The 72089-nt window shown below is 40.3% G+C and overlaps 1 protein-coding gene and 1 long non-coding RNA gene across 2 annotated transcripts; one reads left to right on the forward strand and one right to left on the reverse strand.

The window, feature by feature from the left end:
• Positions 1 to 12233: 12233 nt before the first annotated feature.
• LOC113887173 lies at positions 12234 to 14050 on the reverse strand. The gene is made up of 2 exons (XR_003509659.1): positions 13963 to 14050; positions 12234 to 12729 (listed from the first exon to the last, which is right to left on the reverse strand). It is a non-coding gene; the product is annotated as an uncharacterized LOC113887173 (long non-coding RNA).
• On the forward strand, positions 13977 to 38310 carry MOSPD1 (motile sperm domain containing 1). Its single transcript, XM_027534115.1, has 6 exons — positions 13977 to 14107; positions 26920 to 27175; positions 27286 to 27361; positions 28795 to 29012; positions 33898 to 34059; positions 36514 to 38310. Exons 2-6 carry the CDS (start codon positions 27022 to 27024, stop codon positions 36543 to 36545), a joined length of 642 nt encoding a protein of 213 aa, XP_027389916.1. The 5' UTR covers positions 13977 to 14107; positions 26920 to 27021; the 3' UTR covers positions 36546 to 38310.
• The last annotated feature ends 33779 nt before the right edge of the window (positions 38311 to 72089 follow it).

The following is a 72089-nucleotide window of genomic DNA, read 5'->3' on the forward strand; positions in this document are numbered from 1 at the left end:
TGTATCTTCACATCATCTTCCCTCTATATGTGTTGTGTCCTAATTTCCTCTTCTTTGAGGAAACTAGCCATACTGGATTAGGGTCCACCCACCTGACTTTATTTTTCCAGTGACCTATTTAAAAGTCCTCCCTCCAAACAGCCATGATCTGTGGTACTGGGGGTTAGGGTTCAGTGTTTGGAGTTTAGGGAGGACAGAGTTCAGCCCATAACAGATAAAATATATGCACAAAAAAAGAGATGCAAGTTCTCATGGAGGGGGTCTCCATGAGGGAGGAGACAGAATAAACAGTCACAATAAGTAAAAAGGTGGTAAGTGCTCTTTAAAAAAAGGAGAAGGATGAGGGGACTGAGAATACAAACGGTGTGATAGAAGGCAGAGGTCAGGATGGAAGGAAAGAGGGAGTTACAAGTTCTGTTCTTTAGCCTGGGGACAATGGAACGCTCTTGAAGGGTTTTAAACAGAAGTATGACAGGATACATGCTTTTGAAAAGGATCACTCTGTTTACTGAAGATAAAATAAAAGGCGGGGGAAGGGAGGAAGGAGGATTTGGCAACAGTCTGATACAAGGTCATACTGGCCTGAACTAGAGTGGTAAATAGGGGGTTGGGATGATGTGGCTAGACCAAAGGTAGGCTAAAGAAATTAGATCAATAGGGGCTTCCCTGTAGCTCAGACAGTAAAGAGTCTGCCTGCAATGCAGGAGACCCGGATTCAGTCCCCGGGTTGGGAAGATCCCCTGGAGAAGGGAATGGTAATCCATTCCAGTATTCTTGCTTGGAGAATCCATGGACAGAGGAACCTGGCAGGCTACAGTCCATGGAGTCCTAAAGAGTAACACACGACTGAGTAACTAACACTAAGGAAACTGGATCAATAGCATTTAATGACTGATTGAATGAGCAAAACACAGATGACTCCTAGGATTCTGTCTTGCATGACAAGATGGATGATGGATCAGTCAGTTCAGTTCAGTCCCTCAGTTGTGTCTGACTCTTTGCAACCCCATGGACTGCCTCCCTGTCCATCACCAACTCCCAGAGCTTGCTTAAACTCATGTCCATCAAGTCGGTGATGCCATCCAACCACCTTATCCTCTGTTGTCCCCTTCTCCTCCTGCCTTCTTTCCCAGCATCAGGCTTTTTCCAATGAGTCAGTTCTTCGCATCAGGTGGCCAAAGTATTGGAGCTTCAGCATCAGTCCTTCCAATGAATATTTAGGGCTGATTTCCTTAAGGATTGACTGGTTTGATCTCCTTGCAGTCCAAGGGACTCTCAAGAGTCTTCTCCATCTGCTGCTGCTGCTGCTGCTAAGTCACTTCAGTCGTGTCGGACTCTGTGCAACCCCATAGACGGCAGCCCACCAGGCTCCCCCATCCCTGGGATTCTCCAGGCAAGAATACTGGAGTGGGTTGCCATTTCCTTCTCCAATGCATGAAAGTGAAAAGTGAAAGTGAAGTCGCTCAGTCATGTCCAACTGAGATCATGAGTGTGATTTTGGATGCAGTGAGTAACATGCCTGTGTGATACACAAGTGGAAGTTATCCAGTGGTCAATTAGATACGTGGATCTGGAGGTTAGAAGTGACTTTCTTGGTGGCTCAGATGGTAAAGAATTTGCCTGCAGTTCAGGAGACCCAGGTTTGATCCCTGGGTGGGGAAGATCCCCTGGAGAAGGGAATGGCTACCCACTGCAGTATTCTTGCCTGGAAAATCCTATGGGCTGAGGAACCTCAAGGGTTATAGTCCATGGGGTCACAAAGAGTCAGACAAGACTGAGCGACTAACACAAGGACACAAGGAGGTTAGAGGACATGCATGGACTGGAGATATAGATCTGGGAACCAGCAACATAGAAGTGGTAGAAACAAGGGATGTAGATGACATAAACAATGCCTGCAAGACTGTGTTGTTTCTCTGGTCTGCTCTCCCACTCTCTGAAATGACAATTTCACACTTTCTCCACCCTCTTCAAAACTTCTTTCACTCCTGTTCAGCCAATACACAAACATACACCACCACCACCACCATCATCATCAACTGAGACCTAGATCCCAATCTCTTCTCCTGAATCCTGCCCACTATTCCCCCTTCTCTTTCTTCATTCACTCCTCCTTTATTTCCTCCATTCCATCATCTCCTATTCATGCTCAAGCCTTCCCCATCTTTAGAACAATTTTCCTTGACCCCTCCATTCCCCTTTCAGCTATTTTATCTTTTCCCTCCTCACTGTTAAACTTCTCCCAAGAGTTGTCTGTTCTCACTGCCTCCATTTTTTTTTTTTAATTCCCACTCACTTCTCAATTTGGGCTGTCCTGGTGGCTTATATGGTAAAGAATCCACCTGCCAATGCAGGAGACCTGGGTTCAGTCCCTTGGTCAAGAAGATCCCCTGGAGAAGGGAATGGCTACCCACTCCAGCATTCTTGCCTGGAGAGTCCCATGGACAGAGGAGACTGGCGGGCTATAGTCCATGGGAATCACAAAGAGTCGGACATGACTAAGCGACTAAGCAGGCACTTCTCAGTTTATCTCAATCTGTATTCCATCCTTACCATCCATTGAAATCTTTTGAGAAGGTTGGCAGGACATTCATGTTCCTAAACCTAAGGGGCATTTTTTTATTCTCATCCTCCCTGATGTCTCAGGAGCATTTATTACAGTCGACTGCAGTTGAAAACAAAGGTTGTTCTCTTGAAGTCCCAGGCTCACTTCACTCAGTTATGGAAAAAAAATAGCTACCAAATAATAAGTTTAAATAACCATAAATTGCCCATCATTCTTTCAAATAAAAATGGATTTCCATGAAAAAGTAGATAGTTTAGTTCATAACCCAACTGGGCAAATTAATTTTTTTTGAGATGACTATCATACTTTTTTCTGAAGAAGTGCTTTATGCATACTTCCTATTTTTCATACAGGATATTAAAAAGTCCTGTACTCAAGGGTTGAGATTGAATAAAATTAATACCTCTTACTGATTCCTTAGGTAAAATAGGATTTTGCTTCCTCCTGGCATGTACTGATGAAAAGTACAATGACTATAAGTACAATGTAATATCACTGCTGTGATTTGTGCCAGTGCACTAGCAGCTTTACCCACCATTGCTTTTGCACCATCAGTGAAAATGTTCACACAGGAAAAAAAGGCAAATAATGATGATGATACAAACAGTTTTGACCTTGTGAGACCTTGGAAAGGGACCTCCAGGGACCACAATTTGAAAATCATCCTTTTAGTTTAATCAGGATTTACCACAAACTGGTGAATACAGTCACATTCCCTGAGGGGTGAATAGTGGAAAAAAGGGGGTTCTGGTAGCATGAAAGAGGCAGGGAGGCCTGGTGTGCTGCAGTCCATGGGACTGCAAAGAGTCACACATGATTTAGTGACTGAACAACAACAATACTTGGGTGATGGGGGAATATTTGACTAGAGGGGCTTAGAGTTGGGAAAACACCTCTGAACATAAGCCTGTCAACTACCCTAGATTTTGTTCTGCTGGCCTTTTGGAACACCAGACTTAGACTTCCAGAATTCAACTAAGGTTTGAAAACAACAGCAACAACTCCACAAGCTTATCAAGTCCTGAGGACACTAGGGATGGGATGGGATGGGGTGGGTGGGACCTCATGGTCTTGTATTTTATTAGACAGAAGGATACCTCAGGTAGTTTTTTTTTTTTTTTTCAGAACAAAGGAATGTTTGCCTCAAAATCTGCAAATCCATACCTCTTAAGAAATGGAAAATGCTTGCAGCTTTGAAATAAACTTTTTGTTTCTAACCATCCCATTCAAATTATTTAAAATTGTAGGAGCTTCTACCAGAGCATCTATTTACTTACAAAGAATCATTATCAAGTGTTATAAACAGAACATAAATTTAGTTTAAAAAGAGAGACTGTGTGTATGTGTACGAGCTTATTTGTGTCTGACTCTTTGAGACGCTATGGACTGTAGACCACCAGGCCCCTCTGTCCATGGGATTTTCCAGGCACGAATGCTGGAGTGAGTTGCCATTTCCTACTCCAGGGGATCTTCCTGACCAGGGATCAAATCTATGTCTCCTGCGGCTCCTGAATTGGCAGGTGGATTCTTTACCACTGAGCTACCTGGGAAGCCCCAAGAGAGACTGCTGCTAAGTTGCTTCAGTCGTGTCCGACCCTGTGCTACCCCATAGATGGCAGCCCACCAGACTATGGGATTACTATTATTAATGGTACCATAAAGAGCCAGGATTGATCTTGGTTTAAATATTTTAAGATGCTGCTCCAAATAAAATAGAGAGGTTTGTTACGTATACCTATCTCTCCTATCTCTACAGTTTTATTTATTGTTTTTACCTTTAATCACCATTATTTTTAAATTTTATTTTTCTCTACAGTTTTAATGTCTCTGGGTTTGTCATGTATTAAGGGAATATGACTACAGCTAGTCACTTCCATTGGGATCAGTTTTACCTAAAAGCCTGCAGCACTGGCAGCTGACTAAAGGCAAGGAAGTGGTTTAAGTTGCTGATAGGAAAAATTGCCATAGCAGTTTTTTCTTAGCTATTGTCAGAGGCTTGCCTAGTGTTAGAGACAAAGAGACAAAGAGGAGTACCACTGAACCCAAAACTCCTTGGTTCTTTGCCATCATGGGCTCTCCATTACAGCTATCATGGGCTCTCCATTACTGCTAAGAATATAGTTATGCAAGCTCCAATAGCCCAGCTTAAAAGTGAAAGTGAAGTCTCTCAGTCGTGTCTGACTCTTTGTGACCCCATAGACAGTAGCCTACCAGGCTCCTCCCTCCATGGGATTCTCCAGGCAAAAGTACTGGAGTGGGTTGCCATTTCCTTCTCCAGGGGATCTTCCTGACCCAGGGATCAAACCCTGGTCTTCCACATTCCAGGCAGACGCTTTAACCTCTGAGCCACCAGAGAGTAGTGGCTTAGCTTAAAAGTACCACCGGCCAATCAAAGTGTATTTTGATGACACAATCATTTGTAACAGATTTTATTGGTTAAGTGTGGTTTTATTTGGGAGGAGGTTTCTTCAAACACTAGGAACTTGTTGGGGTGTCTGTAACCAGATTAAACTAGAATTGGTTTCTTAAACATGGAGCTTGGGTGTTTTAAATGTTGAATTTCACTTTTTTAGTAAAGTTACTGATTCTGAACATATATCTAGACTCTGATTTTTCTCCAAATGTCAACATTAAAAATGCATTTTGTATAGTCATATCGAGAACCTCAACATTTATATAATCACTTCATTTCACAGGTAAGAAAACTGAAACTACAAGAGACATGCTTGCCCAAGGTCACACACAGCTGGTAAGTGTCAAAGATGAGGTTTTAACCCGGATCTAAATGCTTCTTATTCACCCTCTTAAACCACTGCACTTTAGTACAGTATATCTGTCTTCTGTGTGGACATTTGAAAAATACTTAAAACTGGATTATAGGGTTGGTCACTTTTGAAGTACAAAATCACATGGGCTGATGTGAAGTATGATTATATACAAGCTACATCTTAAGTATGTGTTATTTCAGGATCTCCCTGCCATGACTTACTCATACCAGTCACTGAAATCATCTATGCTTCCATGATGAAATATTCTCAGATGTGTTGTGGCATGCATACTTACCTCAACATTGTTTTCAGGTATATGAGTTCAGTCTGCTTTCCAAGTCTCCCCATGAAATGAGTAGATAAGTAGGTGAGTGTGACAAGTTATATATCTTGGATGTTTGATGAAATTTTAGGGCTGCCCATGGGAAAGATTGAAGGCAAAAGGAGAAGGGGGAGGGAGAGGATGAGATGGTTAGATAGCATCACTGACTCACCGGACATGAGTTAGAGCAAACTCCAGGAGATAGTGGAAGACAGAGGAGCCTGGTGTGCTGCGGTCCATGGGGTGCAAAGAGTCAGATACGACTTAGCGACTGAACAACAATATCGGCATAGTCCCTCAACAGGGTGTCCAGGAAGTTTTAAGCTTTAAATATAAATATATTTTTATTGAGCACCTACAAGATTACTAGATACAAAATCTCAGCTCACTCTACCATTTATGAGACAAGCCGAAGAGATAAGCATGAAGGGTAGGGTTGTGGAGAGTATAGGCTTTGGAACGGAACAGAGTGAAAGGGTAGAGACAAGAAAGCAGATAGCTACCCAGGACCTCCCTGACAACCTTGAACAATTTCAGTCTAAGTTACCAAATATAGAAAACGCTGAGTATCTGGATTTCTTGTGGGAAATGGCAAAACTTCTCTGGGTTGGACACAGGACAACCAAACTGGCAGGCACAAGTATCCAAGAGCATGAGGCATTGAAGTATGCAGATGTAAAAGCACAGAAATCCTCTGCAGAGTGCAGCAGCATGGGCTAGAATGGTGGGTACACCAACCCCATATCTGGGCTATGCCATTATTAGACAGCATGGACTCCCTTTGAATCTGTGAAACAAAGTTGACTAGGCAGTGGCCTTTCTTTCTTTATCAGATCTCAGATTCTTCACAATGATAACTAACGTGTACTGAGCGCCTTCCTTCTATGTTCTAGGCTCTTTACAACCATGAATTATTTCCTCTATTCAGGCCAACATCTGAAAAAAGGCTTTATAGCCGAAGGATCTGAGCTCAGAGAAGTTATTAATAAGCAACTTACCCCAGTTTCCATAGCTCATGACTCCATGCTTCTTCTATTAAAGTACACTGCCTCACATGTCTCATTCTACAGCTGTCTTCTATTTTCAAAAGGAATTGCTGACTTTTGCTTCTTTCCCCTTAACACTCTGCCTAACATCATCTCCTTATCTTGGTCAATTTTTTTCTAGCATCGTGAATAGAGACCCTTTGTGAACTGTTGTAACCCAACAGGTGCAAAGAATACAGGTACCCTGGTTGCCATGACAGAAGCTACAAACTATCCTTACCTCTGCCCAGAGACTCACTAAGTCATAGGTTCCTCTTGGTGTCACTGAGGCCATCTCAAGCTTCTGGAGCATGGAAAATGTTCCTACTATTTAAAGAATAAAACAAAATCATTCATACATAGTATTGACATCTAGCAGGTAGTTTACTAAGTGGTCTTGTGTGCGTGTGTGTGTGCTTAGTTGCTCAGATGTGTCCGACTCTGTGTGACCCCAAGGATGGCAGCCCACAGACTCCTCTGTTCATGGGATTCTCCCGGCAAGAATACTGGAGTGGGTGGTTTGACTAATAGGTAATGTAGTAATTTTTATTTTTATAATGTGGGTTGTGGGGTGGAGTGGAGGAGAAATATAGGACAATTTTTCTGTGGTTGATTCTGTAAGTTTATGTGGGGAATCAGGGCAGGAGATCTGTTTCCTGGGCTTTGAACAAAGATTTCTGGCCAGGCTTGCTGGGCCTGCCACAGACTCGTCATAGTCCAGCAACCTCATTGTACAAATGGGTGAGTTTTGAGGCCAGGCTGAAGAAAGGATTGGCCTGAGGTCATAGAGCTAGTTAGTGGGACAGTTCCTTCTTTTGCAAACAGTGCTCTAGGCAATTAAAACTCTGTCTGTTCCACGACCAAATGCCTGTAATTATGATTCCTATTGCTTAATTTTTTTCCAAAATGAGCTATGGTAAGAACAGGAGGGGAGCTCTGGGCAAAGGTTTCCAGAATGGAATAGCAATACAACATAGCTGAACATGGCTGAACAATCTAGGATGAGTGGTATGGCCTTTAATACCTTTGTATGAAATGGCAACCCACTCCAGTGTTCTTGCCTGGAGAATCCCAGGGATGGGGGATCCTGGTGGGCTGCTGTCTATGGGGTCACACAGAGTAGGACACAACTGAAGTGACTTAGCAGCAGCAGCAGCATGCCTGGATTTGACAGGTGTCTGGACTGTCAGTGAATGAGAATACTGCTGAAACCTTGTTAGCGTTCAGTCCTGTTTTAGCCACATCTTCCAGTCTCAGTGCTTGCCTCAAGGTGTTGTGAGAACTAGGCCATATTCCCCACTCCTTTCAAAAGGCCCTTCTCAGGGACTTCTCTGGTGGTCCAGTGGCTAAGACTCCATGCTCCCAGTGTAGGGGGTACAGGTTCCATCCCTGGTCGGGGAACTAGAGCCCAAATGCCACAAGTAAGAGTTCACTGCATGCCTCAACTAAAAATCCCATGTGCTGCAACTACGACCTAGGGCAGCCAAATAAATATTTTAAAAATTATTTTGAAAAAGGCCCTTTCTCAAGCACAGCTCAGGTCAGAAGGAGCAAGTGTGCATCAAGGCTACGTGCCCAAATCCTAATCCCAAGACTACCAAGTGCCAGTACCTTGCTGACAGCCTCTCTCCTGAAGTCGTTCACTTAGTCTCTACCAAAAGGGAGACCATTTGCTCTTCAACAAACATTTGCTGACCCATGACTCTGTGCATGTCACAAGGCTAGGACATGAAGATACAGGGTTAAACTGTGGCTGCCCTTAGTGAACTCCCAGTCAAGTAGGTGAAACAGACACTAAACAATGCCATAGGTCAGTGCAACAGAGGCCCCAACAGTACATCAGGCACAGGGGTGAGAAGGTGGATAAGACCCCGTCCAGCACTCACCACCTCACAGACACACAGGAAAACAGTAATGGGTTTAACTACTGGGAAAGAGATCTGCTTGGGGAGCTAGGGGAACTGAAGAGAGGGGTCTAAAGGAAGTGTTGGTCACAACAACTGAGGAAGTCCTGGAAAATCACCAATTGGATGGAGGCAGTAAAGGTCTCTGTTCTGTGCTTCCGCTGAGAAATCAGATTAGCTGCCAGCCACAGAGCCTCAGGCCAGTTTCTGGGCGCTTAGAGCAAGGACAAGGAAACTCAGAAGAAGCTTTTGCTTTTCTATCTGCAGGCACAATTGTGACGCAAACTAAAGTTTGTCTGCCCTTCCTGAGCCTCCTCCCAGGATTGTTCCAGTTGCAATTTCTCCTTATCTGAAAGGGCTTTTCCAGAAAGAAGCTTAGATAAATCCGTTCTATGTGAACAACTGGTAAGAGCAGTGCCTCCCAGATTGTCTGAGAGTAAGAATCACCTGGTGTCATTCCAAATTGTATTTTTGATCTTGTTTTTCTCGTGGTATGATATTGTGACTTATAAGAAATATATATTTGGTCTTCCTCCCCATTTCTGGCTGTTGTTGTTCAGTCACTAAGTCGTGTCCAACTCTTGGTGACCCCATGGACTGCAGCACGCCAGGCTTCCCTGTCCTGCACTATCTCCCAGAGTTTGCTCAAACTCATGTCCATTGAGTCAGTGAAGCCATCCAACCATCTCATTTTCTGTCACCCCCTTCTTCTCCTGCCCTCAATCTTTCCCAGCATCAGAGTCTTTTCCAATGAGTCAGCTCTTCGTATCAGGTGGCCAAAGCATTGGAGCTTCAGCACCAGCCCTTCCAGTGAATATTTAGGGTTGATTTCCTTTAGGATTGATTGGTTTGATCTCCTTTCTGTCCAAGGGACTCTCAAGAGGCTTCTCCAGCACCACAGTTTGAAAACATTAATTCTTTGTTGCTCAGCCTTCTTTATGGTCCAACTTTCACATCCATACATGACTACTGGAAAAACCATAGCTTTAACTATATGAGCCTTTGTCAGCAAAGTGATTTCTCTGCTTTTTAATACATTCTCTAGGTTTGTCATAGCTTTTCTACCAATGAGCAAGTTCTTTTAATTTCATGGCTGCAGTCACTGTCTGCAGTGATTTTGGAGCTCAAGAAAATAAAGTCTGTCACTGTTTCCAGTTTTCCTCCTTCTATTTGCCATGAAGTGATGGGACCAGATGCCATGATCCTAGGTTTCTCAATGTTGAGTTTTAAGTCAGCATTTCCACTCTTCTCTTTCGCCTTCATTAAGAGGGTCTTTAGTTCCTCTTTGCTTTCTGCCATTAGAGTGATATCATCTGCATATCTGAGGTTATTGATATTTCTCCTGACAATCTTGATTCCAGCTTGTGCTTCATCCAGCCTGGCATTTCAAATGATGTACTCTGCATATAAGTTAAATAAGCAGGGAGACAATATACAGCCTTAACGTATGCCTTTCCCAATTTGGAACCAGTCCATTGTTCGATGTCCGGTTCTAACTGTTGCTTCTTGTTCTGCGTACAGGTTTCTCAGGAGACAGGTCAGGTGGTCTGGTATTCCCATCTCTTTAAGAATTTTCCACAGTTTGTTGTGATCTACATAGTCAAAGGCTTTAGAGTAGTCAATGAAGCACAAGTAGATACTTTTCTAGAATTCCCTTGCTTTTTGTATAACTCAACAGATGTTGGCAATTTGATCTCAGAGTTCCTAAAACTCTTGAAATATCTTAAGTGATGAGAGCAATAAAAGTGTCTGGATATTCATAACAAACCCCTTTCAACCCATCTGAGTTTATGTTAATGTGGTGACTTTTGGAAAACTCCTAAGGATGGGGAGCTCCAGAGGGAAGAGGGGCTGGAGGTTGAGTCAATCACGAGTGGCCAATAATTTAGTCTATCAGGATTATTTAATGAAACCTCTATGAAGACCCAAAAGGACAGGGTTCAGAGGACTCTCAGGTTGGTGAACCAGAACATTTCCATGTGCCACCATTCTGGGTCCCAAACTGCATGAGGACAGGAGCTCTTTTTTGTTTAGGACCTAGCCCTATGTATCTCTTCATCTGGCCATTGGTTCATATTCTCTAGTATCCGTTGTAATAAATCTGTAATCTAGTGACTAAACTGATTTTCTGAGTTCTGTGAGCTGCTCTAGCAAATTAATTGAACCCAAAGGAGGGGGTCATTGGAACCTCTATTTTATAGCCAATTGGTGAGAAGTATAGGTGATAACCTGGACTTGTGATTGATATATGAAGTGGAGTGTGGTCTTATGGGACTGATCTCTTAACCTGTGGGATCTGACACAATCTCTGGGTAGGTAGTATCAGAGTTGAGTTGAATTGTGGATAGACAGTGTCAGAGTGGGATTGAATTATAGGACACCCAGCTGGTGTCAGGCAATTGGTCAGTGGTATGGAAAAGCTCACACTTCAGAATTTTTGGAGCAGAATCTTACCTGGAAATTCTTATTCAGTAAGTCTGGGTACATTCTGGAAGTCTGGTTTTTTGTTTTGTGTGTGTGTGTGTGCGTGTGTGTGTGTGTATTTTCCTAGAGATTTTTAAAAATTTATTTTTAATTGAAGGACCTATTTGCAGGGCGTCAGTGGAGATGCAGACATAGAGAACAGACTTATGGACATGGGAGGTGAGTTGGGGGAAGGAAGGAGAGGGTGGGACAAATGGAGAGAGTAACATGGAAACATATATACTACCATATGTAAAATAGCCAATGGGAAATTTCTGTATGAGTCTGCAAATCCATTTTTTATCAAGGGCTCTGTGAACAAAGTAGAACAAGGAGCATTGCTCACCACTCAGTTTTACAAGTGTTAAGTCATAACCCACTGCATTTGCTGATGGATAGTGTACCCTGAGATGAAATCAGGATTAGAACAGAATGAGGCACTCTTTGCTTTGGACAAGCAGACATCGTGGATATTAGATGCATGTCTCAGGAAGAATGTCAATGACCCCAGATTCTTCCATCTCTCATACATAAGAAAGCATACTTAAAATCATTAACTTGAGATATCCGTTCTTTGTGAATAACAATAATCTTTTACCAAGAATGTATGCTTGACTGCCCATGTCTCCTAGCTGAAAGTTGTGGATAAACTGGTTTCACCCCTACCACTTTGGAGCATTTTCCTCAAGTGAATGGCTGTCTCCCTGACTATAGTCCTCAGCAAGACAACAAATAAAACTTAAATTCACGACTCATATGTTGTACGTCTTTCTTTAAGTCAAGAGCTTCAGGTTAAAAAAAAGAGTAATTCTTTAGGCAAATTTGGGAAACCATGATTTAAAGCATTGTCTCCAGGAATTCACAATAAAGGCTTTGGTTCCTAATGTGGAATGTCAAAAACACATATCTGAGTGATAGAGTATAAAGGTTTTAAAACATAATAATAAAATAGACAGTACTCTGGAAGAGCATCCCATAATTACATTATCACATATACTATAAATATTAGCAGATGAGAACCTTCTAGCAGCCTGGTAAACTGGGTAGGCCAAGGATTCTTGTCCCAGTTTTAGGGATGAGGAAACCACACCAGAGTGTAGCTTGTAATGTAACTGGAGAGAAAACAAACATGCATTAAATGATGCAAGAACAACACAAAGTAAGATGCCTGCTTTTGTAAAAGGATACTTTGTAACATGGTTTATAAGGTCCGAAGGGATGTGGATGGAACCCAACAGTAGACTGAAGCAGATAGGAGTCTGAAGCTTCCCCAGAGTAGGAGATACAGATATTTGTATTTGGAAACTCAGTTATTTTCTATGGCACCATGAAGTTTTTCTACATTGCATTGTCATGTGAACTATACCAGTTACATTTTCCACAACTATATATTGTACCACAAACCAGTCTGACCTGCAAGGGAAGTATAAGCTTTGGTCCTTTTGCAATGCTCTGCTGCCTAACCAGTTTGTGCTTGCAAAATGGCACGTGATCCAGTCAAGATGGAGATGTCCTAGTAAAGGGAGGATGGCGGTTATATGAGGTTTTGCCTGGGATCCTTTCTAGGCCTACCTAGGGCTTCAGATGCAGTGAAGTTGAAGGATTTCATCCAGTTGTATCATGTCTCTTCTGGATCAGGCATTCTGCTGCCAGCTATGGGTGGGTTTGAGAAATTCTTAGTCTAGGCAGGAGAGAAAGGAAGACATATACATGACCAGTGATTACCTAAGTCAGGAAGAATTCCAAAGCAGAATAAGTAACATTATATGGTGGTGGGGCAAGAGTTAATTGTGATCATGGCCAATCCTGGAGGGTTTACTGGAGGAAGTGACATTTTCACTGGGTGTTGAAAGATAGATAGGTACTGCAAAGACAGAAGGGCATTATAACTGTGGGAATCTTGGAGCAAAGGCATCCGAAGCCTGAGCCCAAGGGAAATCTACTGGCAGCCCATTGCTTGGATAGGACAATTGGGAGAAATCCTTTGGGCCTTATACTTGTAGGGAGGGGACCCAGAGTGGCTGTATTTTATTCTCCTTAATGGACATCATTAAAATTTAATTTTGAAAATTCTCTCTTTAATGATACTCCAAGGAGAGATGGTTTGATGAATCACTGACTCAGTGAACATGAGGTTGAACAAACCCCAGGCGATAGTAAAGGACAGGGAAGCTTGGAGTGCAGCAGTCCATGGGATCGCAAAGGGTTGGACATGACTTAGCAACTGAACAATAACAAAAGGGGCCTATGAGCATTACTGACAGTGTGGCCTCTCAAGGGGGAGTATTGGGGGCAGCCAGTGCTGGTTGAGTTGTCCCAGGCCCTACTATCTTCCAGGAATGGCAGTTGATGGGCTCAAGTATTGAGTTATCAGAAAAGGATTGCAGAGGACCTCATATAAAATGCTAAGGGGTTGTAGATACTGTTGAGACATTGAAAGGTTTTAAGCAGAAGAGTAATATGTTGCATATACATCTTAAATCCCTCTGGTTGCTGTCTGGGAGGTGGTTTAGACAAAGACAAGAGTGGAAGGAGAGAGTCTAATCAGAAGGCTACTGCAATGGTTCAAGCAAAAAATCATGGGGCCGAAACAGAGCCTGTAGCACTGAGGATGGCTTGGAGAAAGAGGTGGTTAATAAGATGTCTCAGAGGTAGAATTAATTAGCTTCTGTCCTCAGTGTGTGTGTGAGTGTGTGTGTGTAGGGGAATAAGTCAAGGATCACTGCCTAACAAGTGCAACGAGAGACTGTCTTCTGTAAGAGTTCACATTCTCCTCAAGGGGCAGCAGGAAAGAGAGGAGGGGCAGGTCAGAGAGAGCCAGGAGAAACCCAGAGACCAGGTGGCAAGCAAGGAAGCCCTGCCCCTGGATCCGGCCCCGCCCCCGGCCCCACCTCTTCTCCTTCTTCCCACCCACCCTGCAACTGCAGCTCATCCTCGAGGGCGGAGAGAGGTGGTATTTGAGTCCTCCGGTATCCCAGCAGGCAGTGCAGCTTAGAGATGCTGACAAAGGACCGGAGGGAGCAATCGCAGCTGCTTTCCGAGGAGCCGGTGTTGCCGAGGTGAGAGTCCCCCACCGTCCCGTCACCCACTTTCTCCGACTTCGGGAAGACGTGGAAGTTACGTTGCCGAGAGACCCGGCGGAAAGAATGAGCCGTACCCAAACCCGGAGCTTGGCTCTGTGACTGACAGCCGGGCTCCGCGGCGCCGGGACGCGGGTGGGAGCTGGGGGGAAGGCAGATGGAGTCCTTGCTGCCCCATCTCTGACTGTCAATTGCCTCGCCGATCGCGGATCTCCGCCCCAGGGTCGGGCCGGCTCGTGTGTGTTTCGCTTTTGCCCGGGCGGAGGCAGCTGGCTCGGGATCCTCCCGGTGCCTGCCAGACAGAGTTCGGTTGCCCCGGGGATGAGACTCCAGGGACAACTCTTTAGCGGATGTTTTGAAGAGGGCTAGGGGAGGGAGGTCGACACCTTCAGGCTGTCATCGTCCTCGCCCTTCCTCCCAGCCCAGCCCGTCCCCGCGGCGAGCAATTGGAAGGAAATCGGCTGGGCTGGAGCGAGGAGTCCCGGGATCGCTGGAGGGCGATGAAAGTGGGGCGGAGAGGCTGGGAGTGACAGGAAACGCCTTCTTGAAATATCAATAATGGGGGGGGGGGAGTTGGTAAGGGGTACGTGGCCTGTATCTTTTCCTTTCCTGGACCTCCGCACGGATCCTGATGGTTGCACCAGCTGCTCTGCTGTAAACAGGCTCACATGACCGGTTTCACATGGAGCCGGCCGGTGTGGGGACGAGGGCTGGAAAGGCAGGGCCCCAACCTGGTGGAGCTGAAGTCCTAAGATGGACCGTTTGATCTCCCTGCTCAGTCTTCCAACCCTTCGTCAATGCTCTGTGGTGTCCCCCCCGGATAAAGTAGCTGACATCTCTCCTCTCTGGACTGAAGTAGCATTTCTGTCCCAGTAGAATCGAGGAGACCTAACTTGGTGGGAAAAAGTCCGGATTTTTTTTTTTTTTTATCTTTGAGGGCACTAAAGAGGACAGAAACCTGAAAAATTGGGTCCTTTGGATCTTGCCTAAATAGTAGTGTACTTTCAGAATGCATTGTGTTAATGTGAATTCCAGACAGAAGGGGAAAATCTACTTCTTCAGGCAGGGCACACACGGGAATAATATATTCTTGATGATGAAATTCTTGTCCACTTGTTTCCTCTAAATGCTGGGAAATCTCTGCGGAGAAAATACCATATACAGGATATTGAATAGGGGATGGACACCAGCTTTAAGATTACACATATATTTGCTTATAAAGCAGTGGGAAGTTTGGAAAACAGGAAACAGGGCCAAATGTTCCTTTCAAGTTGTTCACGTCTTCTTATCCAAACAGGATTCAAGATTAAGGTAGTTTCTGAAGCATTTCTAGAACTCTCAGAATAAGACATTTACTCACATACCAGGATCTTTGAAATTTTTGAATTCCTTTTATTTATAAAATATATTTAAATGTAATGGACAGTATTCAGTACAAAATTACCATGTTATAGGCAAAGATAGAAAACAGAACAAATAGCTTATAACATAATGCATGTTTCTCCCCTTAACTTATTCTTGCACATTTTCTTCCTAAATTTTTTGCTTTCGATTTTTTTTCTCATGGATCTTTTACATTTAACTCCAATTTCTGAAAAGCAGAAAACAAGAAACTGCAAGAAAAGCTTCCCATGTCTCTAATAGCTCAATAAAGTAATTCATTCTTTTTTCTGATTTTAAAAAGTTTAAAATGAAAGAGAAATTTTAAATCTTGTCTGAAACAGATTATTAGTGTTCTGAATCTTGTTTTGCTACTTTGTAGCATTCTGGAGAACCTTGCCCTACAATAAATGGATTAAGTGATTTACTCTTTGAGGCCCTCCATTTCTTCATCTGTAATGTGAAAGTTTTGTTTTAATCTCCAGAGCCCCTTATAGCTCTCAAATTCCACAAAACAGTGCAGTTTTTGATTGGGCACTATTCTTGGATAAAATAAGCTGGTTAAATAAGCCAAGATGTTGGTATCAACTGAAAGGAACATACAGTATGTAACAAGAAGTACCTAGAGTCCTAATAGAAATAGGAATCGCATTCTGCAAAATTCTCATTAGGTCATTAGGTAAGTTAACCATGTAGGTTGACCTGTACCTTTCTCTCCCTCCTCTCTGTCAGGAAATTGAAGATTGCTTCAGCTAAATCCTGCCTCCAAAATTAGAAATAACAGTTCCACCTGACTTTCTTGACCTTCAGGGCATAGTACAAAGTCTGATTCTTTCACTCATTCCAGCTTCTACCTGAATTAAATGGGCTATGTGATCAGTGATGAAATTGGCATAAAAAGGCTATAGCAGGTTTTCCCCTTGGCAGTACCTTGACTAGATCATCAGGACAAGTACCAGGTTTTCAAAATTGCATTTTGCCAGCACATTCAGAAACTATCAGTCAGTCTCAGGGATTGATTCATACTAACCAAACTCACAAAAGATTTCTATGTTAATATTAATACCAGTTTATTAACTTCAAGGGAGATGTAGAACTGCCAAGCAGATCAGAAAATTCATGTACATGCCAGGGCACCCTTTGCTCTTGACCCTGTGGGAACACATAGAAATTGCTCTTGACCTCCCCTTTTTTCTAGTCTGTGTGGCTCACTTCTTAAAACACTCAGTAATTGATACAGTCGACAAGATTATAGCTTGCTTTTTATATAAAAACCATTTTGGTCACACTTGTATGGATATATCCTAGTCACCTGATTCAACTTGAGCTACCTGAAAAACATCTCTACAATCTGTTTCTTCTCCATTACTCCTGCCTTAGTGTAGCCCCTCACTTCTCCATGCCACATTCATTTAATATTTTTGTTTGTGGTAGCTACTTTGGAGTCAGGCCCGGTGCTTGAGTGGTGAGTGGCAACCGGTCTCCTACTTCTGATCATATCCAGTCAGTTCCCTGTTCTGAATCCTTCCAAGTTTCCCTTGGCCTGCAGCAGTGGTTCTCAAAGCATTGTGTGCATCAGAATCATTTGGAGGGCTTATTAAAACCAGAGAGCTGGGCCCCGACCCCAGAATTTCTGATTCAATAGGTCTAAGGTGGGACCCAAGTATTTGCATTTCTAGCAAGTTCCCAGGTGAAGCTGCTGGTCTGGTACCGCATTTTGAGAAACGCTGGCATCCAGAATCAAGTCTAAACCTCTCAAACTTGGCTTAGAAGATTTTCACCATCTGCCTCCAGCTTACCTTTCCAGCCTTCTCTTTTGCTGCTCCCCCACACATGCTATTTTTTAACCATAGTTAATGCTAAAGCTCATTTTAAGAGTCCCTTTCATGCCTCCACAAATACTCTTCCTTGGAATTCACCCCCATCTCCCTCCACTCCTACTGCAAACCCCTATTTAAGGCAGACTGTCACTTTCTTTATGATCCCAGAGCATTTTGTATCTATCAGCATTTTAACTCTTCTCACATCTTATCCTAATTACTATGTATATCCATTTTTCGTACTAGACTGAGTTTTTGGAGGGCTGAGACCATGATTTCATCTTTTCTCCATATTCCTTAGCACAGTGCCTGGTATATAATAAGTGCTCAGTAAATGTTTGTTGAAATAATTTGTGATCCTCAAACTTCTGAGAGTGCTCTTCATAGCAACATATGTATTTCATATAGTTAATTAATATGGACTTTGAGAATTGTACATACATCTGGAAATAACTGAAGACATATTTGGATTTTGTAAAACAAAGGTTGCAAATAACTAGTTAGAAAGAAATGTTTTTAAAAAGACATTATTGGAGGGCATCCTTATTTCTTTTATTTATTTATTTATTGGCCATGCCACACAGCATGCAGGATCTTAGTTCCCTGACAGGATAAAACCCATGCCCCCTGCCCAGAGGCCTAATCACTGGACCACCAGGGAATTCCCCATCCTTATTTCTTTTAAACCTTAAAACGTACACTACTTAACTTTTACATCTTAAATATGTAATAGCCTAGCAATACATATCATTTATAGCAGTCAATCTTGTAAGATATCAAATTATACAAAAAAACTAGAAAGTGTATAAAAACAAAATTGCCTAATATTGGGCAGTGAACCATCTAATATAGCATGAACATTAGAACATTGCTTGTGAAAGAGTCAATTTTAGGAACAGACCAGCCATTAAAAAGCCTAACAGATAATACTAGAAGCTCAGAGATGAGGAAAGCTGACTTTATGAAATGGGAAGGAAAGAGAGGTTTTGATACCAGTGAGAGTAAAGCAAAAGAACATATTGCTGTTCACTATATACTATGTAGTTGGCCATTGGCAGAGACTGCACCATGTATGGAAGAAAGAGATAGCCCCTATGCCCAGATAAAAGGGGACTGGCCTGAAGGTGGAGCTGGGTCCCCTAATCAGTAAACACAAGAGCCAGGGACAGGTAGGAAGTAGCTGGTGCACTGTAGCCACGCAGATGGCTCACTAGTGTCTGGGGCAGGCTGTACTTCGAATCATGCCTAACTGTTTCACACTTTGAACCAGTTTGATACAAGAATCCCCAAGAATTACTTTTTTCATTTTTCTTGCAGCCTCCTATCCCCCCACAAAAAGGGCAGGGGGTGGGGAGGGCAAATGTCCCTGTGTATCTCAGAGCCTTTTCTTCCCCTTCCTCTGGTCCATCCTAAGTGAGAAGGATAGCAAATGGTCACACTTTGGAGTATTGGTCTCCTCCCAGAAGTGCGGGTAGAAAGTATAGGTGCCGATTTCAGTGTGTTGAGGCTCGCTCTCTCTTTTTTTTCTTTTTTTTTTAGAGGGAGAGTAGTTTGCAAACTGGTCACAAGGTGGTGTGCACACATAAGGTTTTCTTTCAAATTTCATTCATGTTTGCATTTCTGTGCTTTGGGTACAGAGGAAAAGGATGAGGCAGTTTCCGGTACCAGGAGCTCTGAGTGGTGTTGTCTTTCTGTAATGTCGGGGGTATATCAGAGCCTCAGATTTCTAAACCCTGCTGGCCTAGTTGGGCAAGGGGGAAGGAGGGAGGGAAGTGGGAGGGAGGGGGGAGGGGAGAGGCAGCTGGGAGTGCTGATGCTCTCGGTTCTCCTCTTACCCCAGCCCATGGCAGGTAGCCACCATAGATTTACTGTTCCTCTAATTGGGATCAGTTGCCTGTCTTTTGCGGATAAAGGGTGTTCAGCTATGGGGAAAGGGAGCTGATGGAGGAGCCAGTTATTAGTGGACACCTGTAGGTTAACTGCTGAGTTCAGTATCTTCTAATGCCTAACATTGATGTCTAGTCTTCAGATGCAAAAAACAAAACAGCAAAACAAAACAAACACAACCCCAGAGAAAAACAATATAGCGTTATGCCTGAAATCTGGAGTCATAATTACTCCACATAAAACAAATGTTAAATTATTCACTCTATGCAATAAGTATATTAAAAAATAATGTAATAAAATTACTGAGATCCTTGTAGATTAGAGCAGTAGATGAAGTCAACAAAGAGGGGACATTTGAAGTAGGCTTCGAAGAATGCATAAAATTTTGGCATCCAGAGAGGAAGAATAAAGTAAAGTTTGGTTGTGCTGTGCTGTGCTTAGTCGCTCAATCATGTCCGACTTAGACCCCATGGACTGTAGCTCACCAGGCTTCTCTGTCCATGGGGATTCTCCAGGCAAGAATACTGGAGTGGGTTGCCATGGCCTCTTCCAGGGGATCTTCCCAACCCAGAGATTGAACCCAGGTCTCCCACATTACAAGCAGATTCTTTACCATCTGAGCCACAAAGGAAGCTCAAACTTGGGTTACTAACAGCCATAGCTCTGCTTTCACAATCAGGAAAAGAAAGTATGTGCAACTTAGTGAGTGAAATTGTCTGTGTTTTTTTCCTTGATAAAACCGAAAAGGAAACACATGCATCAAGACTTGAATTTTGGGTCATCCTTTGAGAATTCTTCTTTTATGGAAAAGCAGGGGAATTTTCTAGAGATGAGGGCATGAATGGCCATCAGCATCAGGGAAGCAGGATTTTTGAACTGAGACACAGAGGAGATGATCATTGTATAAGGAAGTGTGAGTCTGAAGACCAGAGTTCTGCCACCAATATCCTGTGCAACCTTGGGTAAGACCCTTAACCACTCTGGGCCTGCTTTTCTTATTGGTAAAATGAGAAGGATTAGGAGCTGACATTCTTTGACTCTGTGTGTACTTGACTTTCAGAAAGCAACCTTATTAACTGATTTGCTGTGAGGTTTTACCAGCTTAATGTATAATCTGTCCCCAGAATTTTTGCATTTTATCATTTTGCAACGTTGACTAGAGCAAAAAGAAAGTGTTAGTCTCCGGAAAACCATTAATTAAAGGCAGGTGTCACACTCCATCGTGTTTGTTGGCAGAGTCTATAATATTGCACTGGTGACCTGGTGCTAATTCCTCCCTAATCTCCACTGGTTGGAGTTTGGGAGGCGATTTATATCTTAGCCAAGATAAGTGAAAAATGGCAACAGAAATCTGAAAAGAAATAGTAAACTGCTGAAAATGGTGACCAGGGGACAGCCAGCCTATTCACGATACATGGGAAAATATTTAACTCATAAAGAGAAAGCTTCAAAATTCAAAAATAAGAATTTCTACTAAGCCATCATTTAAAGCTAATAATCTACTCTGACCTGTGCCAACTAACTTCTTGAGGTTAGAAACAAGAGTTTAGCACTTGTTCTGTGTGTTTAATTTTAACTTCTCAGTCAGATTTACAAACTGCCTCATATTCCTTTGTGACAAAGTTTTACATTTTCCTAGGTTTGCAAGTCATCTTCAATAAATCTTACTTTTTCTCATTGTATTGAGTTTCTGTTGCATATTAACTTATCTTAAATAATTAAAATCATTCTATTTAACACATAGGTTAAGGTTTTCAATGTTATTAAAAGACCATAAATTGGAAAGAGCAGTTAACAGATTTTTCACACATGGTTTCTAAATTCCTTATGTTTCAAAACTGGCACCTTTCTCAAATTAGCCTCTAGTAGAGTTATTGCTTGATTCAACCTTTTTTTTTTTTTTTACTTTTAAATTAGGTCTTCATGTGGTTCAGAATTCAAAAGATATAAAACAGTGTTCAGAGAAAACTCCCTCTCACCCCTGTCCTCAGCCATTCAGTCTGTCCTTCCAGGGGCAGCCCTGGCTGTCCTTCCAAAGATATTTCCCCCATATCCAAGAAAATAGGTTTACATAGTCTTTTATCTCCCTTTTCCACACCAAAAGTAGCATACGCTACAGTTTGCATTGCACGCTGCCAAAGCGCTTCCCCTTTCTTCTTGATAGATAGCTGGTATCCCAGCAAATGACTTTATCATACTTAATTTAATGAATCTCTTATTAATGACCATTTGGGCTGTTTCCAATCTTTTGCTGTTGCAACATCTAGCCCTTCTTGCATGCCAAGCTTCATTCTATGTGCCTCACATAAATTATTTTATTAATACTCAGTGCTGCAAGAAAAAAAAAAAGCAACCCCCCTCCAAAAAAAAAAAAATCCCTCAAACCTTTCTCATACAGGATTTCACACAAGGGGAATATTTGGGAATATTTATGCCCAACACATTCCTAGAAGTAGAATCTCTAGATCTGAGGGTTATATACATTTCATTTTAGCAGGTATAGTGGATGTGCCAATTTATATTTATATCCTTGGAAGCAATGTAAGAACATGCCTGATTGCTCCCACCATGTACTGTCAAACATTTTTATTTTTGCCAATTTGACAGGTAAAAACATGTATTTCAGTATAGATTTAGTTTGTATTTCTCTTGTGAGTGAAGTTACACATACTTTTGTAACTTTAAAAACAATTTGTATGTCCTTTTCTACAAAATATTACAGTGTTTGCTCATTTTTATATTGCATTATCTTTTTTTAATGATTTATGAGTCCTCTATATATAGTAGGGGAATTACACACTGCCTGTGATATGAATTGAAAATGTTCTTTCAGCTTTACTTATAAAATTTATTTGCCATGCAGAACTTTAAAAATTTTTGTATAGTTGAATTTATTATTTTTTTGGTTTCTGGTTGTTAGAGAGCCTAAGATTATATAAAAAACAGATTTCCCATGGTTTCTAGTGCTTTTATGTTTTTAAAAATACATTTAAAGCTTCGTTCCATTTGGGATTTATTACAATTAAATTTTGGAATTTTATAAGGAGTGAGGCATAAAATCAACTTTTTTTCTGGATACCTGATTTTATCAACATTTGACTGAACTATGTTCCACAAATTAGAGATGCTACCTTTTATCATAAGCTAAATTCTCACCTTGAATTTTAGAGTAAAATGTTGAATATTATTTAGTGATGCCAAATTTGGTTGTTCTATTCCTGATAGCTAAGCTTATTAAGAAAGTAATTGTAGAGCTTATCATTTTCTATTCAAAAAAGTATCCCAAACTTCCAGGAGTACATTATCCAAATAGAAATGTGTCTAGCTCTTAACAAAGAAATGAAATTCATGGCAAATAAAAACTCAGAAGTAAAATAATTTTATCAGATGCCCTTCAGAATAACTTTAGTTTTCTTTTATTGAAATGGACAGTTAGTTTGGTATAGTGGAAAGAATACTGGACAAAGAGAGGCCTTCTGGCATTTTTTTGTCTGTCTGGTCTTTTCCTAATTTAGTAATAGCAACGAATACTTAGAGTAGCACCTTGCCTATAGCAAGTGCTAAAGGCTTTACATATATCAATTCATTTGGTATATATAATTAATAAGAAGTTTGTAATCTGTTGTAAATTAAACAGATGTAAAATATTATTATTAATAAAAATGTCGAGTGCTTTGGGCTTAGTCAAAACAGTAACAACAACCTAACACATATGAGCTATAGGCATGCCGTAAGTGTACAAATAGAAAGTGGGCTCTGGGGCAGCCTGTGGATGCTGACCTTACCAAGCTTCTTCCTTTCACATTCTTGTGTCTTTGCTTATGCTGATCCCCAGGAATGAATGCCCTCCCTGCTCACTCCCCCCAACACAGAAGCCTTTCTTTTCTTTAAGGGCCACCCCAAATATTATCTCCTGGCCTCTCTTCCAGGTAGAATTATCCAGGCAGTCTTCTAACTCCCTAGCACTTTATATACAGCAGTATGCATTATAATAAAAGTAGCTTTAATATTCGGAGAAGGCAATGGCACCCCACTCCAGTACTCTTGCCTGGAAAATCCCATGGACGAAGGAGCCCGGTAGGCTGCAGTCCATGGGGTCGCTAAGAGTCAGACGTGACTGAGCGACTTCACTTTCACTTTTCACTTTCATGCATTGGAGAGGGAAATGGCAACCCACTCCAGTGTTCTTGCCTGGAGAATCCCAGGGACGGGGGAGCCTGGTGGGCTGCTGTCTCTGGGGTCGCACAGAGTCGGACACGACTGAAGTGACTTAGCAGCCGCAGCAGCAGCAGCTTAAATATTTGTTTTGTCTCTTCAGTTAGACTAGTCTCTGGAGAGCAAGGCCAGTGCATTATTCATTTTTGTATTTCTGTGCAGCTCTTGACATAGTTCCTCACCTAAAAGATTGTGGGCAGGAGGAGACACGGGCGACAGAGGATGAGATGGTTGCATGGGATCACCAACCAATGGACATGAGTTTGAGCAAGCTCTGGGAGATGTTGAAGGACAGCCCATGGGGTCACAAAGAGTCAGACATGAGTTAGCGACTGAACAACAACAATGTTCAGCTGGGAAAAAAGAATAAAAATTTGCATACATGATTATACAGTATCCTATTTGATAAAAGTGGACAAAGCCCCAGTCAGAATCACAGCCCTGATAGCTGGTAGAAATCAAACAATGTAATCATTTGTTAATATTTCTCTTTGAGTGTATGAGAACTTGAGTGCAAAGGATTAAATGGTTTGTGGCCTATTCTAAAGCTGTGGTCTACAAACTCAGACATTTTCTGTGATTGTATATTTTTGCTTTCACATTTTATTTTACAAAGCCATATTTGGGGTGCTAACTAAATAAGAATGTTGTTGATCAAAATTAGATTAGGAAATAAATGCAGAAACATTACTTATCAGACAGGCAGACTTCTGCCAGCTACAACTTTCTGGAACATATTCAAGAGCCCCAGAAGGAATCCAAAAAGGTCTCTGAAGTTGGAAGAAAATAGCTCTCACAAAGCTTGTGTACTTGTGTAGGAGGAGGCATGGTGCCACTTGCATGCCAAGGCTTGCTTACTGACTTGAATTTTCATAGAAAACTCAGCAAGTTTGGATATTTGGCTTCTTTTCAAGACATTTCTGTTTGTGGGTTTCAATAGAAAAATGATTAAGAGAACTGTCCCACCCATGCTGCCAGAGGCACTAACTAAAGCATTGTTGTAATGATGATTTTTTTTTTTTTTTTTTGCCTTTTCATGTTGTTCATGGGGTTCTTGAGGCAAGAATACTGGAGTGGCTTGCCATTCTCTTCTCCAGTGGACCACATTTTGTCAGAACTCTATACCATGACCTGTCCTTCTTGGGTGGCCCTGCACAGCATGGCTCATAGCTTCATTGAGTTACACAAGGCTGTGATCCATGTGATCATTTTGGTTAGCTTTCTGTGATTGTGGTTTTTGCTCTGGAGGCTGTGGGATTGTAGTTCTTGACTCCTTTGTCTGCCCTCTGATAGATGAGGATGAGAGGCTTGTGGAAGCTTCCTGATGGGAGGGACTAGCTAGCTATGGGGAAAACTGGGTCTTGCTTTGGTGGGCAGAGCCAATGCTCAAAAAATCTTTAATCCAATTGTCTGCTGATAGGTGGGGCTGTGCTCCCTCCCTATTAGTTGTTTAACCTGGGGAGGCCCAGTTCTGGAGTCTACAGGCTCTGTGGTAGGGCTAGAGGCGACCTCCAAAAGGACTTATGCCAACACGTGCCTCCCAGGACTGCTGCTGCCAGCGCCCCTGTCCCTGCGATAGGCCACTGCCAACCCACTCCTCTGCAGGAGACTTTCAAACACTCACAGACATGTCTGGCTCAGTCTCTTGTGGGGTCAGTGCTCCTTTCCCCTGCATCCTGGTGTGCACAAGGTTTGTTTGTGCCCTCCAAGAGTCTCTGTTTCCCCAAGTCCCACTGACCTCCAAAGTCAGATTCCCTGGGGATTTCCAGTCCCTTTGCTGGATCCCCAGGTTGGGAAATCTAATATGGGGCCTAGAACATCCGCAATAATGCGAGAACTTCTTTGGTATTACTGTTCTCCAGTACGTGAACTGAGAACTTCCAGGTGTACAAACTGGATTTAGAAAAGGTAGAGGAACCAGAGATCAAATTGCCATCTGTTGGATCACAGAAAAAAACAAAGAGAATTCCAGAAATACTTCTGCTTCATTGACTATGCTAAAGCCTTTGTGTGGATCACAATAAACTGTGGGAAATTCTTAAAGAGATGGGAATACCAGACCACCTTACCTGTCTCCTGAGAAACCTGTATGCACAAGAAGAAACAGTTAGAACCAGACATGGAACAATAGACTGGTTCAAAATTGGGAAAGGAGTACGGCAAGGCTGTATATTGTCACCCTGCTTATTTAACGTATATGCAGAGTACATCACGAGAAACGCTGGGCTGGAAGAAGCACAAGCTGGAATCAAGATTGCCAGGAGAAAGATCAGCAGCCTCAGATATGCAGATGACACCACCCTTATGGCAGAAAGGGAAGAGGAACTAAAGCCTCTTGATGAAGGTGAAAGAGGAGAGTGAAAAAGCTGGCTTAAAACTCAACATTCAAAAAATTAAGATCATGGCATCTGGTCCCATCACTTCATGGCAAATAAATGGGGAAAAAGTGGAAGCAGTGGCAGATTTTATATTCTTGGGCTCTAAAATCACTGCAGACAGTGACTCCAGCCACGAAATTAAAAGAGCTTGCTCATTGGAAGAAAAACTGAAAAACCTAGACAATGTATTAAAAGGCAGAGAAATCACTTTGCTGACAAATGTTCATATAGTCAAAGCTATGGTTTTTCCAGTAGTCTTGTATGGATGTGAGAGTTGGCCCATAAAGAAGGCTGAGTGCTGAAGAACTGATGCTTTCCAATTGTGGTGCTGGAGAAGACTTTTGAGAGTCGCTTGGACAGCAAGGAGATCAAACCAGTCAATCCTAAAGGAAATCAACCCTGAATATTCATTGGAAGGACTGATGATGAAGCACCAATGTTTTGGCCACCTGATTCGAAGAGCTGACTCACTGGAAAAGACCCTGATTCTGGGAAAGATTGAGGGCAGGAGGAGAAGTAGGTGACAGAGAATGAGATGGTTGGATGGCATCACTGACTCAATGGACATGAATTTGAGCAAACTCCAGGAGATAGTGAAGGGAAGCCTTGCATGTTGTAGTTCATGGGGTCACCAAGAGTCGAACATGACTTAGCGACTGAATAATGAGTATTAAAAAAGTGAGTCTTGTGTTTTTCCCCTGTAAATCATGGAAGCTTACTTTATTTTTTTTTCTTCTTTAAGAATTCTGATTGGCTCACATAAAATATGTTGTAACAAAATGTATTCTTTTTTTTTTTTTAATCTGAGGTTTTAAAATACTGACAACCCTTTGGTCGCACCTCTTCAAGGGTGATTAAATAGGAAGCCTTCTTTATTCCTGTATTCAAGTTTGTAAGTAACTTATCATAGGTTGATATCCCAAATGTGAAAGGAGCATGTGTAAGTTTCTTTGCAGAGTTTAGTAGAACCTGTATAAGTAAACCAAGAGGAAAAGTCAAAGGCATGTTTAAATGATTTGGGGACTGTTTTAATGTATGCTAACCATGCTAGTCACAGCTAGCTCATGAAAAACAGTTATCACTCAGCTTGCTTTCTCTCTTCTCTTTCCAGATTGCCAAAATGCTTTGGAGTTTTTAACTGATTTTTAAGAAAAACCCCAAGTAGATTTGAGACTGTAAAAACCGACGCCTCAGCGAGGGGGATTTAGTGCCAATGCATCAACAAAAAAGACAGCCAGAGTTAGTGGAAGGAAATCTTCCTGTCTTTGTGTTTCCCACAGAGCTAATATTTTATGCAGATGACCAGTCAACACATAAGCAAGTGTTGACACTCTATAATCCCTATGAGTTTGCCTTGAAGTTCAAAGGTGAGTCTCCTAGGTCTATTGTATGGATTGAACTACTCCCTACTAATTTTTGACTTGTAGAAATTAATTTTTTAAAAATCACTAATGGCCACTGTGACTTTTTCTTTCAGTTTTGTGTACTACTCCAAATAAGTATGTTGTCGTTGACGCTGCCGGTGCAGTAAAGCCTCAGTGTTGTATGGATATGTAAGTCAAAATCACTTCCTGGTAACATATTTTCAGTGTGTTGATATTTATGTGTTTAACTTGCAAAAGATCTTTTCTTAAAGCTGCTCCACCTTGGCACTCATTACATTTTGGATTTTTGCTGAGAGTTTGTCTGCCAACATTCTTTTTAAGAAGTTTCTAAGAAATTCTAAACAGGTTGGCCACATAATAATTCATTATGTTGGAGCCAAGGTGTGTGTTAATATTTCCATGAACATTTCCTCGTGGTTGTGCGTTTAGTCATAGCAGAGAGATTTATGGAATTAAAGTTCTAACTTAATCCTGTACATTTCTCTAGCTATAATAGGGAATTTAGTCTTCTTTGGAACATCTTGCTATTATAGTGACAATTGAGGGACTAATAATGCTACACTCTGGGAAAAATAGTAATATAAATTCATCTGAAATGATTCAGTAATAAAACTGAAAGTTAGTCTATACAAACAGGAAACAAGTGTATAACTACTCATCTGGAAAATGTTAGCTGAGCTCTTCCAGATAATTTGGTCTTAAAGTGTCAGATAAATGATTGTTTGTTCAAGCTGTTCATATTTAACTTTCACTTTAAAACTAGAGGTGACCAGATGGATCTAATGACCAGCCCTTAATTTAAGCTACCAAGTAAACTGTATTGCTTTAAATCTTCCATAAGAATGAGAAGCAGAAGTTTTTTCTCTGGCATATATTTTCATCATCTCAGAGCCATAAAATGATGTATCTTTGATGATATTTTTTTTGCATATTTCTTTGATTTTCATTGTGTACATGATAAGGACTATTCCAAAGAAATATAGTATCTCGCCCCATAAATGTGTTACCTTTGACCTAATTGTTTTGTGTTCTCTTTTTATTCTTATAAAGTAAAAATGAATGGCACTGAAGATAACTTGCATAAAAAATTATACTGCTTTATACTCTTTTCAGAGAAATACAGAAATGTATTGTTAGCCTTCTGTTGCATGGTCTTACTGGATTACCTACTTATTCGATTGCTTATTTTTGCCTTTGTGCATGGACTTCAATTTTAATTGAAGTCTAGGGTGAGGTTTGTTATTTTGTTATTTGAACAATAAATAAGTGGCAATAGGAATTTTTGAGACTTCTGTGGGGAAGAAACAATTTCATATATATCCTCTTTAGTGAATATTGCTACACAGAGATATCCAGGAAAAAATGTCATTGTGAAAAGGAATTTCCTTTACCTATCCTTTTATTTTAGACTCTTATTCATCAAATATTTAAGAATTACCCATTTCTTTTGGGGTTATACTGTGATTTTTTTTTTAAAAAAAAAACATCATCAACAAGTTTCTGTATTTGAGTATTTGGTAACACTCAGTAAATATGTATGAAATCTCTTGCTGAATTCTGTTTGAAACCTAAACTGCATTTGTTCTTTTTTAATGTTTCAGTGTAATTCGTCATAGAGATGTCCGATCCTGTCACTATGGCGTAATAGACAAATTCCGTCTCCAAGTTTCTGAACAAAGCCAGAGGAAGGCTTTAGGAAGGAAAGAGGTTGTGGCTACTCTTCTCCCGTCCGCAAAAGAACAACAAAAGGAAGAGGAGGAAAAAAGAATAAAAGAACATTTAACTGAAAGTTTATTTTTTGAGCAGTCGTTTCAACCAGGTACTTTGCGTTGTGTTGGCTTTTTGTTTTGTTTTGTTTTACTTCAGGTTGTTTTTAAAGTCCTTTTGAGGTCTTACATGTTTCTTACTTTAAATGAATCAGGGAGCAAAGAATAATTACTAGAACAATAACCTGCCACTCTAAACCTAGTTGACTACTTCAAAAGTGAATGTAGAGATCAGGTACCTAGAATTGAACAAGAGACCTCAAGCTGGCCTTTTAGGGGAGAAAATAACTCCACTAGACAGGGCTGCTAAAGCTGAAACTCCAGTACTTTGGCCACCTCAAGCGAAGAGCTGACTCATTGGAAAAGACTCTGATGCTGGGAGGGACTGGGGGCAGGAGGAGAAGGGGACGACAGAGGATGAGATGGCCGGATGGCATCACTGACTCGATGGATGTGAGTCTGAGTGAACTCCGGGAGTTTGTGATGGACAGGGAGGCCTGGCGTGCTGCGATTCATGGGGTCGTGAAGAGTTGGACACGACTGAGCGACTGAACTGAACTGAACTGAGACAGGGCTGTAAGGCAGGGGCAGTCATTGCCAGAGCTTTTCAGTCTATAAAACCTGAGACTGCAGGCACTGTACTTTACAATGCTAGCACAATTTGGCAATTCTGTACTTTTGCTTCTGTGACTTTCCTATATCCTTTCTCATTGAATTAATTCGAAGAAGGAGAGAAATTGTGCTTGGCAGTAGGCCAAGTGTACTTTTCATATTATTTTGGAAAAAAAAACTCATTAAAGTTGAAGTTAATTAAACTAAGTAGATTATAATATCCCCTTCCCCTGTGGGCTGTTAATTGAATCCCTCTCCATTCCTCATTTCCTTCCAGCTTAGATATTCAGGAGTGTTACGATATATTCTTTCAACATCGACAGTATCCTCATATTCAACTCTTTGGACATCATTCCCCCATCCTTTGATCTTCTTTTTATCTCCCATCAACCCTATTATAAAGGGAGGAAGAGAAAACTTTCCATAGAAAAGCATGGTGACTTTTTGATCATGATATATAAATATGATAGCACCTGTTCTTGAAATCGCAACACTATATATAAAGGAATAAAAACCATCTACTTGTCATTACATTAATTCTTAAATCCCTATCAGTTTGTTCATCTTAGAATGTTTATTTTGACAAGACAGGCATTCGCTGGAGGCAAGTGTCTTCTCATTCCATGCAGGGAGTGCCCAGGTTCACTGGTGATACCAAGACTAGGAATTAGGTAGTAGTTAGTAGATTGTTTTCTTCTCAGCAACTGTTATTAACTGACAGAACTAGTTTTTCGTGTTTTGAAGCTGAAAGAGAATCTCTGTCAAGTGTCACTTTGATGACATTTGATGACGTCAAATGGACACTTTGATGTCCAATCAGTACTGTGAAGTTGACTTATAAATAGATGTGAAATGCAGGATTCCTCTTTTAAAATGCCTTCTTATAGAAGAAGAAAGGCCATCTGAGTGTTTGGTTTTGGGTGTTAATTTTGTAATTTAAAGTGGTCATTGGAGATCACTTTTGTGTTTAACAGACTGGTGTGATGCCCAAGAGGGTTTAGTGTTTTACATATATTTTTTTCTTTTATTTTTAAATTTGTTAGAATTAAATTGAAAATCATCCTAAAATACAAATGTGTATTAACTGAACATTTTCTTCTTATTTTATGTTTATAACAAACCTTTGTATCTCAGGTACATTAGAGAATTGTTCTAATGTAAAATTGGAGTAAGTAGATGAATAGAATCGGAGATATTGGCATAGTACATGGTAGTCTCTGTTTTGGGGGGGAAAACACCTCTCTAAGCCATCCTTGTCAGGAAGCTCAAGAAGGCAGGCACCTTATTTGTCTGGTTCATCATTATGTCCTTGGCATCTAGCACAGGGCCCGGCACAGATTAGTTATACAGGAAATATGTACATGGGCCTCAGTAGAAAGGCTGGACTTCTCACCTGGTAGTCTGGTAGATTGCTGTTCTTTATCTTAAAAAGTTTCCAAGTCTCCTGCTCCTTTGTAGAGCAAGGGCAATCCCACAGTAGAGCTCCTCACTCCCCACAGTCTTGGCCAGCAAGTCCCATTTGTGGGTAGTTACCCCAATGCTTCTAATAATATGGCGGGAAATTGAGTAAAGTAATAGAGTGTAACAGTAACTTAGTCAATCTAGGCGCACAGAGTGATATTTTTAGCTTCTCTTGTTTATTAAATTAATAGTAAATTATGTGTGGTTTCTAGTATATGGAATTCTACGTTTTTCATTATGTTTCTCTGAATCAAAATGTTGAAAGAAATTGCGATTGTTCTATGGGAGTCATTATTTTTGTATGTCTTTAGCTGTAGAAAATGTTTATTAAGTATGTTATAGGCACAACAATATTGTGAGGTTCTCTCTTTGAGTTTTGCTGGAAAAATGGTTAGAGGCTATATCTCAAGATATTTGGATCTTAAAATGTAGTGAAAGGCAGTAAAAATGAGAAATTCTTCTCAAGTTTATGTATTGTATAAAAGACATCTTAGTAACAAATTAAAGGAAGGAAACAATACCTATAATCCCACACACTTAACAAATCTGCCTTTATGTGTTCCGTGTTACTTTCTAGACCTTGTCTATGAGCATAAATATAATTATATGTATGTGTGTGTGTATATATATATATATATATTTCATTTAACAGAAGTTGAAGAGAAATCCACAAAACATACTTTCACAAAATACCAAAGCCCATGTCATTAAAAAGGTGTTTTAAAAGGATTCATCTGAATCTTAGCGGGTTTATCTTAATTATATTACTAAAAAACTGCTATGTCTGATGCCAGGTTTGAGCTAGTGCTCTTTGGCTTAAGAAAACTACTTTCTTTATTACTGATTATAATAATAAAGAATTGAAAATGACCTAAAAGTCTATAAATTGGGGATTGATTAAATTACAAATATTCAAAAGATGGAATGTCATGCAGACATTTACAAGGATTTAATAGAATGGGCTTCCCTGGTGGCTCAGTGTGGGGAAGATCCCCTGGAGAAGGAAATGGCAACCCACTCCAGTATTCTTGCCTGGGAAGTCCCATGGACAGAGGAGCCTGGCGGGCTGCAGTCCATGGGAATTGGACACAACTTAGTGACTAAACAACAACACAATAGAATGGTAGATGGTCCTATATTGACATAAAAAGAGATTCAAATATTTTTCCAAGTGAGAGTAAAAAGTTAAGAACAGTATGTATAATATGGTCTCATTTAAGTAAAAAATCATTTTACATGTTTATATGGGCATTTATAAAATCTGCAAGGATCTATATACCAAGCTATTAACAGTGTTATCTCTAAGAAGATGGGATTACAGAAGAACCCTTATTTTTTTCTGTATCTGTAAAATTTTTACAACCCTGTAGTATCAGAAAAACTCTCCACTTTGAAAAATGTCAAGCATTTATGTGAATGTTTTTGAAATTTCTCTAAACGGTAAAAATTTCTTGAAATTATCTTTCAAGGGGAATAAAACTGTGGGTTTGCATTGAGCAGTGTAGTTGTCAGAAATATTTGCCTTGAAAACTTACCTTTGCAACAAGTACAAAAAGTACTGTATTCATTAGCAAAAGACAGACTTGTTTTTAGGCATTTATGCTATTGTTTCGTCTCAAGCAATAATCACTGTAAACTTTGAATTTGTTTTCAGCTATCTGGCTTTCATGAGGCTCAATTAAGCTTCACACAACAGCTAAGGTATTAATAATTTAGAAAAGCTGCATCTAATAATAAAATGAACAGTGTTTTTCATTAATAAAACACAAAGATTGTGTTGCTGTTGGCTATTTCTTTTAATGAAAGGAAGGGTAGTGGGAAAAGCTGTAAGACAGAAAATGCTGGTGGGTTTCTTAAAAATATGGGTATGAATACTATATAGTTCTGTACAGCCAGATCTATAGAAGGGCAGACCTGATAATAAATGTTTTTAAATTTTATATTATTATAGTAAGAACACAATATGATATTTACTGTTTTAACTACTTTTTGTGTACAATATAGTATCGTGGACTGTAGGTACAATGCTGTACAGCAGATCTCTAGAACTTACTCATCTTGCATAACTGAGATTTTTATGCTCATTGATTAGCAACCTGGCCCCTGGCAGCCAACATTCTACTCTGATTCTATGAGTTTGTCTATTTGAGATTTCTCATACAAATGGAATCGTGTAGTATTTGTCCTTTTGTGACTCAGTTATTTCATTTAGCAGACTATTTGCCGGATATTGTCTCTGCTGTTTTCTTCTGTACTATAAATGCAGGTAGAGTGGAGGGCAAGAATTTTCATAGGCAGTTTTAATAACATTCAAGTTGAACCTTTTCTGGTGCCTTAACATTTTCCAAAATGGTAGCAGGATGCTGCAGTTATTAGGACCAAACCTGTCTCAAGGTCTACCAAAGATACTCCCAGAAGGTAGGGTAGCCCTACTGCAGTGGGCTCCAAGGCGGAGTACACACAAGTGGTGCATGAGGGGTATGCGAAGACAATGCTAGAACTTCAATTTCTATCTGTTTTTAGCCCATTCTATTAAAGTTCTATTTGCATATTTCATATTAAATATAATAGTACAGTACTTATGCCTATAATTTATAAACATACACAGGTGATACATGCTCAAACACTTTCTACAAATTCCAGTGGGGTGGTGGGGAAAGGATGATGGCCACTAGAACATTCCATCCTGTAATGGGCTTCCAGATAAGTCCAACAGATAAGGGCCCATGGGATGGGAATGATGGAGAAAGTATCAGAGAAGTTAGACAAAACCAGAATCCTGGTGAGTGGTGGCCAGTCTATATGAATGAACTTTTATCTAAGTTGTTTTTAGAAGAAATCTCAGGGGTTCTTGTCTTTTTACAGAAAACAGAACTGTCTCCTCAGGACCTAGTTTACTGACTGTCTTCCTGGCAGTGGTGTGTATTACAGCTCTGATGCTTCCCACGCTGGGGGATGTGGAATCACTGGTGCCTCTCTACCTCCACTTAAGTGTGAATCAAAAATTAGTGGCTGCTTATATCTTAGGTAAGTGTTTTAAAGATGCATTGGGGCATAGCATACTACTAGTACTAGTTTGACTCAGTCGTGTCCAACTCTTTGTGACCCCATGGACTGTAGCCCACCAGGCTCCTCCCTCCATGGGATTCTCCAGGCAAGAATACTGGAGTGGGTTGCCATTTCCTTCTCCAGGGGATCTTCCCGACCCAGGGATCGAACCCGGGTCTCCCGCATTGCAGGCAGACGCTCTAACCTCTGAGCCACCAGGGCATAGCATAGGCAGTTTTTTTTCTTGAAAAGAAGAATACATTATTCCTTTATTTATCCCATTATTTCTTTAAAAAAATCTATTCTGGACTAAATTGTATCCTAAACACTTAAAGTATACATTGTAGAAACATGAAAGTTATAGAAACACTAATATTAAACCTAAAGCAAGCATTCCTAACATAAATCAAGGCCCAGAATCTTTAAATGGCTCACCTAAGATCTATTGATTATAATTGATTCTTTTTAATTTTTTAAAATTTTAACACAATTTTAAAGATTACTTTCCACTTACAGTTATTACAAATATTGACTACAGTCCCTGTGTTATACAGTACATCCTTGAGCCTCATACCCAACAGTTTGTACTTCCTAGTCCTCTACCCCTATGTTGCCCCTCCCTATGTAGGCAATTTTTATGGCCTGGAGGTGGTAGTGGTGGTTTATGTGTATATGGGGTGATGGTGGTGGCTTGATTTTTTTTTTTTTTAAGAAAAACAAAAAAATATTGCTTCAGAAGCATGTTGAGGTAAAATGTATTTTAAGATTTAATTGTTGGCTTACATTTGGTTCTTTCAAACTTATTTATCTAGTACCAAATACTACATTTATTCCATTATTGTCCTTTTGCTGATTTACAACTGTATGGGATTCCCAGGTGGCGCTAGTGGTAAAGAACCCGCCTGCCGATGCAGGAGACACAAGAGACAGGTTCGTCCCTGGGTCTGGAAAATCCCCTGGAGAAGGAAATAGTCACCCACTCCAGTATTCTTGCCTGGGAAATCCCATGGACAGCGGAGTCTGGCGGGCTACAGTCCATGGGGTCACAAAAAATCAGATACAACTGAAGTGACTTAGCATGCATGCAAAACATGTATAAAATATAAACTGCATACACTCCATTATACAGCATTTCCACTTCTAGGAATTGACCTTAGGGAAATACACAAAGCACATACAGTGATAAAGATGAACAAGGCAGCCTTGTTTAATATTGTGATCCTTTCTCTTTAAACTAGTTCCCTTGTCTGCTATTGAATCATTTCTTTCAGTCATCCTGGCTTGAAATCTTATAGTTAATTAGTTCAAATGAACAAACATTTATTCAATACCTACCATGTGTCAAAGATTAGGATTCTCGTGATGCATGACTCTTTCCTCATTGTCTCCTCTCACCTCTTTTGAGATGCCAACTCTTTTCAGTTCCTTGGTGTGCTCACTTTTTTTTCAAAGCTTCAAAATTGTCTCCTGAGTTGTCTCCCTGACTTCTATCTGTGTCCCTTCTCTTCCTGTTCCTCCCCCTTTTATCCCCGTTATTTCCCCCTCAACCAAAATCACCCATCACATTACTGTCAGGTTGATTTCAATTCTGGGTTGGTTTCACCACCACCACTCTGCTCAACAACCTTCAATGATTCCCCATAATCCATAGAATGAAGTATAACTCCATAGTTTGACACTGAAGACTCCATGCTCTGAGTCCTCTCTGAGTTAATATTGTCTAGCTGCTTCCCTATGTAAATCCTTGGTTAGAGCCCATTAGGTTATTTATTGACCTCCCAAAGCTCATCTGGAGCCCCAGTCCTACCTCTATGCCCTTGTTCTTGCCATTCACTCACCTGAAATGCCAGCCCATCTTACTGTTTTCTGTCTTTCCTGTTCATCTTTTAGGCTTACTCCAGCTTAACCTTTTGGGGCATCTTTGCCCCAAGTCCTATGCGATTATTTTCCTTCTCTGTACTTCATCACTCACTTTTTAAGAACCATTTAGGACCGAGTATATTCTTATATTATTAAAATTCTTATGTATGGAGTCTCTTCCAAAGAAACAAGCTAAGCAGAAATATATGCTTTTGTCTCTTTGTGGCTCTAGGACACTGGAATACAAATAGGCTTACATTGTTTTTGTTGATAAAGTTGGCTGTGTTTACTGACACTTTAAACTGCCATGTCTGCTATTATTATAGCTGATGTGACTGGAAAATGTGAGAGATATATTTAATGGTTAAAAAATTAGCTATGGCCAGACATTAGTGATTTATTTAAATCTATCCAATGACTGCCAATTACTATATATTGGATATCTTCCACTATAGTATCTGTATAGTATCAAAATTCAAATTTATTTTGAGTTCTTGGTAGAGTGCCTGGCTTTGTGCTGTAAAGATTTTGTAAAATGCGTATCTTTAACTGTGCTCCAATTTTTTCTTTCAGGTCTTATCACAATGGCTATATTTAGAACATGAACAAGGAGTTCAGTTGACTTCTGAAGTACATTTATCTTGAAAATATGAATGTGGACTGCCTTTTATCTCTATTTCACCCCATTAACATGCTACAAAGTATTGAATGATTTACAATCATTTCAAATATATAATATATATTTTAAATTACTCTATAATTTTATTCCAAGGACTCCAGCACATTATGTTACAGATAGCAAGGAGGCTTCTGAGTGACACTTAGGAAATTATTTGAAGAAATTCTTTTTACATCTAAGCCACCCATGCAAAAGACTTAATTAAGACATTTGTTATTTCCTCATCCTTTTTCTAATTCACTTTGATTGTTGCAGTCATGTGTCCTTCAAAGCTAAAGGCCTAAAAGAGCAAACTGACCAGCCTAAAAGTAAAAGTACATTTACTTCCTAGGTACGAACATCAATGTTCCTATGTAAACTATGCCTTGTCCTCTACCATTATAAACAGTTGCCATGGTGTTTCTAAAATACGTTTTACAGTCAATATGTAGAGAGTAATAAAAAGAATAAAGTACTGAGGGATCATGCTTAGTCTCTCGCAGAAGACATATTTAATTCATTTGATGAACTGCGGAATAGGTTGTGGTCCAGCCACCAAGAAGTAGGGTGACCATTCTATTTGGTCTAAGAATTCCAAAGGAAAGTAGACATTTGTTTAGTTACTTGGTACACCCTAGCTTTACCTCTGGATAATGCTTTATGGTAATGGGAGGAAAATCACTTGTCTTTTCTCCATAGCCCTCTGCCTGACTGTAAGGTACTAGCCCAGATTGGGGCTACCAATGCCAGGTGGTTTATGTGGAGATGATTTTTCACCTTTAAACTCTAAGCCAAGTATCAACATAAAAAATCCTTGATATCTGTCTATTTTATACCAGTCACTGAGATATTTTTTAAGTTGTATTTATAAGTTTGTATTTATTATTGAAACAACTTTACCAAAAAAGTCCCCTGAAGCACAACTATTTACATTTCTTTATAGCCTCTTCTGATCTCTAACATATATATGCAGTTTTAACTGTTAGTGTTGTAGTAATTGATCTTTTGACTTAGGATTTTTATCTGAGAGCACAATGCATTCAGTCTCTTGAAAATCATGTTCCAGATCTTTTTACAGAATGAATTTATGCACTGCTACTGTAGTATTCTCAAGGATAAACACAAGATATATGCCTGATGTTGGTTTTTGCAAGAAACAGTACTTTGCTTCTAAAGTCAAAGCTTTTATGTATACTCTTTCATAGAAAATCTTCATTGTTTAACCATTTGGGGAGCATAAATCATTAAATGGATCATGTCTGTACATTGTGTAATGACTGAAAAGCACATAAATGTAATCTATTTTGAACTTTGTAAAAAAAAAAAAAATTACCCTTGTGTTTGAAGTGAAGTCGCTCAGTCGTGTCCGACTCTTTGCTTCCTCATGGACTGTAGCCTGCCAGGCTCCTCTGTCCATGGGATTTCCCAGGCAAGAATACTGGAGTGGGTTGCCATTTCCCTTCTCTAGGGGATCTTCCCAACCCAGGAATTGAACCCAGGTCTCCCGCATTGTAGGCAGACACTTTACCATCTGAGCCACCAGGGAAGTCTGTGTTTGAAAGTTATCCTTGTTTCTCTGTCCATCTCAAATCGTGTATATGTGTATGTGTGCGAGTGCAGGCGCACGTGCGTGCCTGTGTGCATGTGATCACACATTGTAAAGAACAGAAATTACTTTAAAAAATAAAAGAAAACGGAGACCTGAAGTTTTACATTGATTTACACATTTTGTCTGGGTATGTCTCTGAGGAACTCAAAATTTTTGTCTCTGTGTTCAATTGTTTGCAACTCTATGGACTGTAGCCTGCCAGACTTGTCTATCCATGGGATTCTCCAGGCAAGAATACTGGAGTGGGTAGCCATTTCCTTCTCCAGGGGATTTTCCCAACCCGGGGATCGAACCCAGGTCTCCTGTGTCTCCTGCATTGGCAGGCAGATTCTTTACTGCTTGAGCTATCAGGGAAGCCCTGTATCCTAAAGGTGTCTCCTGTTTCTGTGAGTTAAATAAGCAAAAATGAGAAGTGAAATATGTGAGCCAAAATGTCTTAAGTTTTTAAATTTACCAAGGGAGTTAATTTGTTATTAAAATTTTTGAATAGGTAACAGTTACATGCTTCAAAAATAAAAAACTAAAAAGGTATACAGTGAAAACTCTGCTCACCATCCCTGCCCACCCCATTGCCTATCCACTCAGCCCTGTACAAGTGACCACTTTTATTAGTTTAAATATACTTTGTTTCTCCAAATACAGATTCTTATTTTAGTGCTTTATATATAAATGGTAACATAGGCTATATGGGTTGGCCAAAAAGGTCGTTCAGGTTTTCCATAAGCTATTACAGAAAAACCCAAATAAATTTTTTTGGCCAACCCAATACTATACTGCACCCAGCTATTTTCCCACTTAACACTATATCCCGGAAGAACTTTCTATATCAGTAAAGAGTATCCTCATTCTTATTAATTTTTATTAACTTAAAAGTGAGGTTGACCATCTTTTCATAGAACTATTTATTTACCTTTTTGGTTCGCCATCCCCTGCTTTCTGGTGAGTGGGTGTTTTTTTCCTTATTGGCTTATAGGAGCCCTTTGTGATGTGAGTTGCAAATATTTCCTTTCAGTTTATCATTTTTCTTTGACTTTACTTATGGTGTCTTTACCATGCAAAACTTATTCTGGGGTAGTTGCATTTATGAATCTGTTATGACTTCTGGATTTTGAATCATAGAAAACACTACCCCACACCAAGGTAACAAATCATAGATACACATGCATACAAGCACCAGTTAGCATTTATAATGAAGAGTCCATTTACAATAGCAAAAATTTTTAAAACTCTAGGTTTTAGAGGGGTGGAAGGGAGGTTCAAGAGGGAAGGGGCATATGTATACCTGTGGCTGATTCACGTTGATGTGTGGCAGAAACCAACACAATATTGTATAGTAATTATGCTTCAATTAAGAAAAAAAGTATATCAGGAAAAAAAAAAAACCCTAGGTTTAAACTTAGAGTCCCAAAACCTTTATAAGGAGAATAAAACAATCCAGGGAAACACAAAACTAGACCTGAACAAATGGAAATTGTAGTATTAACATCATAAACATTTCCTATCATTCTAACTTGTATAAATTTAACACGATCCCAAAAAGAATACCACAAAGTGTTGGTGTTTTTTTCCACCTAGATGCGTTGATTCTAGAGTTCATATGAAGAAATGCTCATAACTAGGAAATCTTGAAGAGTAAAGGGAGAAATGTTTCCAGAAATTAAAGCTTTTATATAACTCCAATAATTGCAATAATGTGCCATTGGTCCTTGAACAGACCAAAGGAAAAGAACTGAAAATACAGAAATACACCCAAATATACCCAGGAATTTAGGTAGAGGTGTCACCTCCAAACAGTGGAGAAAAAAATATACTGGCCAATAAATGGCATGAAAACTGGATAGCCATCTAGAAAAAAAAAATGAAATTGGATTGATGCATTTCAACAGGATGAACTCCAAATGAATAAAAAATTTAAAGGTAAAAAGATGAAACCATCAAAGTGCTAGGCAACAGTATGGAGAATTAATTTCTTTATAATCTTGGAAGGGGTTAATTCTTTTTTTTTTTTAATTTTTTAAAATTTTATTTTATTTTTAAACTTTACATAATTGTATTAGTTTTGCCAAATATCAAAATGAATCCATCACAGGTATACATGTGCTCCCCATCCTGAACCCTCCTCCCTCCTCCCTCCCCATACCATCCCTCTGGGTCGTCCCAGTGCACTAGCCCCAAGCATCCAGTATCATGCATTGAACCTGGGGGGTTAATTCTTTATTATTATTATTTTTTAAATTTTTTGTCTTATATTGGAGTATAGCCAATTAATAATGCGATAGTTTTAGGTGGACAGCAGAGGGACTCATACATATACATATATCCATTCTCCCCCAGACTCAGAATGGGTTAATTCTTGATGATTCAGTAACAATATTTCATATCAAAGACTAAATTGGTAATCTGTGTCACCCCTTGACAGTAGTTATTTATCCTCCCATCTTCAGTGTGTAATTTCCCAGTTTTGTACAAACATCCCCCCCCTCAACTAGTTTTCAATGTTAGATCCCCAGAATCATAAAAATACTTGGATTTTTCCCTTTTAGAGATGACTTGATTGAACTCACTTAAGTTCTCCCTTTTAATTCAAGTCTGCTGCGTTTTGACAGGCTGTAATTAACAAAAACTGGGTGACTGGCAAGTGATCATACATTGTGTGTCTGCACTGTCTGGATTTACAGTCCATATTTGAGTGTGTGGTGGCATGGGAGGAAGGGTAGAAAAGAAAATGTGCCTCAAATACCCTTTGATCCAATTGGTGCTGAAATGCATGGCGTACCCGACAAATGCTGCCGGAGCTGAAGAGGCCTGAACTGACCTTAAATGATGGGCTTGCTTGATACATGAAGAGGGCTTGGGTTCACAAGCAAAGGTAAGGATGAGTGTGCCAGGAGGTGGGGGGAGTTGTTTTGAAACAATTTCCGTGGAGATATTTGAGACTGTGACGTGTGTGTGATTGCTTCCTGTCTATTATGAAGAAAACTTTTTTCTCTGCTGTGATTAAAGAGGCTGATCACAGACTAGAGAGGAAAGACCCAAGCTTGCCAAGGGGCCACTGGCATTACAAGTTTTAATTAGGAACAAAGTAAAGAAGTTGTCATCGTAAAAATGAGTATGATTCATCGTGAAGGCAGTTAGCAAACAGGAAATGCACAGCAAGAAGCATGGTGATAGTTGTAATTATCTGTCACCGTAGGTGTTTTGCCACCTTGAAATGGTTAGGCCTTCACAATTCTGCCACCTGAATTCACTTCAGAAGGAGTTACACAAAGTCAGCATGAAAAGCTTCAGGTTTCAAGAAGGGATTCTGGAAACGAGCATCTCCTTGATATTTTCATTCAAGGAACAATTATGTTAAAAAGACTACATAACAGCTACCAAGGAGACACGTACAGGGTTTTGACAAAAACATGGAAACAACTCTGAGGTTTCAAAGTTTTGCTATTATGAGGGATATAGAAAATTTCAAGTAGCACCTAAAACCCCAACATTTGACAGAACAGGCCTAAAATACGGCAACCCACTCCAGTGTTCTTGCCTGGAGAATCCCAGGGACGGGGGAGCCTGGTGGGCTGCCATCTATGGGGTCACACAGAGTCCGACACGACTGAAGCGACTTAGCAGCAGCAGCAGCAGCAGTAAAGGAAATTGGAGTTGAGGGTAGGCTTGAGACCATGCACATGAATTCTCCAGGCAAGAATACTGGAGTGGGTTGCCATTTCCTTCTCCAGGGGATCTTCATGACCCAGGGATAGAATCAGCGTCACTTATGTCTCCTGCATTGGCAGGTGGGTTCTTTACTACTAGCGCCACCTGGGAACTCGTAGCTATACTTGCATGCATGCAGAAGATTCAAATGGAGGGAAACTCACCGTATTGTCCCAGCACCAGAATGTCAAGTTAGTGATTATTTCATTAGGAAAATATTTGCTACACCTATAATCTTGAAGTGATAAACAACATACCAGAGCAGAACATTACTCTCCAGGATTAAATACCAAACAAAATAACAAAGAGCTGACCCAGCTTCAGGCCATTGGGATGACACCTTGTCCAGTTACCACATCAAAGACTCTTTAGGTAAGCCATAGGCAGAAAAAAGAAGATTCAGTTAGGACGCTGGTTTGGAGAGGCTTCATGTGACCAAGAGGACAAAGAAATGCAAATAGACTAAACTCAAGCTGGCTGGTTCCTTTATTTTGTTCATTTAGTTCCTAATTTGCCCCTGTCACCTGGTTATCAAAACGTCTAAAAATCTAAAGTGGTACCTGCCCTAAGCTAAGTCAGCTCAGTACCTAATAAAAATTGGGCCCAGGTCAAGGAAGATGATGATGGGGAATGTCCAGCTCACTAAATGCATCTTACAATTAGCTGGGAGGTTACTTCGTGAATCACCGACTTAATGAACACACAAGCTGGGCAGGTGGGGAAAAGCCCTGATTCAATAAAGTGAAAAGAGTAAATAAAATTATTTCCTGAGGATATAGTCAGATTTGGGGGCTTCCTAGGTGATTTAGTGGTGAAGAACCTGCCTGTCAATGCAGGAAACGCAGGAGGCTCAGGAGACATGGGTTTGATCCCTGGGTTGGGAAGATCCCCTGGAGGAGGAAATGGCAACCCACTCCAGTACTCTTGCCTGGAAAATCCCATGGACAGACGGCCTGGTGGGCTACAATCCATAGGGTTGCAAAGAGTAGGACACAACTTAGCGACTGACCATGCATACATCAGTCAGTTCAGTTCAGTTCAGTCTCTCAGTCATGTCTGACTCTTTGCAACCCCATGGGCTGCAGCATGCCAGGCCTCCCTGTCCATCACCAACTACCAGAGTTTACACGAACTCATGTTCATTGAGTCGGTGATGCCATGCATGCATAGACAGATTTTAGTCCAAGGTAGAGAAAAACAATTCAAAACCCATCTTGACAAAGTGTAAACTGTGATAATATTAAGGGGAAAAAAACGTGTTAAACCCTGAGATGGATGGGCAAATTACTTTTGCAAAATCCTAAGTCATAGCAGGCCAGGTTAGGAATGGGTTTATTTGGGGGAATTGAAACAAAAGCTCCCTCTTTCCCCTGCTGCTGCTAAGTCGCTTCAGTTGTGTCCGACTCTGTGTGACCCCATAGACGGCAGCCCACCAGGCTCCACCGTCCCTGGGATTCTCCAGGCAAGAACACTGGAGTGGGTTGCCATTGCCTTCTCCATTGTGTGAAAGTGAAAAGTTAAAGTGAAGTCGCTCAGTCGTGTCCGACTCTTAGCGACCCCATGGACTGCAGCCTACCAGGCTCCTCCATCCATGGGATTTTCTAGGCAAGAGTACTGGAGTGGCTTGCCATTGCCTTCTCCACTCTCTCCCCTAGTGAAGGTGATTTTTTAGCTAATGACTGTACTTCTACACCTGTATCTTCTACTGTTCACAGGCTGTTAGAAAACAGGTGTTCTTGTTTGTGGAGTTTTCTTAATAGACTTTACTATTTAGAGCAATTTTGGGTTCACAGCAAAATGGAATAGAAAGTACAGACTTCTTGTATATCCCTGTCCTAACCCCCAACACATGCATAGCCTCCCCCACCATCCACATCCCACAAAGGTGCATTTGTTATAATGGATCAATCTGCACTGATAAATCATTATCCAACAAAGTCCATAGTTTACAATAGGATTCACTCTTGTTGTCCGTTCTATGGGCTTGGACAAATTCATGCCATGTACCCACCATTATAATATCATATATATTTAGTATCATATAGAATGATGTCACTACCCTAAAAATCTCTTTTAATTTAAAAAGTCTTATTATTGAAAATATTAAACATGTTCAGAAGCAGAGATAATAGTATAATGAACCTCTCCCATTTACCCATTATCTGCTTTCAGAAATTACCAACCATGGCCAATCCCAATGAGGTACTTTTGCAAAGGCTATGAGAATGGAGCTAAAGGCAGACTGGTATTATCTTTGGGGGAAAATAGTTTCTTCTCAGTGATTTTTAAGCAAGTGATTGAATTATTTTGGAGTAACCATGTATTAAGCATTAACTGTGCTAAGGTACTTTGCAAATGTTATCTAGACCCTTGCTACTCCAAGTGTGGTCCATGAACCAGCCTCGTGGGCATCTCCTGAGGCTTATTGGCAATGAAGATTCTCTGGCCCCACCTCAGACCTTCTGAATCAGGGTCAGGAGTTTAGTAAGATCCCCCAGGTGATCTGTAGGTAACCAAAAAGTTAAGACACACTGACTCCTTGGTCCAGGGTAGACATTTACAATAGCATCCTAAGAATCCTGCAACAACTCCTCAAGGCAGATGATATCATGCCCAATTTACAGACGAGATAACTAAAGCTCAGAGATATTATTCAGACTTTTAAAGACCTCCACAGCTAAACTTAGATCTGTTTGGCTTCAGAGTTTATAATTTTACTGCTCAGAGCATGCTGTCTCCCAGCTAGGGGGCTCACTTTGGGGTCAACTCAGTGAAAAAGGAAAAGGAGGTGATAGTATGTGTTTACACAACAGGAACAACCATTCATCTTGGCAGATGACAGTGACAACAACAACAGAAAACCAAAGTGTTTGCTATCATACAAACAATCACTTGCTCCCCTGAAAGACTTGTTCACTTTTAGACCATGTATTATGGTATCGTATAGACAGGTAATGGAGAAGGCAATGGTGTCCCACTCCAGTACTCTTGCCTGGAAAATCCCATGGACAGAGGAGCCTGGTAGGCTGAAGTCCATGGGGTCGCTAAGAGTCGGACACGACTGAGCGGCTTCACTTTCACGTTTCACTTTCATGCGTTGGAGAAGGAAATGGCAACCCACTCCAGTGTTCTTGCCTGGAGAATCCCAAGGATGGGGGAGCCTGGTGGGCTGCTGTCTATGGGGTTGCACAGAGTTGGACACGACTGAAGCGACTTAGCAGCAGCAGCAGCATAGACAGGTAAATATTTCAGGGTGTTCAGAGGTCAGAAAAAATATTTGGACCACTTTTCAAAGTTAGTCCCCCTTGACAGTACCTGTTGGCTGAAATATGAACCAAACCGCAAACCAAAAACTCTCCCAGAACAGATAGAAGATATGCTATAGACTCATATAACTGGTACATGCATTTAAAAAATCCATCAGACCAGTTTGACATCACATAGGCAGGAAAGGCAGGTTTCACTTTCCAACCAAATGAGCAGTTTTAGCCTATAGCTCTGCTTACACTGAGAAGGGAGCCTTAAATGACTGAAAACCTCTGGGCAATGCAATAGGCCCCTTTGTTTTCTGGGTAGCTTTTTGAAAGGAATATTACAGGAAAAAAGAGAAAAAGCACAATTGGGGAGCACACCCCAAATTTAGCAGAAATTCATTAGATCTCAGGAACTTCTCTCTTCTAATCCTGGAAGGAGGGTAAGGCCATTTCCTTCTCTTTCTGTTGCCCTAATGACTCAAGGGATCAGCATGACCACTTGCTTTTGCAATGAGTTGATCTGATGATTAATTAGCCTTTAGCAGAAACCTGCAGAGAAGGCAATGGCACCCCACTCCAGTACTCTTGCCTGGAAAATCCCATGGATAGAGGAGCCTGGTAGGCTGCAGTCCATGGGGTCACTAGGAGTCGGACACGACTGAGAGACTTCACTTTCACTTTTCACTTTCATGCACTGGAGAAGGAAATGGCACCCCACTCCAGTGTTCTTGCCTGGAGAATCCCAGGGATGGGGGAGCCTGGTGGGCTGCCGTCTATGGGGTTGCACAGAGTTGGAGATGACTGAAGCGACTTAGCAGCAGCAGCAGCAGCAGCAGAAACCTGATGAAAGTCTCAGTTCAAAGCCCCAGGGATCTAGTTCAGGGCAATCTGTCCTCACAAAGTAAGACTAGGTGAAGAGGCATGCAAACTGGCCTGGTGAGAGGGGGGCCACAGGGGTTTTGATTGACATTCTACTTTACACCCAACTGACCAGGATGCATCCTGCTGTTGTGAAACAGTGTTTCTACTGAAAAATAGAAAATCTACTGGCTCAACAAAGCTCATTGTCTACGTGCATGAAATCAAATTCCTAATGTGTCTTCTCTGTCTTATAAACACCTATTTGAATCACTTTATCCCACATTCTTTTTTTTAAAAATCCCACGTTCCAATAGATTTCATCACATTTTATGACCAACCTTGCCCTCATGCTAAAAAATATATTGAACAATACTAAGAATTGAGTCAAAATAGGCCCCCCAAAGCCATGTAAAGTAAAATAGATGACTTATAAAAGTTATTTTAAGAATGTTTTTCTAAACATTCTTAAAGAAGATTGTAAATCATATTTTTATACTGTATTTGAAGAGTTTTAATTTTTTTTCTGTTTTAAATGGTTTATTGAATATGAGTTACCAAAATTAACTGTATCAGTTATTATACTTGGATATCATATAAAAGTTCTGTTGCTCTTAGTTTTAGAATGACTTCCATTTTAAACAACATCATTAAAATAGATTAAAATGTTATTGCTGATATAAGGAAGTAAATCACATAAACACACCTAGTCTCATTGCTTGTCTGTTTAGCATGTTTCAAGGCTCTTGAAACTCACACTCAGCTCACAAAATCTACTTTAGTAGGATCTGTATGCCTAATATATATGAGCTGATTATCTAACAGTCTTACAACTTTTTGAATAAAAATTTTTAAAAGCACATATTTATTTAATAGTTTATTATCAGCCATTTAAAATCACAATGTATATTTCCTTTTTTTTAATTTAAATTTATTTATTTTAATTGGAGGCTAATTACTTTATAATATTGTATTGGTTTTGCCATATATCAACATGAATCCGCCATGGGTGTACATGTGTTCCCAATCCTGAACCCCCCTCCCACCTCCCTCCCTGTACCATCCCTCTGGGTCATCCCAGTGCACCAGCCCCAAGCATCCTGTATCCTGCATCAAACCTGGACTGGCGATTCGTTTCTTATATGATATTATACATGTTTCAATGCCATTCTCCCAAATCATCCCACCCTCTCCCTCTCCCACAGAGTCCAAAAGACTGTTCTATACATCTGCGTCTCTTTTGCTGCCTCGCATATAGGGTTATTGTTACCATCTTTCTAAATTCCATATATATGCATAGTATACTGTATTGGTGTTTTTCTTTCTGGCTTACTTCACTCTGTATAATCGGCTCCAGTTTCATCCACCTCATTAGAACTGATTCAAATGTATTCTTTTTAATGGCTGAGTAACACTCCATTATGTATATGTGCCACAGCTTTCTTATCCATTCATCTGCTGACGGACATCTAGGTTGCTTCCATGTCCTGGCTATTATAAACAGTGCTGTGATGAACACTGGGGTACAGGTGTCTCTTTCAATTCTGGTTTCCTCGGTGAGTATGCCCAGCAGTGGGATTGCTGGGTCATATGGCAGTTCTATTTCCAGTTTTTTAAGGAATCTCCACACTGTTCTCCATAGTGGCTGTACTAGTTTGCATTCCCACCAACAGTGTAAGAGGGTTCCCTTTTCTCCACATCCTCTCCAGCATTTATTGCTTGTAGACTTTTGGATCGCAGCCATTCTGACTGGCGTGAAATGGTACCTCATCGTGGTTTTGATTTGCATTTCTCTGAGAATGAGTGATGTTGAGCATCTTTTCATGTGTTTGTTAGCCATCTGTGCGTCTTCTTTGGAGAAATGTCTATTTAGTTCTTTGGCCCATTTTTTGATTGGGTCGTTTATTTTTCTGGAATTGAGCTGCTTTTAAAAGATCTATTTTTTCTTTTCTTTTCTGGCTCTGATATGTTGTTGTTGCTGCACATGGGCTCTCTCTACTTGTGGCAAGCAGGGGCTACTCTTCATTGCAGTGTGTGGGCTTCTCATTGTGGTGGCTTCTCTTGATGTGGAGCATGGGCTCTAGGGTGCCTGGGCTTCAATAGTTACAGTGGGCTTAGTAGTTATGACTCAGGGGATCAATTGCCCTGTGCATGTGGGATCTTCCCAGATCAGGGGTTGAACTGGTGTCCCTTGCATTGCAAGGCAGATTCTTAACCACTGGACCACCAGGGAAGCCCTGTATTTGAAGATCTTGATCACTATATTTTCCCTTTTGAAAATTTTACAAAGATGTTTCTAATATCTGTTTATCTAAATGACCACCTTTGTAAGGTTAGGGGGGCAGTTATTTATCCCACTTTTGTGGATGAGGAAACTGAGGCTCTGGCAGTTGAAGATAATTGCCTTCCACAAGAAGGCCTCCCAGGGAGGAAGTGAAGTCCCTCAGTCGTGTCTGACTCTTTGTGACCAGATGGACTGTAGCCTACCAGGTTCCTCTGTCCATGGAATTATCCAGGCAAGAATAATGGAGTGGGTTGCCATTTCCTTCTCCAGGGAATCTTCCTGACCCAGGGATTGAACCCAGGTCTCCTGCATTGTAGGCAGACACTTTACCATCTGAGCCACCAGGGAGGAAGGGGCACTGCCAAAGTCAGCATCCTGACCATGACCTAGCCTTGTCTTCTCTTCTCTTAACACAGGTTGAAGAAAAAGATAGCAGAAGAGTAGCCACAAAATTACCCGCCAAAGAAACTAAGGCAGCAGAGAACATGCCAGGATTATTAAGTTAGTTGGAAATATCTTTTCACTTTGGAAAATACAAGTAACCCCCATGGGTTATTTGATGAGGGGAAAATACCAAGACATGAGTACTGAAGGTCTTTGGGTTGTAAGTTATGATGTGGACCCAGAGGAATGGCACTTGAGGTAGAGCACATAGCTAGCTGCATTCTCTCCTTTCCTTTCTCAGTTTGTACTCTCCCCACCCAAGGGGAAGTCAGGAATGTTGTGGGAGGCAGGGGCCCTTATTAAGAAAGTAGGGAACGGGCCACTGTCGTTCCAACTTCAAGAAGAGGGCATTCACTAGACTGTGGTGTCTCCTGGGCCAAAGTCAGATGCTCTCCTACCCCTGCCTCTGGGGCGGCTATGGAGGGAACTATTAGTTTGAAGTCATTTATTCCAAAGGGCACATCCTAATGGGGCTGAATCTAGACCTATACACATGCTGCTGTCCAGTTAAGGAGAGCACAGTGCTCTCTATAAGAAATAAGTTAAACTTGTGAAAAGATTTCAAAACTGTCCAGGGGAGAGGAGGTGGGGGATCCAAATTAATCCTAATTGTGGAACCCCCGTGGCTTCACTTCTGCCAGCCCCTTCCGGTTTTACCATTACTTTGAGTCATTATTTTCTAATGTTCGTAAAACAGGCTATATGCTGCTGCAAAGTTGCTTCAGTCATGTCCGACTCTGTGCGATCCCATAGACGGCAGCCCACCAGGCTCCTCCATCCCTGGGATTCTCCAGGCAAGAACACTGGAGTGGGTTGCCATTTCCCTCTCCAATGCATGAAAGTGAAAAGTGAAAGTGAAGTCGTTCAGTCGTGTCCGACTCTTAGCGACCCCATGGACTGCAGCCCACCAGGCTCCTCTGTCCATGGGATTTTCCAGGCAAGAGTACTGGAGTGGGGTGCCATTGCCTTCATGGTGCCCTGTAAAACTCTATTCCCCACAAGGGAGTTCTGGGGAGTTGGGTACAGTAAGATTATCTTACAGAATGACACTTGTAGATACCATGTAGATAACACACAATCAGCCCAAGAAATAAATTCCACACATGAACCACATACATTTGAAAGGCCCCAATTGCTGGGAGCCAGGCTAACCTATAGTTAAAGGATTTCTGGAATTTTCTGTGAGCCTTTCAGGCTTCCAATGTTTCATTCCTCTCAGTGTCTGATGGGAAAATCAGCAGGTGAGAGGGCATTTTGTAATATTTAACCTAAAGATAAGAGTTTTGCTAACTACTGAACAAATTTATGGAAAGAAACAATATCTTTGCTCTAACTATTTATATGAAATACCTCAACATTCTAAAATCCTGGAGAAGGTTCTGGTTTGCATGTCACAGGGGCTGGCTGGACACTTAGAAGAGAGGTAGTAGGTAAAATCTGGGCATGGGAAGGGAGACTGGCCTGGAGAAGTTATTCCTTCAAACCTGAGATTCTGTGAAAACTAGAGTGCAAATCTATTTCCTAAAGGAAACTGTACTTTTAGAAGTACACAATTATAGAGATGGAGAACAAATTTTAATGGTTACCAGACATTAGGGAACCCACTCCAGTGTTCTTGCCTGGAGAATCCCAGGGACGGGGGAGCCTAGTGGGCTGCCATCTATGGGGTCGCACAGAGTCGGACACAACTGAAGCGACTTAGCAGCAGCAGCAGCAGCAGCAGCAGCAGCAGACATTAGAGATGGTGGAGGGTGACAGGGTTGGTGTGACTATAAAGGGGTACACCAGGGAGATCTTTGTCATGACAGAATAGTTTTGTGTCTTGATTGTGGTGGTGGTTCTATGAACCTATACATGTAATAAAAGAGCATAGAATTATACACAGACATTGTACCTATGTCAATTTTCTGGCCTTTATATGAAACTATAATTATGTGCGAAGTAATCATTGGGGGAGACTGCGTGAAGGACAACTTCCTATGAGTATAATTATTTCAAAATAAAAAAGTTAACAAACATCAAGCAGAATCCTGCATTTCTTTTAAGTACCCTACAAAACCCTTCGTTTATTTAATTTTTATTTTAAGAGAACCCCAACCCCACACACCATAACTCCTTGGTTGTTGAGGATTAGAACTACAGACTTAGGAACAAACTTTTCCTTTTCCATCTTAGTTTCTTCATTGGGGAAAAAAATGTCAGAATGCATGTGGCCTTTTTCAAGTTTTTAATCTATAGAACTGATGTTTTGGACTAAGCTATTCAGTTGGTATGCCTTAAGTAGACTGGGCGGTTCTACATCTGTCTAAGCCAGCTCTTCTCCCTGTCATGGAAAAAAAAAAAACACAAACATGTTAAATTCCTGTCGTGCCTTCCATGCAAAAAGAAGCATAAGGGTAGGTGGGTGGGAGAGGACAGGTCAGGAGGGTGTGGGGTTCTGTAGTAAAGCAAGAGGCTCCTCTCAGCTCAGAGGGAGCTGTGCTTCTGATGTTGAGAAGTGTAGAGAAATTGCCCCCAGGAGGTCAAGGCACTTGGAAGATAAACAATTCAACTAGCGTTGGAGAGGGGGCCAATGCAGTTGAATGTAGAAATGTGAATCAGCTTCCCCTCCCCATCTCCCCAAGTCCACCAGAAGCGGAGGTGGACAGAGCCTGAGCCCTTCAGTGAGAACAGGTAGTTATAACAGGCAGGTTTTAAAGGGGTTTGGGTGGGAGCACCTGCTGCTGGTTGTCAGCATCCCAACACACTCTATCTCCCAGAGAGTCCCCAGAGTGGCCTTTGTAGGTTCTATGCATCTCACTGAGACTTATTTAATTCATCTCATCTGGCCCAGAGCACATGACTATAAGCTGCCTCATATGCTCTTATTTTGAGTCATAGGGGCCTGGGTTCATATCCTAACTCTACTGTTTACTAGTTTTGTGATCTTGGGCCAATGGGGATAATACCTGCATTACAGGGTTTCTGAAGTGTCTGGCACCTAATAGATGCCTAGCAAATGCTAGCCTTCTCTTTGCTCTGCTCATTGTTCCCTGTATGGCTGCCACATTACTTCCTAGACTGTAAGGTCCTTGGGAGAGCTCCTTTATGTTCTCTCTCCCCTGTATCCAGCATAGGGTTGAGCACACTGTTAATGAGTAAAACGGTGCCTTCCTGGCTGCCTCAGTGATACTACTGATGGAGACCCAGAAATGGGCACAAGGGCACATCAACATTCCACTGCTGCTTTGTTGTTTTTGCCTTTTTTTTTTTTTCACTTAAAAAATATTTTTAATTGAGGTATAGTTGATTTACATTTTTATAGCTTCCAGGTGTATCAACATTCCATTTCAATATGAAAGTAACATGCTGGATTCTTTACTTCCCTGATACATCATTCTAGTAAAACAGGCCCACATTTAGTGCAAATACAATTGTAGACAAATATTATGTAGCTCAAGTAAAATTAAAGTCAGTGACTAAGTATCTTGACAAAGTGGCTTTTTGATCAGTTTATCAGGTGTGAAGCATGAAAAATATCAATTGCAGACTTACAGGCTTATTACCACAGAATTCAAAAGGTTATCAAATATAGCAAAAAGAGCATTCTTGGGACAATTATCTGTAATAGTATACTGTATCAATGTTATATTTCTTGAATTTGCTAACTTAACTGTGTTTATATAAGAGAATGTTCTTAGGAAATACATTGAAGTATTAGGGGGTGATGGGACATGTTGTCTGCAACTTTGAAGTGTTTCAGAAAAAAGTGTGTGTGTGTGTGTAGAAAGAGCGAGAGAGAATGATAAATGTAACAAGATGCTAACAATAGATAAATATTCATCAAGAGTATGTGAAATTTCTTTTTACTCTCTTTGCAGACAATTTTCCTTAAGTTGAAAATATTTCACATTAAAATTAAAAAAATATTATTTCGACCATTTAACCATTGTGTCTGATGCTGTGATAGGTATGATATTCAAGGGAGAACAAGACATGGTCTCCATCTTTAACCCAGAAATTCACAGTCTGGGGCTGGCAGGACCAAAAAAAAGGGCCAGGACAATTCAGTGTGGTGAAGGGTGGCACAGAGGAGGTGTGCTAAAACCAGACTTCCTAGGATGAGGTGGTCGGAGGAGGCTCTTTACAGAGGAGGTAAAGGAGAAGCTTAATGTTGGGGGAACTAATTAGGTTTGGGGATGGCAATGGGACATGGAAGCAGAGTTGACCAACAGACTGTGAGTTATAGAGAAGAGGTGCCTGTAGACAGCAAGAGAAAGACACCTGCCTTCTAAGGACAGACAAAAAGGCCTGGATTAGCAGGTGTCAGGGGCCAGGCCCAAATCACCATAGCCTCTGAGGTAACATAAGAAGTGCTGCTGCTGCTGCTGCTAAGTCGCTTCAGTCGTGTCCGACTCTGTGCGACCCCATAGACGGTAGCCCACCAGGCTCCCCCGTCCCTGGGATTCTCCAGGCAAGAACACTGGAGTGGGTTGCCATTTCCTTCTCCAATGCATGAAAGTGAGAAGTGAAAGTGAAGTCGCTCAGTCGTGTCCGACTCTTAGCGACCCCATGGACTGCAGCCCTCCAGGCTCCTACATCCATGGGATTTTCCAGGCAAGAGTACTGGAGTGGGGTGCCATTGCTTTCTCCGGTAAGAAGCGCAGGCATAAGCAAAAACACTAGAAGCCAAAAGGCTGAACACAAGCGGGCTTACTGATGGCTTAGGATGAACTTTATGGTGTGGTATACTGAATGTCCTAGACACATCAGCCCCTAGATTGATTAATGTAAGTAGCCAGGATACATACAGGCATGGCTCCAAATTAGTTAGGATTGCTAATAATAGACTGTGAGGCAGGAAGAGGATGTTAGGCGATCATAAGAAACTAAAGAAGTGATTTTTGAAGAACAGGATGAACTTTACCAGCAATAAGGATAAGGTAGTACCCAATTAACACACAACAGGATGGGGAGAGATTGTTGTTAATAGGAAAAATCCCGAGAACAGTACCAGGTTCCATAATTAAGGGAAATCAACAAGGCAGTACTGCTGTTTCAGATGTCAATGGGGCAATGGGAATTTCCACTAAATAATTAGATACAGGAGCCAGGATGAGAACGTACCTGAATGTTCCTACCAAGGGCCTGGTGGGAGCTCTTTTATTTTTCCTTTCACTGAAAACATTTATTTTATGGAAAATTTATAAAAATAATGAGAACAGCATTAGCTTAATAATGAGGACATTTAATGGCTTTAACAGCACATAAAACTGTCAAAATGTGACAATTTTTGACCTACAAAAATGACAAGTTCATGTTTCAAAAGAAAATGAACCCCCATATACCCAACACCCAGCTTTAGCGATTATCAACACATAATTTAATTTCATTCAAATTCCCACCCATGACCCTGGCAAAGTGACTAATGTGAAGCAAATCTCTAGTGGGATTTTTTTGTGCTTAAAAAAAAAGTGATTAAGTATCTATAAAAGAGATTCAAATTTTATATATATATATATATATATATATAATGTTTTAGTTCATTTTCCCAGTAATGTATCCTTGTGGTTCAAAATTCAAAAGGTACATACTGTCGTATAATTTTAATATACACAATTTTTATTTTGTAATTACACTTCCATAAAGTGAAAAAAAAAAAAAAAGGATACAAAACAGAAGGACAAGTGAAAAGTCGCCTTCCAAACCTTGTTACCTAGCCAACAGCTCCCCCTCCTCAGAGGCAACCAACATTAACGGTTTTTTATGTATCCTCCCTGGGATGTTTTACTCATGTTAACAAAGAGATTGCGGAGAAGACAATGGCACCCCACTCCAGTACTCTTGCCTGGAAAATCCCATGGACAAAGGAGCCTGGTAGGATGCAGTCCATGGGGTCGCAAAGAGTCGGATACGACTGAGCGGCTTCACTTTCACGCATTGCAGAAGGAAATGGCAACCCACTCCAGTGTTCTTGCCTGGAGAATCCCAGGGACGGGGGAGCCTGGTGGGCTGCCGTCTGTGGGGTCACACAGAGTTGGACACGACTGACGCAACTTAGCAGAAGCAAAGAGATTGAGAACTATTCCCACTGATTTGTACCTTGCTTCTTTCAGCTAACAAAATATTTGAGATCATTCTATATCAGCTCACAAAGAGCTTCCTCCCTTTCCCAGCTATCTAGCATTCCATTGAAGAACTACAGTTTATTTAAGGAATCAAATCACTCTTGGTGGACTTTTAGGCTGTTTCCAATCCGTTGAGGTTACATACAGTGTTGGAATGACTCAACCTTATGCATTCATCTTGCACCAAAGTAAGTGTATCTATCTGTAAGATAAATGCCTCAAAGCTGAATTTCTGGATGAAAAGGAAGGCACACATAATTTTGATAGATATTGCCAAATTGCCCTTCATCAGCTTGTAGTTATTTTAATGCTGTCTTCACCCTTGTATTCTGTGCAGTTTACCTTCTGCTCCTTTCCACTTACTCCAAGTGGCACTATAGGGGACCATTTCAACATGCAGTATCAAACTCAGAAACACCCCCTCTGACCTCAGCCTCGCATGGGTCTCCCTCTACCACTCTGCTGCCAGGACCACCAGCCTGTCCTTCCTTCCCACTCCTTGCCCAGAGGCATCAGTAGCTTGCTGGCTTCCTTTCCTCCTTCCAAGCTGGTGCTGTGATCAGCCATCTTAGCCATGCTAGTGCTGATCTCTGGACTCACTCTCCCTGTGACCTTCTGTAGCACCTGCTCTGCCAATCCTCAGCCCTGTGAAAACCCCACCATCCATTCTCTCCACCTCCCACTCCCAGCCTGCTAACTATTGCTGGAGAAGGTCATGAGATTGGCTCTGTTACAAAGCCAGGCCAGCCAGCCTCAGCAGGGCCCCAAGGGCTACAAGGTAGTCCTTTTAAATATTTGTATCAAATTTCTCTTCGTGATTTTTTCCAATCCTCTCCCTCTCCTCAGATTCCTTACCCCACCCTCACCCCAACCCCAACCCCTCAGTTGAGGGCCAAGCTTTGAGTTTCAATGACAGGACATAGGTCATCAAGCAGGAACTCCCTTGATTCTCTCGATTCTCTTGGTACTTGACCTTGCGTGTCCTTGAGTCACTGCTTTTTCACATCTGCCTGCTCATCCCAACTCCTCAGCCTCCAGAGAACAAGGGACTCCCTCCTCAAGGTTTCCTCTTCCACCTGTGTCCTTGACACTAGGTTCTCTTGCCTTCTCCTACACTTGGCCATCCTCTTTCCCTTTGGGCAAGCTCTTCCCTCCTGGCTAGTTTTTCTCTCTCAGCCTAAAAACACTTCCTTCATATCAGTGTCACTATTCCACACTACCAACAAACTTTAAAAATTTAGCCATCTTTAAAATTACACAACTAATTCATGCCTCCTGGCTTCACTTCTTCCAAGTCAGCCCCAAAATTTAACAGAAAACTCAGAAAATAATGATAAGCAAAAAGAAGAAAATTAAAACCACCCATAATTCACCATGTAACTATTAATATTCCGGTGTGTTTCTTTCCAACCATTTTATATACACATATATAAGCTTAGATATCTATATGTATTTCTTCTTACAAAAGTGGATCATCGTACACAAAATACTGTCATACTGTATTTCAGACATCATGGGCTTCCCAGATGGTGCTAGTGGTAAAGAATCTGCCTGCCAATGCAGGAGACACAAGAGACACAGGTTCAGTCCCTGGGTTGGGCAGATCCCCTAGAGAAGGGAATGGCAACCCACTCCAGTATTCTTGCCTGAGAAACCCCATGGGCAGAGGAGCCTGGCTGGATACAGTCCATGGGGTCTCAGAGTCGCACACGACTGAGAACACATGCACAGACTTAGTTGTCTGGTCCTGGTTAAGTAAATTAACGTCTCTGAGTCCATTTCCTCCTGTGTAAAGTGAAGACTATTATAGTAACTACCTCATAGGGCTGTTGTGAGGATTCAGTGAGACAAAAATATATAAAAACACTTATCACAGTGCCTGACACATAGCAAGTTGAATTAATGTTAGCTATTATAATCTTCCCACATCAATAAATATAGCTCTACATAATAATGTAATGAGTTCTGTCACTGCTATGTCTAACAGGAGTGACTAAAGCACTGCAGTGACTCACCAGCACATATTCATTTGACATACAAGCAAGTATGTCTGTGGGATAAACTGCCTAAAGCACAACTGCTGCTTCGGAGGCTCTGCACATTTGTAATTTGGACAGATATTGCCAAATTGCCCTTCCTCAAGTGGGAGTTATCGTGATTTCTCTAAGTTATCCCTTATTGATGAATATTGAGGCTGTTTTCAAATTTTTCATTGATAGATGGTGAAGAACATTCTTATAACTAAATATCTGCTTGAATTCATGATTATTTATTCAGGCCAAAGGAGAGAGTATAAGTAAATGCATAGAGATGTGGGAGCAAACGGTGTGCGCTGGAAACAGTGATACCCAGAGGGTAGAAGGACAAGACGTGGGCCTGTAAATAGATTGGGACCAGATTGTAAAAGACTGTGAATTTCACATTTATTCATCTAATCAGTCACTAAATATTTAGTGACTATCTGTTACAGGCCATGCACTGTTTTAGGCAGTTTATTCACTTAGTGAACAAAAACAGAAAAAGATTCCTGCCCTGGGGGAGTTTACATTCTAGTGAAGAGATACAAACAATAAAAGTAATAAACAAACTCTAAAATAAATAAACAGAGACTGTTAGAATGTAATAAGAAAAAAGGAAAGATAGAGTAGGCTAAAGGGGATGAGGTGCTGGGAGTGAAATTATGATATTAGAGTAATATAACATGTCGTTCTTAAATATCAATAATTAATATTAACATTGCACAGTGCAATATTAAATAGAGTGACTGCTGCACTACAGAGTTTAAATTTATTCTAGGAATGAGGAACCACTGAGGTAGGCATTCATATATATTTATCATCATCTGTGCCATATCCACATACTACCTGATACCTAATGGTTTCTTTAAATTGACTTACCTTTCCCTACCTAAATTTATTTTAAATGAAGCTCTATAACACCAACATAAACGGAAACTCAGTATTACATGCCACCAAAGTCTAGAAGGGGATACTGGATGATATCTCTGGCTGGCCTCTGTAACTAGTTCATTACAGAGACTAGTTAGTATATAAGAACAATAACAACCAGCACTTTTAAAACTGCGTGCTTATTATTTGACAGGTAACTTGGTATTTTTACATGCTGCAGATAGTAAATTTAATCTTCACAGTAATTCTATGCCACAGGTACGATTATGGTACCTATTTCTTTAGGAGGAAATTTGGGCAAGTGATTAACTCTCCCAAGCCTCAGCTTCCTCGTAAATAAATGGAGACAATAATGAGGATATATACACAGAACTCATACAATTCAACATCAAAAAAACAAACAACCTAATTTTAAAATGAGCAGAGGATCTGATTAGGCATTTTTCCAAAGAAGACATACGGAAGGCCAACAAGTACATGAAAATTTGCTCAGCAGCACTAATTACCAGGGAAATGCAAATCAAAACCACCTCACACCTGTCAGAATGGCTATTATCAAAAGAGACAACAAATCATAAGCATTGGTGAGAATGTGGAGAAAATGGAACCCGCATGCACTGTTGCGGGACTCTAAATTGGTGCAGCCACTGTGGGAAACAGTATGGAGGCTCCTCAAAAAATTACAAATAGAACTACCCTACAATTCAGCAATTCCACTTCTGGGTATTTTCCCCAAAGAAAACAAAAACACTAATTCACAAATATGTGCACCTCCATGTTTAGTGCAACGTTATTCACACAGCCAAGACATGGAGGCAACCTGAGTGTTCATCGATAGATGAGTTGATAAAGAAGATGTGATACATATACACAATGGAATATTACTCAGCTATAAAAAAATAATGAAATCTTGCCATTTACGAAAACATGGATGGACCTAGAGGGTATTGTACTAAGTGAAATAAGTCATATAAGGACTACTGTACGATTTCACTTAGATGTGGAATCTCAAAAACAAATGAACAATCATAACAAAACAGGAAAGAGTCGTAGATACAGAGCACAAGCATGTGGTTGCCAGAGGGGAAGGTGGGTTGGGAGGATGAGTAAATAGGTAAAGGAGACTAAGAGATACAGACTTCCAGTTACAAATAAATGAGTCACAGGGAACTAACATAGTGTTCTAGGTCAATAATACTCCATTTTTTTAAAGAGAAAATAACCTAAATGTCCCCAAATAAGGATCTAATTGAAGAAATTGTAGTCAGGGTAAGATAGTAAGCAAACATACACATGGACTATATACTTATAGCCTCTGGTCAGAATTTATATTGATATAAAAAACTGTTAAATTTTTAAATAAATAAGTCAAACAAAAAATATGAAATTTTATATATTGCATGATCACAAAAATATTTCAAAAATATAAATAGGGGAAAAGGCTGGAAGTACATCAAAATATTATTGATCATCTTTGAGAGTTAAGACTATTAGTAAATTTTTAATCTTGTAGTTCTTTGGATTTCCCAAGTTTTCTATGAGTATTTACCATTAAAAGGAAATTTTTAAAAATAAAAAAAGGCAATGTAGGACAGAAGGGCCCATGGCTTGTGCTTACTCCATGTCATGCTTGGGAGAGATGGGGAGAGGGGACAGGAATAGAAGGGAATAGAAGCTCCCAGCTACATCATCCCCTGACCACTAACCCTCAAAATCTAATGACTGAGGTTAGAAGTAAATTACTGCTTTAAAATACAAACACCTTCCCTCAAAGTTAAATTTATTGGTCACTTTAATTTTCCTGCGAAGAACTTTAATCAGAATTTCTAATATAGACTTGCTAGGATCGGAGTTTTGATTAGAAGATGGTAAGAAAATAAACCTCTGGGAGCACCGGCAGGGAAGGCTGGCACTTGGGCTGCTGGAGGGAAAGAGGCAACAGAAAGCAAGCTAAAACTAAAGACAAACTCTCAACTTCAGTTGTCTCTAATTCAAGTCCTTTGGGGGAAGAAACAGAATATAAATACGATAAATAATACATCAGCAGAGAGACGGTGCCTAGTTTCCGTTACCATGATTAGTCTCTGCCATTCAACTTCCTGAGAAATGAGCTTTGTTTCTTAAAAAAGGCCATTTTCGGGACTTCTCTGGTGGTCCAGTGGCTAAGGCTCCACACTCCCAATGCGGGGGCCTGGGGTTTGATCCCTGATCAGGGAAATAAATCCCATATGCTACAGCTAAGACCCAGTGCCACTGAAAAAAAAAGGCCATTTTCATTCATGAAAAATAATATGGGACTTTGAACCACTCAGCCTAAGAATCTGAACCCCAGAGCTCTTTCCCTAGTTTCAGTTATCTTTTAATAGTGAGATCCCATAAAATCACACAGATGAACCCAGGTTCTCTGAAAGGCTTACAAGCAAGAAAAGTTCAAGATAATGTAGTAATGTAGTCTTTCAGTATTGATTTATAAAGGGAAAGTAAGCCTTTGAATGGAGTGAACAATATTTTAAAATAGTTTAGAGAAAATTAGAGACTGAAGAAAAGCTTGTCATGGAAACAAACAAACAAAAAAGCTAGGAGCAGGATGGTTTTAGCTCTGACATCGAGCAAGCATTGCCTAATGACCCCCAAATGTGATATTAGCCCTCAAATGTGGTATTGTGTGAGTCCTGAGTCACAAAGGAAAACAATGTTGGATCTGCTTGCTGCAGAACACTATATCTACAATGGGATAGACATCCCTAAAGGTAAGTAAGTACACTACCTCTGCTTTCACAATGTAGTAAAAGAGAGAACAAAACCCTTTAGTTGATGGCCAAATGTGGTACTACATTTCTAGTACACAAATAGTTTCCTTCTCCTGCTCAACATTTGAGGAGTCCCAGACAAGACTCAGACAATCCTGGCACTTCTGCTGGAGTTCCTATTTGGTAAAGTGAAATTAGCAAAGTGTGTTGCTTGGTAACATGTGCTCTATTAAACCCTTGGATCTTAGGTATGATGAAATAGACCAAGTACATCTATTTGGTTTGCTTTTTTCTTTCTTTCTTTCACCAAGATCCAAAGGCTGATACCATGCTTCATAGCTTTCCTGGTACCCACAGCCCCCTGAACAACAGGACACTGGCAAATACCTATGAAAGTCACTCTTCTCCTGTCAGTAAGTGAGTGAGTTTGGGAGGCTACATACACGTTAGTATGTCACTGGGACTTTAGCAAGCCATAGCTTCTCTTTAACTGACTATGATTTATCTATGAATTTATCTTGAAGTTAACTAAAAGCGAGAAGTCATATGAAGCTATTCCTAAAGAAACTTAGAAGCCTCTGGAGAAAGTTAAGTCAGTTTATTTTCTAAGTCAAATAGGATTATCTTTTGAAGGAAGTATTCCCTTCAGCTGATCATCTTAAACAGTAATGAATAATTGTATTTGGCTAAATACCCAAACTCAAGCTAAACAAGGTAAATTCTTTGAAAGCAAATATAATCTGATGAGCATTTTTGATAAAATAAACATAGTTAAACATATTTCCTCACTCTCACTGATGGCTTTCCTATCTCAAGCAACATTTAACACAACAAATCCTTTTGAAAATTAGGATTTCAAAATCAAACTATCATTTAAACAAACTACATACATGGGCCACATAAATGAACATGCATTGCTGATGGGAATATAAAATGGTAAAATTACTTTGGAAAACAGATCAGCAATTTCTTTCAAAGTTAAACATACACTCACATAACATAGCAATCCTACTAGGCATTTACTCAAGAGAAATTAAAATACACATCTACACAAAAGCTTAAACACAAATATTCATAGCAGCTTTATTTGTAATAACCCATAACTGGAAACAACCTAGATGTCCATCAAAATGTTAATGGATAAGCAAATTGTGCCATATACATACAACGAAACACAACTTAGCAATAAAAGAGATGAAGTGCTGATCCCGGAAACAACATGAATGGATTTCAAGGACATTCTAAACAAAAGCAACTAGACACAAAAGAATATATACTGTATGATTTTATACATATCTATGAAATTCTATAAAAGTGAACTCTAACCTGTAGTGATGATAAAAAGGAGATCAGTGGTCATCTGGAGCCGGTGGTAGGAGTAGAAGATTAATGATGAAAGGTCAGTGGACATTTCTATGGAAGTGGTCTATATCTTGACTGAAAGCTTAAAATAGATGAAATTTATAGTAAGTATGTAAATTACATCTCAACTGAGTTGATTTTTTTCTTTTTCAAATTCTTTTCCCATTTAGGTTATTACAGAATATTGACTAGAGTTTACTGTACCATATACTAGTTTAAATAAAAACTCTTCAAAAGTTGAAAATTTAAAGATATATCTGCTTAGCAAGTGTAAGTAATAAGTATCCTGTGTAAACTGTGGACCAAGATGCAGTCTCTACAATTAGGAAACCACTCGCTTGAAAAAACTAAGCACCCAGGAACATGTGCATGGTAGAAGGCATTGAGCCAATGCTATTTAGAGCTGGTATATACGGTTTAACAGGTTCTTTTAAATAGTGGGAGAATGGCCAAAGGAATAAAAGCCAAAGGATTCACTAGGCTGGAAATGAGACCAATATACACTAGGTTGGTTGGGAGTGCTCATGCACTCAGTGCTCAGTCCCTCAGTCATGTCGGACTCTTTGTGACCCTATAGACTGTAGCCACTAGGCTCCTCTGTCCATTGGATTCTCAAGGCAAGAATACTGGAGTGGGTTGCTGTGGTTGGGAGATCTGGGATCAGATTAAGGACAAGATATGACGTTCTACATCACTGTGAACCCTGGCTTGTCACTATCATCTTATGAAATGCATCTCAATAGAGAGGCCAGTTAATCTGGATGAAGCGTGACTAATCTAAAAACTGATATCAAATGACTAAGACAAAGAGTAGAAAATGGTATAGGACAAGAGGGTCTTCAGATTCCTTGGCCAGACTACAGGGCACCTCTTCTCTCACCATCAGTGTGGAAGCTCATTATCCTTTTGGTGTTTGGCAAACATTCTATTAAGGTTACAATAAATGCAAGAGATCTGATGAGGAACTGACCTAGAATATTTTATTCATCTATATAGCTTTAGAAATTAAAAGATGGGAAAAATAGATAATTGAGTATCTCTCATATACAGTCTTAGGATAGGATTCAGAATACAGTCCTATTGCACTGGGAAATAATCTGAAATTATTTTTTTAATCAGAGGGATCTAATAATATCACAAGTTTTTAGGAACTGATAAGGAAATGTGAAAAACAAGAGTGGACTGTTGTAGTCATTTCTGGGTGCCACACTTGAAGGATATTGACAAATTGGAGGTTAATGGCCAGGATGGTAACAAGGCCTGGAAACCATCTCAGAGAAAAAAGACTAGAATGGAAACCTAGAATAGAAAAGATCTGTCTGGACATGGTAGCTGTTGCCAAATATCTGAAAGTCTACACCTATGGGAGAGGTGATGCTGCTGCTCAGTCGCTCAGTCATGTCTGACTCTGTGTGATCCTATGGAACTGTAGCCCACCAGGCTCTTCTGTCCATGGGATTCTCCAGGCAAGAATACTGGAGTGGGTTGCCATGCCCTTCTCCAGGGGAGCTTCCCGATCCAGGGATTAAACCCGAGTCTCCTGCATTGCAGGCTGATTCTTTACCATCTGAGCCACTAGGGTAGAGATGATAGATAGACTTTGCCTATTTTTGTGGCATTCCCTATGACAAATTAAGACCAAAGAATGGAAGATAGATTTAGTTCAATATCTGGGGGAATTTTTTAATGAGCAGAACATTCAAACAGGTGAAAGGCTCTTTGACTCTCCTTCAGTGAAAATTAAAATAGAAGTGAAGAGTCCCAGGGAGTGCTAGTGGTAAAGAACCCTCCTGCCAATGTATGGGGGCTTCCCAGGTGGTAGCACCTTATACCTCTTACACCTGCCCATGCCAGAGATGTAAGAGATGTGTGTTCGATCCCAGGGTTGGGAAGATCCCCTGGAGGATCCCCTGGAGGAGGGCACAGCAACCCACTTCAGTATTCTTGCCTGGAGAATCCCATGGACAGAGGAGCCTGGCAGGTTACAGTCCATAGGGTCGCAGACTTGACTGGACATGACTGAAGTGACTTAACACGCACACACTCAAGTGAAGAATCCAATAGTGATAAGGGAGCACTGATGCTCTTATCCTTTCCCTCACATTTGTCAGAACTGCATATGAATTTCTAAAACATATTTATCTTCTATTATTTCTTGATTATACAAGTAACAGGTTTGCTATGTGAAAAAAAATGAAAATACAGACAAGCAAAGAGAAACACAAATGAAAACAAAATCATGCATCTTCCACCTCCTAGAAATGTAAACATTTTGGCATATAGCCTTACAGAATTTTTTCTGTTATAGATCCCTATAAAATATATACATATACTTTTAAAAAACATAAATGAGATACCATTAATAAAACTACTTTTTTACTTTACAATACAGTATAAACATTCTTAACAGGTACATCATTCTTAACAGGTACAGAGATTTCCATGGAATGACTATACTGTATGTAATTTGTTTACCCAAAGTTTCCCAGAGGACATTCTATATAACATTAGTTCTATAAGATGACCCTCAAAAAAATAGGACTTAGGTTAAATAGTTTAAAATGCCCCATATCATATTCCCTTTCTTGGGCTTTCACATGTTAAAGAAATGAATTAACTGAGTTCCCCAAACTTACTTGACCAGAGATTGTCCATGGCCTCCCCCTTCTTTAATTCTTCAGGACACTTACTTATATTTTATAAAACACTCTGATAAGTGCTAGATTAACTGATACTTTAGTGTTAGACTTTAGGTTTCTAGTTTTTTACATAAAACTTTCCATTTTAACCATATTGAAGTATACAATTCAGCATATGCGTGCATGTGCACTCAGTCGTGTCCCACTCTTTGTGACCCCATGGACTGTAGCCTACCAGGCTCCTCTGTCCATGGAATTTTTCAGCAGGAATACTGAAGTGGGTTACCATTTCCTACTCCAGGGGATGTTCCCAGCCCAGGGATCGAACCCATATCTCTTGTGTTTCCTGCACTGGCAGGCAGATTCTTTACCAACAGTGCTACCTGGGAAGCTTATATTCGCAATTACATTCCCACTCTATATTTCCAAAGGTTTTTCATCATCTCAAACAGACATTCTGTACCCATTAAGAATCCTCATTCCCCCTCCCACCAGCCCGTGGTAACCTGTAAACTATTTTCTGTTTCTACAAATTTGTGTAAGTAAGTGGTGACATGCAATATTTATCCTTTTGTGTCTGGCTTATTTCACTTATAATGTTTCCAAGGTTCACCCATGTTGTAGCAAGTGTCAAAACTTCATTCCTTTTTGTGGCTGAATAATAGTTTGTGGTATGGATATACCACATTTTATCCATTCATCTGGTGATGGACTCAAGTTGTTTCAACCTTTTGGCTATCATGAATGAATAATGCTGCAAGGAACACTGGCATACAAGTACCTGTTCAAGGCTTTGTTTTCAAGAAGTGGAATTAATTGGATCATATGATAACTATGAGTTTAATATTTTGAAGAACTGATAAAGTTTTCCACAGTTGCCGTGTCATTTTACATTCCAGTGAGAAAGGTGCAAGGGTTCCATTTCTTTGCATCTTGATCAGTACTTGCTACTTCCTGTCTTTTTTTATTAGAGCCATCCTCATGTATGAAACGGAGAAGGCACTGGCGACCCACTCCAGTACTCTTGCCTGGAAACTCCCATGGACGGAGGAGCCTGGTAGGCTGCAGTCCGTGGGGTCACTAGGAGTCGGACATGACTGAGCGACTTCACTTTCACTTTTCACTTTCGTGCATTGGAGAAGGAAATGGCAACCCGCTCCAGTGTTCTTGCCTGGAGAATCCCAGGGACGGGGGAGCCTGGTGGGCTGCCGTCTATGGGGTCGCACAGAGTCAGACACGACTGACGTGACTTAGCAGCAGTAGCAATAGCATGTATAAAATGGCATCTCTTTGTGGTTTTGATTTGCATTTCCCTAATAACTAATAATGTTGAACATCTTTTCATGTGCTTATTGACCATCTGTATATCTTCTTTGGAGAAATGTCTATTCATAAAGTCCTTTGCCCATATTTTAATTGGGCTTTTTGTTGTTGAGCTATCAGAATTGCTTACATATTCAGGATTAAACCCTTATCAGATATGATTTACAAAATTTTTTTACACTACAGATTGCCTTTTCACTGCCTTGATAATGTTCTTTGATTCACAAAAGTTCTTAATTTTTATAAAGTTCAATTTATTTTTCTTTTGGTGCTATATCTAAGAATCCATTGCTAAATCCAGGGTCATAAATATTTACCCTCTTCTTTTTCTAAGAATTAAATGGTTTTGTTGTTGTTCAGTCACTAAGTTGTGTTCGACTCTTTATGATCCCATGGACTGCAGCACGCCAGGCTTCCCTGTCTTTCATCATCTCCAGGAGTTAGCTCAAACTCGTGTCCATTGAGTCAATGATGCCATCCAACCATTTCATTCTCTGTTCGTGTCCATTGAGTCAATGATGCCATCCAACCATTTCATTCTCTGTTGCCCTCTTCTCCTCCTGCCCTCAATCTTTCCCAGAACCAAGGTCTTTTCCAATGAGTCTGCTCTTTGCATCAGGTGGCCAAAGTGTTGAAGCTTCAGCTTCAGCATCAGTCCTTCCAATGAATACTCAGGGTTGATTTCCTTTAGGATCAACTGGTTTGATCTCCTTGCTGTCCAAGGGACTTTCAAGAGTCTTCTCCAACACCACAATTCAAAAGCAGCAGTTCTTCAGTGCTCAGCCTTCTTTATGGTCCAACTCTCACGTATGTACCTGACTACTAGAAAAACCATAGCTTTGACTGTATGGATCTTTGTCACTAAAGTGATGTCTCTGCTTTCTAACATGTTGTCTAGGTTTGTCATAGATTTTCTTCCAAGGAACAAGCATCTTTTAATTTCATGGCTTGCAGTTGCCATCCACAGTGACTTTGGAGCCCAAGAAAATAAAATTTGCCACTGTTTCAATTTTTTCCCCTTCTATTTGCCATGAAGTGAGTGATGGGACCAGATGCTATGGTCTTCATTTTTTGAATGTTGAGTTTTAAGCCAGCTTTTTCACTCTCCTCTTTCACCCTCATTAAGAGGCTCTGAGTTTCTCTTTACTTTCTGCCATTAGAGTGGTATCATATGCATATCTGAAGTTGTTGATATTTCTCCTGGCAATCTTGATTCCAGCTTATGTTTCATCCAGCCTGGCATTTCAAATGGTGTACTCTGCATGTAAGTTAAATAAGCAGGGTGACAATATACAGCCTTGCTGTACGCCTTTCCCAATTTTGTAACCAGTTCATTGTTCTGTGTCTGTTTCTCACTGTTGCTTCTATTCCTGCATACAGGTTTCTCAGGAGACAGGTAAGGTGGTGTGGTATTCCCATCTCTTTAATACTTTTGCAGTTTGTTGTCATCCACAGTCAAAGGCTTTAGCATAGTCAATAAAGCAGAAACAGATGTTTTTCTGGAATTTCCTTGATTTCTCCATGATACAACAGATGTTGGCAATTTGATCTCTGGTTCCTCTGCCTTTTCTAAATCCAGCTTCTACATTTGGAAGTTCTCAGTTTATGTACTGTTGAAGCCTAACTTGAAGGATTTTGAACATTACCTTGCTAGCATGTGAAATTGTACAGTAGTTTAAACATTCTTTGACATTGCCCTTATTTGGGATTGGAATGAAAATGGACCTTTTCCAGTCCTGTGGCCACTGGTGAGTTTTCCAAATTTGCTGGCATATTGAGTGTAACACTTTAACAGTATCATCTTTTAGGATTTGAAATTTCTCAGCTGGAGTTCCATCACCTCCACTAGCTTTGTTCATAGTATTGCTTCCTAAAGCCCACCAGATTTCACACTCCAGGATGTCTGGCTCTAGGTCAGTGACCACATCATCGTGGTTATCTGGGTCATGAAGACCTTTTTTGTACAGCTCTTCTGTGTATTCTTGCCACCTCTTCTTAACATCTTCTGCTTCTGTTAGGTCCATACCATTTCTGTCCTTTATTGTGCCCATCTTTGCATGAAATGTTCCCTTGGTATCTCCAATTTTCTTGAAAAGATCTTTAGGTCTTAATATTTAGGTCATTGATCCATTTTGAGTTAATTTTTGTATACGGTATAAGGTAGGAGTCAAATTTCAGTGTTTTGCACATGAATATTCAGTTGTCCCAGCCCAATGTGTTAAAAATGTTAGGTTTTCCAAAGTGACAAATAATGTTACAGTCAACATCTATTTCAACTTGTCCTATATATTCTCCTAAGAAAAATTCCTAGAAGAGTTGCTATATCAAAAGATGTACACATTTTGGGGCTTCCCTGGTGGCTCAGTGGTAAAGAATCTGCTTGCCAACGCAAGAGATACAGGTTCGATCCCTGGTCCTGGAATATCCCACATGCCACAGGACAACTAATCTGTGCACCACAACTACTGAGCCTGTGCTATAGAGCTCAGGAGCTGCAGCTACTGAAACCTGAATGCCCTAGAGCCTGTGCTCAGCAACAGAAGTCACCACAATGAGAAGCCTGTGCACTTCAACTGGAGAAAAGCCACCCCTCGCCACAACTAGAGAAAAGCCTGTGCAGCAACAAAGACCCAGCACAGCCAAATGAATAAAAAAAATTTTAAAGATGTACACATTTTGAAGGTTTTTGATACATACTAAACTTCCTCTAGAAAGGACATTAGGAATCCACCCCAGTGAATTCATATACCACTTTCCCCATGCTCTCAACAGCTTTGTTTATTACACAAGTTTTTAAAACCTTGGATAATCAGTGTGGCATGAGGATGTATTCTAAATCAAGTTTAAGGGAATTTTAGCTGAATGTCCCTTGACAGCCCTAACATGCTAGCCTTAGCAGTTTTCTCTCCAAAGACCTCACTCACACTTATAAAAATACTATAGAAGAATATGACAATGTAAACCACTGCAGAGTTTCATATGTCTAGTTAAGAAAGCAAACTATTGATGGACACCTAGGGTAAATCAATTTTCCTTCACTAAATTAAAAAAAATAAAGAAAGCAAACTAAACCTTTCCTCCCAGAAAAGTGGGACTAGAAATGAAAAGTACAGTGAGGTTCCTCTCCTGGATAATGTGATTTCAAAATATTTCTTTCCTCAGCACAAAGTCACGAACCAGCTGTTTGCGACTTTCAAATATGTCCTTTTTCATTTGTGTTCATTGGAGAGTTACCAAACATGAATCATGCTAAGAAATCAACTAAACTACAATAGAGGGAGAAATTTTTCTTATAGCCATACAATAATTATCAAGGAAAAAGAAAAGGCTATTTTGCTGGTTATCTGCTTTTTAGTACTTGTTGAGCACTTCCAAATGTGTATTGGGATAGAATTTTTATAGTTGATATTGCTTTTGGCCCTGTCTCCTTTGCTACTCTGAAAAAAATATGCAAACTGTATCTCTTTTTTTTTTTTGTCTCAAGCTGTAGTTATAGTAGAAAGAAAACTTTATGGTGAGTGTTTTGTCAGTGGAACTTGTTATTAATATGGAACTCTTGAGAGGATCATTTTTCCACACAAAACAAGAAATCAGGGGGGAATTAGCTTTCCACATTTCATCATAAAGCATGCATAATTCATAGATGAGAAGAAACTATTGATGAGGCTAAACAGAATGAATTTCTTATTGCCAGAAAGAATCAAAATATTAGGTAAAAAGCTGTCTAATTTCCTAAATATTTTTTTAAAGCCTTTTGGAGTTTAATGTCATCATGACTTTTGCTGTCATGCTAGCAAAGATGAAGGCAGATGTTTTTACAGAATCAGTAAAATTTTAAGAGGCAGAAGGGATCTGAGAAATATCTAATCCAACTCTGTTTTACATATTGGAAATATGAAACACAGACAGGTGACGTGACCTCCCCGAAGGCATACAGTGCCAGTGATAGAGCTGGAGCTGCAAGTCAGGCTTTCTGACTCCTGTGCTCACTAATAATGGAGACTGGTCAGTCAACTAAAAGGTCGATGGGAACCAGTGTTATCAATTTACTTTTGTCAGTGATGCCACAGAGATCTCCAATTTCATACTATAGCTTATTGGTCAATTCATAGGATTCCGTTAATAACTGTATCAACTTAACACATTTCTTCTGAAAGACTATGTCTCCCACTATTAAGAAAGTTGAGCAAGTTTCTAACATTCTATATGATGTGTGAGTCTTTTCACCTATACCTTATGGACATTTGTAAAAATTAATCCTATTTACTCTCAGGTTAAGAAGCACATTTTAAGAAATCTGTGAGATATCATGGAACTTAAGGGAAAGAAAGCTACCTTTTCACCGGAATAACTTATTATTCCCTTGCCTTTTTTAAATGTAGAATTTCAACTATCTGAGAGTAAAGTCTATGTATATGATAGATTTTCAAGCTCAACTTTCTAAGATTTAAAATATTTAAAAGCACTTCAGGCAAATTGTAATTAGTTTTCTCCATAGATATCCAAAGTACCATACATGCATTTTCATCATGGATATTTATATACAGTTGCTTCCAGGTGAATTTCAAAAATTCATTTAGAAGATGAGATTAAATATGCTGTAGTGGGAGTACTAATAATTCAGAGAGCAGGAACAAAGATTAATGCAGAATTAGAATCTTAACTCATGTGCTTTTAATAGCTCATTTGATTTGCCTCAATTCTAAAGAGCCAGTGAAACAGGCCACAGAGATACAAACCCCACACCCCTTTTTAATGTAAGAACTTTCTAATACTGAGAACTGTCCATCAATAGAATGAACTGGCTGGCCTGTGAGGGATTCAGTCAATCACTTTGAAATCACAAGATTTTAAACTAAAGCTAAAAGACAACCTGTCTGGAATTCTTAAAAGGATTCCTGCATTGAGAGGTAGATTAAAAGACTTCTAAACTCCTTTAAACCACTAGACCATTCAGGTATGACCTAAATCAAATCCCTTACGATTATACAGTGCAAGTGACAAATAGATTCAAGGGATTAGTTCTGATAGGCAGAGTGCCTGAGGAACTATGGACAGAGGTTCATAATATTGTACAGGAGGCTGTGATCAAAACCATCCCCAAGAAAAAGAAATACAAAAAGGCAAAATGGTTGTCTGAGGAGGCCTTACAAAATAGCTGTGAAAAGAACAGAAGCAAACGGCAAAGGAGAAAAGGAAAGATATATCCATTTGAATGTAGATTTCCAAAGACTAGCAAGGAGAGATAAGAAAGCCTTCCTCAGTGATCAAGGCAAAGAAATAGAGGAAAAGAATAGCATGGGAAAGACTAGAGATCTCAAGAAAATTAGAGATACCAAGGGAACATTTCATGCAAAGATGGGCTCAATAAAGGACAGAAACAGTATGGACCTAACAGAGGCAGATGTTAAGAAGAGGTGGCAAGAATACACAGAAGAACTATACAAAAAAGATCTTAGTGACCCAGACAACCACGAGGGTGTGATCACTCATCTAGAGGCAGACATCCTGGAGTGCAAGGTCAAGTAGTCCTTAGGAAGCACCACTATGGACAAAGTTAGTGGATGTGATGTGATTCCAGTTGAGCTATTTCAAATCCTAAAAGAAGATTTTGTGAAAGTGCTGCACTCAATATGCCAGCAAATTTGGAAAACTCAGCAGTGGCCACAGGACTGGAAAAGGTCCGTTTTCATTCCAATCCCAAAGAAAGGCAATGCCAAAGAACATTCAAACTACTGCACAGTTGCACTCATCTCACACACTAGCAAAGTAATGCTCAAAATTTTCCAAGCTAAGCTTCAACAGTATGTGAACCAAGAAATTCCAGATGTTCAAGCTGGATTTAGAAAAGGCAGAGGAACCAGAGATTCGAATTGCCAACATCCGTTGGATAATAGAGAAAAACAAAAGAATTCCAGAAAAACATCTACTTCTGCTTTATTGACTATGCTTAAGCTTTTGACTGTGTGGATCACAACAAACTATGGAAAATACTTCAAGAGATAGGAATACCAGACCACCTTACCTGCCTCCTGAGAAACGTGTATGCAGGTCAAGAAGCAATAGTTAGAACCAGACATGGAACAACAGACTGGTTCCAAATTGGGAAAGGAGTACAGCAAGGCTGTATATTGTCACCCTGCTTATTTAATGTATATGCAGAGAACATCATGCGAAATGCCAGGCTGGATGAAGCACAAGCTGGAATCAAGATTGCCGGGAGAAATATCAATCATCTCAGATATGT

This window comes from Bos indicus x Bos taurus, chromosome X, assembly GCF_003369695.1.
Source record: "Bos indicus x Bos taurus breed Angus x Brahman F1 hybrid chromosome X, Bos_hybrid_MaternalHap_v2.0, whole genome shotgun sequence".
Lineage (NCBI taxonomy): Eukaryota > Metazoa > Chordata > Mammalia > Artiodactyla > Bovidae > Bos > Bos indicus x Bos taurus.

Excerpts from the sequence above, each read along its gene's own strand:
- MOSPD1 (XM_027534115.1), top strand. The coding sequence starts at position 27,022 with ATGCATCAACAAAAAAGACAGCCAGAGTTAGTGGAAGGAAATCTTCCT. Across the intron at positions 27,176-27,285 it reads GTTTGCCTTGAAGTTCAAAG|TTTTGTGTACTACTCCAAAT; the intron begins GTGAGTCTCCTA and ends TTTTTCTTTCAG. Across the intron at positions 27,362-28,794 it reads CCTCAGTGTTGTATGGATAT|TGTAATTCGTCATAGAGATG; the intron begins GTAAGTCAAAAT and ends TTAATGTTTCAG.